General features: G+C 42.5%; 2 protein-coding genes across 2 annotated transcripts; both read left to right on the plus strand.

The window, feature by feature from the left end:
- Positions 1 to 43,490: 43,490 nt before the first annotated feature.
- On the plus strand, positions 43,491 to 46,660 carry snrpe (small nuclear ribonucleoprotein polypeptide E). Its single transcript, XM_076096738.1, has 5 exons — positions 43,491 to 43,663; positions 44,258 to 44,284; positions 44,381 to 44,443; positions 45,607 to 45,685; positions 46,439 to 46,660. Exons 1-5 carry the CDS (start codon positions 43,610 to 43,612, stop codon positions 46,492 to 46,494), a joined length of 279 nt encoding a protein of 92 aa, XP_075952853.1. The 5' UTR covers positions 43,491 to 43,609; the 3' UTR covers positions 46,495 to 46,660.
- A 714-nt stretch (positions 46,661 to 47,374) lies between these two features.
- cdc42 (cell division cycle 42) lies at positions 47,375 to 60,736 on the plus strand. The gene is made up of 6 exons (XM_076096740.1): positions 47,375 to 47,450; positions 53,155 to 53,280; positions 53,601 to 53,673; positions 54,569 to 54,678; positions 55,022 to 55,219; positions 59,074 to 60,736. The coding sequence occupies exons 2-6, from the start codon at positions 53,176 to 53,178 to the stop codon at positions 59,161 to 59,163; spliced, it is 576 nt and encodes a 191-aa protein (XP_075952855.1). The 5' UTR covers positions 47,375 to 47,450; positions 53,155 to 53,175; the 3' UTR covers positions 59,164 to 60,736.
- The last annotated feature ends 212 nt before the right edge of the window (positions 60,737 to 60,948 follow it).

Raw genomic sequence — 60,948 nt, forward strand, 5'->3', positions numbered from 1 at the left:
TACGATGTTGTGTACTGCATAGAGTACGATGTAGTGTACGATGTAGTGTACTGCATAGAGTACAATGTAGTGTACAATGTAGTGTACTGCGTAGAGTACGGCATAGTGTACTGCGTAGAGTACGATGTAGAATACGATGTAGAGTACGATGTAGTGTACTGCATAGAGTACGATGTAGTGTTCTGCGTAGATTACGATATAGTGTACGATATAGAGTACGATGTAGTGTACTGCATAGAGTACGATGTAGTGTACGATGTAGTGTACTGCATAGAGTACGATGTAGTGTTCAACGTAGCATTCAGCATAGTGTACGCAGCATATGATGCAGTGTATGGCTTAGTGTAGTAGTGCATGGCATAGTGAATGTAGCGTGACGTATTTTCTTTAGATGTTAAGCGTATTGTCGCGGTCACACGGCCATTTCTCCTCATGATTGGTGGCCAAACGTCTCATCAGAGGACAGAAGCCGTGGAACAAGAGGAAGGAGGTACTAAGGTGAGGAGGTTGCTGCAGGTTAACACAGAACCTTTGTGGAGACCGTGGAGGACAAGGAATGACAACCCTCACAATACACACCAAACAAGAACCCATCTGAAAACTACTGCTGCTTTTACTGCTTTGTTTGCAAGGCAAGGCAAGTTTATTTGTAGAGCACATTTCAACAACAAGGTATTTTAAAGTGCTTCACAAAGTGCCACTATTTTCTACTCCGCTACATTTTGTTTCTATAGTTACTTTGCAAATTTTGAAGTCTTCATTCATAACAAATGCTCATCTTGTAAATTACAATCCATCGTTATAAATTAAACTACTCAGTAGCATACAAATGTAAAGTCAAATTGGCTCCACCGATCAACATTGTGCATCATGAGTACTTGTAATGGATTGTTTTATAGTATGGCAATACTGAATTAAAGGATCTGAATACATCTTCCACTGATGTGGTCGTCTGTGAAACTATTCTACAACAACAAGACGACGCACAATAGGTCACTGATAGTCGATGTTTTCAATCCATTCAGTTCATCGGAATAAAGAAATAAAGTTCTAACTTTATGTGCCTGTATGTCTTCATGATAAACACGTCTGCTCCTATGAGCTTCACAAGCCTCTCTCTCTCTCTTTCTCTCTCCCTCTCTCTCCTCTCTCTCTCTCTCTAAAGCTTTCTAAATAAGATGTATAAATAGGCCAATGACACAACTGTGGCCTTCACAAAGACACCGAGTAGGGAGAAAAGAGAGGAGAACAGGACTCTGGCTTTAGTCACGGCCCCTTTATCCTTCTGCTTTTCAGAAGCACAGGTTAAAAAGCAGCCTTTTTTTCCTTTTTATGCCTCCCTCCCTCTCATCCCTCTCTCTCTCTCTCTTTCTCTCCCTCTGCCCCTCTCACTCTCCAAAACAGGTCGCCTATTGTGGCGGCTAGCGAAAGGCTACTGTGGCATTTATCAGAGAGGAGGAGGAGGGGAGAAGACAAAACACACTCCCAATAAAGAGATAGAACAAGAGAAAGGGGAAGAAAGGATGTGTATGAAGGCCACTTTTTTCTCTTCCCTCACAAAGCCCCCCCCCACTCCTTCAGGCTAGCTCAGACAAAAGACAGGCCCCCGACTCCCACAATGCACTCTCTCCTTCAACCCGGCACACTTTATATCCTCACTCCATTCACCGCTGCTTCTTGAGAGCACCCACGTGTGCTCGACGTATGTGTTTGTGTGTGTGTGGGCGTGTGTGTGTGTGTGTTTTATGGAGTTTGTAACGGCGGTAGCTGGGGTCTATGTTTGCCGAGGGTCTTAAAGACCAAGGGGCCAGAGCTCGGAGGTGTTACTATGGAAACGCCTTTGAGCAGCAAGGAGCACAACAGGTGATTCTGCCGAGAGCCCGTTCGCCTCGGCATTGAGGGAACCGCAGGGGGTCTGTGCTGCGTGCGCGTGTGTGTGTGTGTTTGCGTGCGCGTATGTGTGTGTGTTTCACAAGTAAAGCCGCACTTATGCCACAAACAACTTAGTGCCATAGGTCTTAACCAGCTCCAATAAGCTGGACATCATGCCTGAAGTCGCTGGCTGGCCGCGGTAATGACGCGCTGCCTAGCTTTGGCGCGCACACACACACACACACACACACACACACACACACACACACACACACACACACACACACACACACACACACACACACACACACACACACACACACACACACACACACACACACACACACACACACACACACGGGTCAGGCCTACGGACCAGACTACACAGCAGATAAGTCTGGATAGTGTCTCAAAAAACAACAGGGAGAACAAACGGAGGAAAAAATCGAAATGCAAAATCCATTGAATCCTTTTTTTTGCAAGAATGTCAATTGTAGAAGCAGAGATGTCCGTGAAGGTACATGCTCCACTCTCACAGTGTCAGCAGACAGACGCAGTGAGCCACCGGCTTGTGGACACAGTGGAGGATTTTAGCAGCTAAAGGGACACTTCCCTCAGGAGTCGGTGGAGACCAAAGACAGAGCTAAAGTCAATATCGGACTGACATTCAACTGGCGGATACAAACACGACTCCAAGTGAATGATGGTGCCGTGGCTGCCAGATGTGCAAATAAACAACTGTTTGATGACAAGTGATGACACGGCAATGTTGTGTTCACAACGTAATGTCTGTTTGTCCACCAGCTATATTCCTAAAAGATAAGGCTGATCAGTTTTTAGATTTTTTATTTATTTTTTTACACCAAAACCAATATTTATGTCTTGAATCCTCGCCAGAGCACCACATGTGGATTACTCCGCCACTGAAAATAGTCCCCAACAAATGCACTATTTTTTTTTGCACTATATTATTTTTAAGTGATTCTATACATTTGTGACTTGTATTTATAGATTCAAACCTTCATTCGGAACCAATGGGCTTCAGGTTAGGAGCTGCAGAAGAAGGTGGAGATGGACGTGACTCGCTCTGCTTATTTAAAAGCAAACGTTGTAACCCTCACTGTGGAGATCGTACACAACAGACGTCACTGGAGTTAACAGTCTCAATGTAATACTGAAGCCTCCGTATGAGCCACATAAGTAAGTGAGACCATCAGCGAGAAGTTATTCTTAATGCTTGTCAACGGTGCCATCCGATACCGATGCCATGCGAAATCACAGAGCTGGGGGGGGGGGGGGGGCATGCCGTAATGCTGGGCCCTCTAGGGAAGTGAGGCACAGGAGAGCCAGGACCAGCACTGAGAGGGGCGGACCGTCACACCCATGAGGGACTCTGGTGCTCGGAAACACAACCGCTTCTATCCACAATGACCTTCAATGTCAACGCAAAATGAAAAAGCAGCTTTAAGAATATTCATGATGAAGAAAATGGATGCCTTTACTTGTTAAACAATACTGAGAAGTAAATATTGCTTTTATCACGTGTGGAAAAAGTTCACCATGCTGTGGTGTTTGTTTTTAGAGGCGACAAGCTGATAAAGTAGTTAAATGCCACGTATTTCAATTTATCTTCAATTGTGCTACGCTTCAGCTAAAGATAAAAACTCACGAAAGACATGAACAAACATGAGAACATGGTGGTGGTGGGGGGGGGGGGGGGCTTTATCTGAGTGCGGAGGAAATAAGAGCAGCAAACAGAGGGAGAGTAACAACCCAAGTTTAGGGTTTGTAGCTGCATATCTATGGCCTCACCGCTGACACAACATCTACCATCAATCTGAGTATCTTTGTTTTTTCTTCTTCTTCGTGACAGACAAACCGTGCACCGTCTGCACCGTGCATCTTCTGTTTATTTGCCCTGGTTTGATCCGGCGTTATTTCAATTCAGATGTTGAGAATGGTGAAGGGTGCACGATGGGGACGGAGATATCCCACCGTCTCCGTTTACAAGAAGTTATCGTGCAGGCAGATAAAAACTACATATTTTTTTTTAAATGCAGAAAAGCTGCCGTTATATCCTCTGAAACATTTTTTTTACTTTTTACTGAAAACAAAGACGCGTGTCACTGCAGCTACACACCTTTTTTTATTTCATCTATTAGGGAACAAAAAAGATATCAAACGCCTAAACGAATGAGAAAGCCAGAGTCCTATATATATATGTATATATATATATATATATATATATATATATATATATATGTTTGTCACACTTAAATGTTTCAGATCATCAAACAAATTTAAATATTAGACAAAGATAACACAAGTAAACACAAAATGCAGTTTTTAAATGAAGGTTTTTATTATTAAGGAAAAAAAAAATCCAAACCTACATGGCCCTGTGTGAAAAAGTGATTGCCCCCCCCTGTTAAAACATAAATTAACTGTGGTTTATCACATCTTTGGAAAGCTGAGTTCAATTTCTCTAGCCACACCCAGGCCTGATTACTGCCACACCTGTTCTCAATCAAGAAATCACTTAAATAGGACCTGCCTGACAAAGTGAGGTAGACCAAAAGATCCTCAAAAGCTAGACATCATGCTGCAATCCAAAGAAATTCAGGAACAAATGAGAAACAAAGTAATTGAGATCTATCAGTCTGGAAAAGGTTACAAAGCCATTTCTAAAGCTTTGGGACTCCAGCGAACCACAGTGAGAGCCATTATCCACAAATGGCAAAAACATGGAACAGTGGTGAACCTTCCCAGGAGTGGCCGGCCGACCAAAATTACCCCAAGAGCGCAGCGACGACTCATCCAAGAGGTCACAAAAGACCCCAGAACAACATCCAAAGAACTGCAGGCCTCACTTGCCTCAATTAAGGTCAGTGTTCATGACTCCACCATAAGAAAGAGACTGGGCAAAAATGGCATGCATGGCAGAGTTCCAAGACGAAAACCACTGCTGAGCAAAAAGAACATAAAGGCTCGTCTCAGTTTTGCCAGAAAACATCTAGATGATCCCCAAGACTTTTGGGAAAATACTCTGTGGACTGACGAGACAAAAGTTGAACTTTTTGGAAGGTGTATGTCCCATTACATCTGGCGTCATACCAACAGTAAAATATGGTGGTGGTAGTGTGATGGTCTGGGGCTGTTTTGCTGCTTCAGGACCTGGAAGACTTGCTGTGGTAAATGGAACCATGAATTCTGCTGTCTACCAAAAAATCCTGAAGGAGAATGTCCGGCCATCTGTTCGTGACCTCAAGCTGAAGCGCACTTGGGTTCTGCAGCAGGACAATGATCCAAAACACACCAGCAAGTCCACCTCTGAATGGCTTAAGAAAAACAAAATGAAGACTTTGGAGTGGCCTAGTCAAAGTCCCGACCTGAATCCGATTGAGATGCTGTGGCATGACCTTAAAAAGGCGGTTCATGCTCATAAACCCTCCAATGTGGCTGAATTACAACAATTCTGCAAAGATGAGTGGGCCAAAAATAAGAAATCAGGAAGGGGGCAAACACTTTTTCACACAACTGTATATATATATATATGACTATAGTTCTCAGAAGTGTTGGAGTGGACCCATTTTGTATGTTGCACATGCACCGCAAAATGTCAAGAGTCAAACAAGCCAACTAACTTATACAAAGTCGGGCACATAACGGCCTACTGTCGCTTTAGATTTCACTGATTTTGAATGAAAATGCAAATCATGCCGCTGGACTCTGGTCATTTGCAAATGACCACACACACACACACACACACATGTGCAGACGTAACAAACAAGTGTAGAGTGGGAGTCTTTTGTTAAAAAAAGAAAAAAAAAGTTTCATGTATGAACAGAGCGCCTTTGTTTGAGCCCAGGGGAACGTCATGTAAATGAACCAGGAAAGCAGTATATGTGTTTTTTGTTTTTTTGTCAACAGCGCGCTTGTGAATTCTCGCGATCGACTCTGAAATAAACAAATGGGCTGGGAGTCAGTCACCGGCGGACAACGAAACATCTGTATCGGTGCGCTCGTCTCTGATGGCGATGCAAATCTGTTGGGCAACGCTGAAACATTTGGAAAAGGAAGCTGAAATATGTTGACGCGGCGAGCAGAGCCCTCAGGCCTGGTCGGGTCACTGCGGTCGTGTAAAATGTCAAACTCTTTATCCCTCCATCCGGCTCCCTCTCTCTCTCTCTCCCTCTCTCTCTCTCTCTCTCTCTCTTTCTAAAGGCTCTTCAAACTAAGAGGCAGATCTGTCACAAGTGAACCGGTTCGTTCACGTCTTGCGCGCCAAAAAACGAGCCGTGGGCCGTTAACGTGACGAGCGTTGTGGGAACGCAGAGACAAAAGGGAAACCCGTAGTTATGGACGAACGTCAGAATTAAATGAAAGAAGAAAACACACATACTTCCCAACAAAAGCTTCCCGCTCCACTCTGTATTTAATGGAACACACCTTAGTCCTGTGGGAGCTTGCAGTTTGCAGGGCGTGCGCACGCTAAAGCAGAAGTTCAGGAAAAGTTTTTCTTTTCTTCTTTTCCTCCTCGAGGGATTAGAAAGTGTTCAAAAGTGGGCACGGGAAAATTGCTGGGCAGCGTTCAAAAGAACGCTTCCGCTCTTCCTCCTCCTAAAAAAACGGACTTACAGCTGTTGATAAATAGCGGCCTTATTAGCGCATTATCATGAGCTTACGGCAGCGAGTGAGTGCACATCTGAAGCACAGCTGGCAGAACGTATACGCGCCGAGAGTGACATCTCCCAAACAACGTTTTAAATCCCTGTTTAATCTGCAGCTTTATAGAATAGAGACCGGCATTACTGCTGTCACACACACACACACACACACACACACACACACATTACCAGACGCCTCAACACTACATCTGCATCAGAAACAAACACAATAAGGAAGACATCTAACCTGGCCCTCAGTAGAAAACTCAACTTTACCATGAAGCTAGATGCTTGCAGGGTTGTGTGTGTGTGTGTGTGTGTGTGTGTGTGGCCCCATCACTAGGATAGGACTTTATCACACACCCTGTGTGAGCCCGGGTGTGTGTATGCCCATGTGTGTGTTTCCTCTGAAGTTCCTATACAGTTTTCTTCCTCTATGAAGGCAACAGGTGGAGATGTTCAGGGGAACATTTCCACCGTTGTGCTTCACAAAGAGATGAATTAAAGAGCTTCTCCTCACACACATCTACCATCTCCGCTTACGGCCGGGCTCTTTCTGGCCCCCGTTGGCCACCCGAAGATTTGAAATTAACGAGGCGCGTCTTCACTCTTCAAAGGGTCACAGAGGAGCTCTAAGGTAGGGCTGTTGTGGCCTCAGAAGAACCCTGAGCACTTACTCGTGGATTTTGTCTTTTGTGATGCTGACGCAGGCCATCGAGAAGAGGAGAGGAGAGGAGAGGAGAGCGGGCCGTTACATAATGCAAAAGAGGACGTGATAACGCGCTCTTATCGAGGATGCAGTGAAGAATTAACCGGGATGATCTCATTTTATCCGCTTTTAAAGTCACACTGAGAGAGAAAGAAAAAAAAACACTTTTGACTGAATAGAAATGTGAGTTTATACATTAATCAATTCATTATTGACATCTGCCAGTTGTTTCCTGGATTTGTGAATTAAAAGAAAAGGGATTTTTTTTGGGGGCCATTTCAGCAAATGTACTTCTCTTTTTATGTATTTAAAGAAAAAAAGGCTGAAAAAATAAATAATAAGTCAAATCGCAGGTATTCGAGTTGAGAAGGTAGGAACGCATTTAAAACATGAGACACAAAAAAACATCCTTGCAAACTGTGGGGTCATACTTTAAGCTAACTTTTCATTTCATTTTTCTGCACGCGTTCACACAATAAGTTGAGCTACAAAACTCCTAAAACAATCTGCAGAAACACTTTCAATTAAGAGAGATTATTTTCGATCGAATCTAGTCCGTAGAAGAAAAGAAAAGTTATAGTCATGAACTGTTTCATTTTCCATTTGGAAACTGATTGGTGCTGTTTTGTAACATGTGTGACAATCGTCTGTAACAGATGTGTATATATATATATATATATATATACATATATACATATACATATATACATATATACTGTACGTATACACACAGTATATATACACATATACCAGTGGTGGGCAAGTCCATGGAAATCATTTATACAGTACATTTTCTACAATATGGCAGATCTACGCTACGGTTGTTAATAACTAAATGACATAGATTCAATGGTCAGGTATTTCTGATGGAGGCGGAGCTAATGTCAGTTGAGGAGAAAAGTTGCATAATTCCGTACTTTTGTCAGTCATCAATAACACGATGTGTATCGTATGCAAAGCAACAGGACTCCGTTGAAAGATGACAAGCGCGCCTCTACTTTTTTAGCAGCCTATCGAATAAGCCGTGGAAGGAGTCAAAGGCATGAGATGAGCGCTGAAAGGTTCCCGTCAGAGACGTCACGTGACCAGCCGTGTTGACCGCTCACAGTTCTGACGATTCTCTCCCCGAGGACACAATGGCGAGCCAGAGGGCTTTATTTAAAGAGATCATACGGCTTCCCCGAACCCCGCATTGTTGTGTGTGATTGGCTTGGGCCTCACACTGCGCTAGAAAGCAGAGGCTGAATACACACACACACACACGCACACACACACCATTATTCTCCATTGTGGTGTTTCTCTGTGGACTCCTGGTTCAATAGGAATCAGAGAACAATGTCGAGAGGATATAGGAGGTCAGGAGGAGAGAGAGGGGAGGGGGGGGGAACCTTTGTCTGCTCTGCTGCCCTTATGGAGACGTCTGATGTATAGGAAATGGTGCGCGCACACACACACACACACACACACGGTCTTACTTCAACACACACATGACATAATCATTAGGAACGCAAAGTAACTAATTCAAAAACGCAAGTGTGATAAATGTGTTGTAATGTAATGTAATAATGCGGTCCATTATTTTTTTTGGTTTGCATAAACACATGAATCTTGATGTGGATCCTTTACCTTTTTATTTATTTTTTTAATTGTGACCGATCGGGACAGTGAAAATATACCGATGCCAGTGTATCAGCAGGAGGCTGATGTTGAAGGATAAATGGTCGTAGTGGATTTATCGGTCTGGCCTCTGATCATCATCACTGTCGAGTCACAGCGCTAATCATCCCATCCCCCCCCCCCCCCCCCCCCCCCCCCCCCCCCCAAAAAAATAAGAAACACCCAGTGATCTTTTTTAAACCACACACACACACACCTGTGCTGAAGGTATCACCAGAATGCTCAAAGAAACCATCTGAGTGAAAAAAAATGTCCCTTTGTACCAGTTCCAGCAACATAATAATAGAGCATTATTCTTTACCAGAAAATTACATTTTGGAATGAAACAATAATCAGGGTTTGGTTGGATTACTTTGAAATGTGAATACGGATTACATGGCACTAATTCATAACGGTATCCTTTGTGTAATAAAATAATGTAATCAGAATACTTTACTTAAAAGTCAAACATTGACAGTATTTCCACACAAATATTCTTTTTTTTCCCTCTTCAAATCATCTCAAAACACTTTCAAATTAAATAACATTTTGTGTTTCCATCGTTGACAGTCGGTCGAGTCACATGACCCTCACAAACTACATCTGTACTGTGTTGAGCTAACCATGACAACAAATCATCATTTTACAATTGTAAAGACGTTATCAAAAATGTAACCAAGTCATCCCTGAAAAATGTAACTTCATTTTTGTTATATCTGATTCATTACCACCCAACCCTGACAATAACATAAACAGATGTAACAGACTGTTTATTTTGTCAACAAATACTGACAGAGAAGATCAGCTTGTTCCTGACTACCATGCACGATTGTATTAAGAAACAGACGCACTACTTTTCTTCTTCTTCTGGCATTTTCACCTGTGACTTGGATGCACCCGGTATCACACGAGGGCCACGAACGGGGGCGGGAGTTTGTCGGTGACTTACTTGTTACTAAGTAGGAGCATGAGCACTGGAGTTTAACACAACTTGTCTTTGGTTGAACGGTTGACTGATCCGTGATGTTTAACAGAGCTACAGACGTGATAGCACTCACAACCTGACCGACAGACTGAGAGAGGGGGGGGGGGGGGGGGGGGGGGGGGCTAGAGAGCGAGCGCCCGGGTCACCTTTCGTCCTACGTGAACCCGTTCACCTGAGAAGACAAAGCTCCAAAAGAATGAGAGAGGGGGGAGGACCCGGGGGAGGCAGAGGTGAAGGGTGAGCTGCCGAACCACTCCTTGAGATTGTCCCTGAGTGGAGTGTCACAGTGTGTACCGACAGCGGGGCCCCTTTAGCGTCCGCTCTACGTCCCCGTTCACGCCGCTCGATATCAGAGAACATGATGGGAAGAGTCGCGAGACGGCAGAGTCGCGGCGTTACTGTCCCTCTGAATGAGAAGACAGAAACGGAAAGAAAAGGAGCGGTGGCAGCAGTTGGGGGGGGCACGGGGGAGGAGACAGAAGATTGACGGAAAAAGTAAAGGTCAGGGACTCCCCACTGACGGGGACAGCTTTGTACGCATCCAGCCAATGTAAAGACGGAGCACACACACATCCACTTCACCCCCGCCAACTGTGCCTGTTAATGCCCACAACCACAAGCTTTGACATACTCTGCCAGAGGTCCATCTGCCCGTCCGCACAGAGGACGACCTCAGGGAGACCTTCTGAATGCTTTCAAAAGGACCCTTGATGGTGCGGGGGACCCCAGGCCCGCAACACGCTTTCCTGACCCCCCCCCCCCCCCCAAACCGGACACCTCACACAAACGGACATTTAAGCCTTGACCGTTAAGACAACTTCTCATCACTCTGAAACTTTAACGAATCAGCTGAAGTAGCAAACAAAACAATAAAAAAATTTAAAAAAAGAAGGCGATGAGGCCAGGCACCTCTTCTGGAGGAACCTGCTGGTATCTGCTCATTTGCATCTGCCAACAGAGCTGACATCATCATCCTCATCCTCATCTTCATCATCACCAGCTAAACCCCGGCCAGATTACACACTTCAGAGGAAATAAATATTAGGATATCACAAAGACAGAGTGAAAGAGCTAGGAGCAGTTTACAGAGTGGATCAGCGAGCAGGAAAGCAAACTTGGAAGTTGTTCTGGGGGAGGGGGGAGTTGGGAGACTCGCGGAGGTTTGAGCTTCACGACCCCCGTCCTGTCGAGTTTTGACCACAGTCAACAACAAACACCGCACATCCACACCTGTACATTTACGACACGTTTGGAAGTTGTTTTTTTAAGCAAAATAAGCGGTTATTTAGTTTTCCATTCACACAAATGGAGATATGTGACTTCACTCACCGGTCCCGGTGAGCTCTGAGAGAGAGAGAGAGAAAAACAAAAAACTTCCCGTCTTCCTCCTCTCCCGCTTTAATTCCTCACCGCATTCAGAGCACGGTGCGGCTCGGTACGCTGGGGCCGCTGCTCGGTCCGTCCGGGGCAGAGGGAGCCGGGGGGTCGCTAGTTGAGATGACGGCGTGGGGTAAAAGTGCCGAGGTAGGAGAGGCGGAATAGCGCGCGGATGTTACGGAGACACACGGAGCGCTGCCTTGCTCTGACTCGCTCGCTCACTCACTCCCGGTGACTTTCTGTCCGTCTACTGCTGAGGGTTCCCAGCGCTCACTCACCGTCCGCAGCGCCTTGCCGCTCACCTCCCACTTAAAGGGAGAGCGACTGATTTCCAGGTGGTGGCGGCGGCGGGGGGGACCATAAACCAGAACGATTATCTGTCACCGCCCGCTTGTCACATTTACACACAAATTACACGCTATTGGTCGCTATTGATTGGGTTAGTCCAAATCAAATTGACAGCCTCTTCCTCCCTCTTCACATACCCAATCCCATGTTGATTTACAGAAATGCTGACTTTAGGTCAGTTCACTCTCTGCCACCAACGTCGACAGTGTTAATACGACTTTATATGCGGGTCGTATTTCCATCATCGGCTAATCTACCGATTATCTTTTCGATTAGTCGATTCGTTGTTTAATCCAGAAAATGTCAGAAAACAGTAAAACAATGCCACGATCTCAAGTATCTAGTGGCCAAGGTGACAAATGTCTGTAGGAAAAGTATAACTTGCTGATTAGTTGTTTTGGTCTTGAGTGGACTGCAATTCATTTCGTCTTTTAGTCATCTTTTAATGCTTTTTCATGCTATCATTATTATTATTATTACTTTCATGAATTTATGAGCACATCTCTGGTAAACACAAGATTTAAAGTGGTGCTTTGGTTTTGATTCTTTGAGGTGAAACTCCACATCTAATTGATTTGTGTTAGTCGACTAAGAATCTCTGGTCAAGGAAAGCCCTAGTCATGATATTTACCAGCCGTGACAGTAAGACTTAACACCTTAAACCTGTGTGTGTGTGTGTGTGTGTGTGTGTGTGTGTGTGTGTGTGTGTGTGTGTGTGTGTGTGTGTGTGTCACCGCGGCAACGTGTGGTCCCGGGGACGTCGACTGTACCAGTAACTGCCCCGGGAGAAGTTCTGAGGACTTTGTTTTTGTTTTGTTTACATTTCTGTCCACCCGTCCGTGGACTCATTTTGTCGCCGCGATGAGCGAAAGACGCAGACACGAAACTTTACAGGTGTGTGGTTGAGATGGTTCAAAGATGGGTGTGGGGTCCAAGCAACGGCGCCGGAGGTAGTGCCCGAATATTGTGAAAAATCCAGTGGCAGGCCGTGCATTTTATGCCTGGGCCTTCTGTGCTGGCCTACTACAGTTGAACAGCTACGGTGCAGATACATGAATCCGTGCATGACGGGACGCTGCGTCATTAACGGACAATGCATAGTCAAATCAACGTAATTAACACAATGACAACCACAAAGTCATAAGAACCAGTCACATATATTTATATGACAACAAAGCATGACAAATCAATCCAGCAAACCTGCAGCGGATCCACGCATTCCACCACACAAGAGCACGAGCCATTCAAATATTGTTCATAAAAACGTTACTGCAGATGTAAAAAAAACAAAACGCAGTTTGTCACTTACTGAATTCTTTGTAGACAAAGAGTTTAATCCCAGTACATCGTTTCAGTTCCAGTAAGAAGTCCTTCTCGATTCATGGATGCCAGTGACAGTCGAGCCTCCCCAGTTGTATTTTGCCGGTCTACGGCGGCCGGTTCGCAGCGGGGCCGGGTTCCGCCGGCGGAGGTGGGATCAACTACGTTGTGGAGCTCCGTTTCCCTGCGAACGTGTTTGTTGATCTGTAGATCCACTCAGGTTTCTCCAAAAGGTTTCAAAAGCACTGTAGTGTCCTGCCGTGCTATGGCGTCCTCAGGTTAGCATAGCATAGCTCCAAACACCAAGACGCTCAGTTAAAATGAAACACATTCCCAGCCATAAAATGTGCGACGCTGTCAGCCAGGAACACCGTTCATAAAAATCCTTTTCCTGGCTGAGTCAGGGCTGCTGTTATAATGTTATAATTTCTTCCATATCTTTCAATTTGAACTCTTACTACTCCAACTAACTTCTGCCAGCTTCCTTAAATTTCACATTAGTCACGCGCTGGCCCACTGACCAATCATGGCGCACGTTAATGCAGACGTACTCAGCAGGCTACCTCGGTGCCAAAGGCACGTCAAAGAATACGCCCAACATGTCAAACTAAAGATCTGATTGGTTGAAGACTATGACAATCAACAATATCGTCCCCATTTACTTTAATCTGCAAAGTCTACCTAGGTGACCTCGGGCCTCTCTCCTTACATAGAGACAGAGGGGCTGAATCTGATTGGATAAGAGCTCTCCTTAAAACAAGCTGCACTGGAAGCAGCGCTGCAGGCTGGAAGCAGAGCAACTGAGGAAGACAGGAGCTGTGCAATGAGAAAATAAGCTAATGGAAAAAAATATATAATACATGTAGTGTATTTATGAAAAATTATTAAATTCTAATATAGCTATAACTTTGTGATTCTGTTTAGGCCAGCAGAGAAGGCCTTGCTGGCCCTGACGGCCCACCACTGGAGAAATCAGAGTGATGGCTATCATGTCCACCAAAGTTAAGTACGATCAGCTCTGCTCACATATGTTTTAGTCCACGGGGTGATTTAAAAACTAAATAAAAAAAACTATCCAAAAGACTTAAAGATTTGTTTATGTCCCCTTTGCACGGAAGGATTCCCACATGTGTAAAACGAGAGGATTTAGTTCTTGTTTCAAATCTTGTTTATCGTCAGTGTACATTTGTCGTGCTCTTCTGCTATTTTTTCCCAGTCAGGGATTAGGTCCAAACTAAATATGACTAAAGTTTGGATGGGTCTGATTTTTATTAGTATTGTTTTTTTAAATTAAAAACATAAAGTTCAACCAGCCTCCCCAGTAACTTTCATACTGTAGGTTAAATGTTGTGTTGAAGCTGGAATTAACAAATGTTTGGCATTTTTTGCTTAATAACTGCCTTTAAGTTATTAATATATCATAAAAACAGGTTGGAATGAGTTGTCCGTTGATGAAACTAACGGATTAATCAACTAATTAGTTCACCTCATGAAACAAATTAACGTCTTCAAATTCTGCTTGACCAAATTACAAAAAAAGTTTTCCAATTTGCCCTCGGTAGTTTGCATCCTCAGCAGAATGGTTCAGCTTTGTTCGTCACGGTGGTGAAATGTTCACCAAAACATCTGCCGCCACCCAAACACGAGATGAACAGGATCTCATTTGTGCTGAATAAATGATATTCCACCAACTCAACAGCAGTGTCTCTTTCCAGCTAAATGTTTTCTTAATCCACTAACCTAAAAATGTGTTGTGACCTTGAATTAACAACAAAAAGTACAAATTCTCTTTTCCTCACAAAAACATTTGAAAGAAAAGTTGTATCCAGAGAAAACTCTTTTTCCCCCCAAAAGGCAATTTAGATTTTTTTTCTTCCAAATATCATTTTAATGCCTTGAACTGAAAACAACTTTTTTGTGTAATTTGGGTGAAATTAACCTTTAATATCTTTACTTCCTCTTTAGATTCCCTAGTAATCTCTTGTTTTTCCTCCTCCTACTCTAACAGTGGTACATGCAGAGTACTGCAACCATAAGTGGGTCTATTGATGGAACATCTGGACCTCTGCTTGGTTTTGTCTGTTTGTTTCAATATATCTCAGTTGTTGTCATTGATGCTCGGTCTTTTTGTCGTCACACGACAGAATAGTAATTTGTCTTTATCAGATGTCTTTTAGTACATGAACAGGTGTCTCACGGCAGAAACAGAAACACGCCGTATGTCGATGACATCACGTTGTTTGTTAAAGTTGCTGCAAAGCAGTGTCAGAAAATGGCGAAAAACGGCCACAATCTCAAGTTCCCAATGGCCGAGTTGGCAAATCTCTTAGGGACTGTAGGACAATTCTCAGCGGGGGGAGGGGTGGCCTTTATTAGGACTGCCCCCTCTTAGTCCATGAGTCGTTTTGGTCTGAGTCGACTGCAATTTCTTTTGCCGATTAGCCCTTTTTATGCTTTTTTTTACTGCTTTGCATTGCTGCAAAATGGAAGGCCTGTACTTTGTCCAGAGGTTGTCAATTACACATCAGTGTTTCCAAAAAGCTTTCTGTGGTGAAATAAACGTTGGCTTGGTGAAAAAAAGCCAAAACTGTGACTCGTTTTCATTTTTTTTCCTAAATGCATAGGCACGGCGCGTCGTAGCCGAGCGGCTGACACAACGTCGGGGCAATGGGACTGAAGAAGCGAAGGACCTCATATCAAGACGGGAAGAAAGGGAAGGACGGAATCGCCGAGGTCACGGGAGCGCACAACGGTGAGGAGAAGATAAAAAGAGGCGCGGCTCTGTGGGGACGGGGGGAGAGATAGAGGGAGAAAGAAGGACAAAGAGAGGAGGAGAGAGAATGAAAGAGAGGGAGAGAACGAGGTAGAGAGAGCCCGACGGTGCGTTGGGGGAGCCGATGTGCCATTTCTAATCCCTCCTGTTCGTGGCTTTGTGCCGTGGCCCAGCAGGAAGTGGGAGCTGGGCAGACAACAATTAACAAAAGAGCTGTGAAGAATACAATTAGCCATCAATGGCCAACCACGGGCCTTTGTGCCTGTCGCCATGGAGATGGCACAACACCACTATACTGAGATTACAAAACCCTTTTCTACACTTCTCCTTTTTCTCTCTCTCATCTACCCTTTTCTCTTTTACCCTTTCCTTTTTTTCCACTCTTTTTCTTTTCTTCAGCTTTCAAACTAATGTCCCTTTTTTTCTCTTCAGTTCATCTCTTCAGTCTTTTCTTCTCTGTGAGACACACACACACACACACACACACACACACACACACACACACACAAATAGACACACTTACATGTACTGCTTTACATGTGAACACTTGGTTCATGCTTTCTGTGAAGCGACGTGATGTCTCTGTCTTGTGGTGTTCTGGCTCTTTAGATGTCTCATCACTGACGAGTCTGGAGATTCGAGCACTGGATGAACCCCTCTACACCCTCCAGCGAGATCCCCCCCCCCTTCTGAAGTTCTGGCTACTTCTGTTCAGGCAGTCCTGGACAGCGATGTTCCATTTGGTTCCATGTGGCGGCTGTAATTCTACCCTACGGCACCCTCGACCAGTTTGGGGGCACCTGTAGCTGCGTAGAGGTACCTGCCTCAACCGGTAGGCGTTCGTAAAGCCTGTTGGATGTGATTGGATGCCACAGTGGACAAAAGGATTGCGCAGCTTTTGCTAAACATGCAAAATAAGAACAAAAAAACCTGCTGTGTAATTCTCAGAGCACCCACAAAGGGTGAAATGCACCCTTAAGTAGAAATAGCACGTATTTAAATTAGATAATATGCCTACATTTGGCACAAAATTCTCCCCTTATGCAAAATAAGCCTCATGACCAAAACAGCCCAACTCAGCAAGCAGGTACAGTATTAGGCCCTGTCCACATTACTCCGTTTTTACTCCGTATTTGCTACGTTTACACTGAGCGGTCACACTACGCCGGAGTTTTGGAGCACCCTAAACGGAGGAATCTGAAAACTCCCCCGAGGTTGGAGGTATTTGAGAACTCCGGGGTTGCGTTTGCGTGTGGACGGTCGGATACGGATGTGCTTAGAAAAAATTACGCCCACACCCGTGTTCGCTACTGGATTGGTTCTTGGCAACCATGACGTCTCCGTCCCTTATTCGTCACACTCACTATCACGTGACCCGTACCCGGAAGAAAACAAACTGGGCTACCAGCGATTCATTTCAACATGGATAACTAATTGCAAGCGTTGCTGCTAGCACAACAGCTACATGATGTTGCTGCTAGCACAACAGCTAGCAGCAGCTATGCAGTAAAAGTCTGCATTTCTGTGGAGGAAGCAGCTGTTATTGGAGTGATTAGCGAGCGGCGTGACCGTCATCAGCCCTATGGAGCAGCTCGTTGTTTTTAGATTCTAATGAGAAGACACGCTGCACTAACGTTTTACTTCTTCCGTTTGGTAGCCTTGAGAGACCTTAGTCTGTAAGTATGTATTTATGGAGCATGAAAATATGTACGTAGATATATTCTATTCGCGTGTTTAGTATAACATTTGTGTTGTATTAAATGCTAATCGCGGTTAGCATTTCTCCATTGGCGGTAATGTTAAAATTAGCTTAGAAGCTAGCTAGGCGGACATGTTACATGCTGGCTATATCATGGATTGTTGTTTTGTATTCATGTAATGTGTATAGGGACAGTTCGTAAAGCCATATTTCATATTGTGCTTCCACAGTTTTACAAATAAAGATTCACACTGAAGTCTTGAAACTCTTCTATGGATTCCATGGTCTTTATTTCACGGATCTACTGTTAGCGATCTGCTAAGCTTTCCTGCACGAAGGAAGAGCAGAATAGAGTGAGAGACGTGTGTTGACCACATGTATGGACCCATATTCTAGTAAACGTTTACGTGTAAGTGTTGATTTTAAAGTAAATTTGATGTGAGAGAGATAGACCCGCACCGCTGTAATGCTAATCGCGGTTAGCATTTCTCCATTGGCGGTAATGTTAAAATTAGCTTAGAAGCTAGCTAGGCGGACATGACGTTCAGAGCTACTAGTGAGAACAGACATCAACAACACGGAGGAAACGAGTGAGAGACCACATTGATGGACCCATAATCTAGTAAACGTTTATGTGTAAGTGTTGATGTTAAAGTAAATTTGGAGAGAGAGAGACAGAGCGAGTATTTTTATTTTTTTTAACCAAGCAAGCAATTCACTTCCTGTTTACACCGTCACGCGCATGCCCAGTGTAGTTAATGGTCACGTGCTGTCCGCCTTCGACGGCTGCCGTGTGGACGCAGATCAACTCGAGAATGATGCTGAAACTCCCGTGTGGACAGAGATCGTTTCTATTTGACAAATCTGCATCCAAGGAGAAACGGAGTAGTGTGGACAGGGCATTAGTCGTCAGAGAGTTGGTGGTACCTGAAGCGCATTTATAAGGGGTGTTGTTGGAATGCAATGACAGTCGTGTCATTAAATATAAATGAATAAAGGCCACATGTCATTTTTGTGAATACATGAGGGGAAAAAAAGAATGAAAAATAAACACGAACAAGTAAACAAATCATTTCTTCCCTCACAACCAACGCAGTGGCCTAAAGCACATTTAGACTTTGCTACATGGATAAGTACAATCAGTGGTAATACTGTGTAATATTATTAGTTCAATGTCTTTCGTGAATTGGACCTTGAGACGGCGCGGATCGCGTTTAGATGCGCAATTCAAGGTTACCAGTTGTATTATGTACCCCGAGCTAAAAGTAATGAAATAATAATAATGCAATGATTATTTATTTGTTGAAATTTGTTCTTGAGACGATGATTCAACATTATGGACTGTAGCTTGTAGCGGTGCCCCACTGAAAGTCGATGAGTCGAATTATCATCGTTGACCCTCAGTCCACTTGAAGTTCTTTAAGTGGAGCTTTCAGGTTTATATATATTTTGTAAGACACCAGATCAATAAAGAACTTGTTGAAGTTGTGCTCTAAACCATTTAATCTTAAACACACGGGTTGGTTCTTGTCAATTTAGTCTTTTCGTGCTCTTCGAAAACGTAATATTTAACATACGTTTTCTTCGTCTTACAATTTTCTAAAGCTTTACCCAACAAAGAAAGACTCCGTTTCTGCTGTGTTGGCTCATTCACTGCATTTACGTGGCGCTTTTATCCAAAGTGCTTTACAGTTTTGCCTTTCATTCACCCATAAACACACCGACGGCAGCAGGCTACCATGCAAGGTGCTGGCCTTCCATCGGGAGCAATTTGGTTGGCAGCATTTTCCCTACATGCGTGGCCCCTTGTAGTTTTGCAGAGGTGTAGAGTTTTAGAAAATGTGGACTCAGTGATTAGTGTGACGTTGTGTATAAGAGGAAACACCAGGCTGCCTAAATAATGTTTGTATACATTTTGAATCAAAGACAGTAGGAAATGCGGCAGTGAGATGTACTGTAGGGATGTGGATGAGAGATGGAAAAGATGCCAAACTTTATTACAGTGTCACACTGAACAATGTGTACCCATATACACAGGCCTGGGGGACTGCCCATTATTCCGAAACCCCAAGAGTCCCAAAATGTTTGTCCGACAGCCCGTTATCCCAAAAAACAAATGGCCATTGCTCCGAAGGCCCAATGTTTTGAATATACACAATCCACCTGCAGCAAACAGAAGCACGAGGCCTTGGTTGGGTTGGTTAGTGTTAGGCATGAGAAATGAGATTAGGAGCAAGAGTATCAGGGTAAACCAATCAAAGGCCGAGTAGGGCGGGTCATGTCGTGGTAGGAAATAAACTTCAAGGGGAAGGTCCAATGAGGTAATTTTGCACAATAATTAGCCATGTGCTTCTGTTTGTTGCAGGGGTAGTTTGCATTTTCCGAACAATTGCGGTTTACTTTGAAGTCCAATGACTATTGGTGGGGTTTGGTAATAATAGGCCGTCGGAACACCCAGGCCAGCATGGCTATCTCCTGCAACGTGTCATGTCAGCAGCACTCTGGCCCCCGTGGCGGTGGACGACGATGGAGTCCTTCGTCTTGATGGTCCGTACTGACTTTAATAGAAGAGATCTTTCTCATCTGAATAAATCATGTTTTTGTTCCTTTACAACCACCCAATGTCATCTTTTCCTTGCCTGAAATGAATAAACAAATCCTCCCATCTGGTCTGTTCATGTTTTCAACATTCTTGGATCTGTGGATGAAATGTTTAACCTCACCTGGATCAAGACAGCGTGTAGACTGTGCTGTCAATGACAAAAAGCAAGATAAAAAATAAGTACACACTGCCTAAAATATTTCCCTAATTTTTTTGTTTTGTAATTTTTTTGTTTTGTAATCACTGCAGGTGTGAACTGATTGTACCCGGGGTTACAGCATCTCTTTGCTGCTTTGGAAAGTGAAGCACAGTCAAATTTCCGTCACCTTTCCTCGAAACTGTGCCTTTTGTCTTCAACAATGGAGACGAGCTGCAGCATGTCAAACTATGGAAGTGGAGAGAGTAGGACGTGCAGCTGTGAGGCACGGGGGTGCACTATAGGAGGCCTTTAAAGGAAAGAGCAAAATAAATCACGGGAGCAATTGAGGATGCAAAACTGTCATTTAATCTATGGCAGGCAAAATATGGAGTGGCAAACATCTTAAAACTGTCTTTTTTAGCTGCTTCCTCCACCGCTTGTGATGTTCAAGGTTGAGCTGGTGAACAGGTTCAAAACCAGGACCTTCTGGCCTGTGAGCTGCGTGCCATCCCTTCTACGAACTGCCTTCAATTTCGTAAACTGACCATCTGACCAATGGAGGGAAATTGAATGATACATCCAGCCTGACAGTGACCACAAGGTGTTTGAATTATTGTTTTTTCTTTGTTATATGTTTGAAAAATAAAACCTTAAGTTCCATCTGCCATTTAAATGGGACCAATATTGTGTTCTGCTGTGTGTGTGTGTGTGTGTGTGTGTGTGTGTGTGTGTGTGTGTGTGTGCGTGCGAGAGGCAAGCCTCATATTGGCTTTAGCTGAGCTGTAGAATACATTTTTAACTTAAACAAGAACTGTGGATTTTGACCCCCATCTCTTACTATATAATTGCATGAGGAAGGGATGACTTTACAGCCAGTATGGAGATGAGGAAACTGTCAGTCCCTAATTTGCAGACAGAGATTGGAAAGATGTTTTCTGATGCCGCCACCGGGCTTACTTTATTTTAGGATTGTCTGGTTTTAGCATTGTTTTATTTGTGAGCTTACTATATTTTAGTGTTGTTTAATTCGTTAGCTTACTTTACTTTAATTTAGGATTGTCGGATTTTAGTATTGCTTTATTCGTTAACTTAACTGATTTTAGTATTGTTTGATTTCAATATTGTTTTATTCACTATCGTACTTTACTTTAGGTTTTGTCTGATTTTAGTATGTTTTCTCGTTAGTTTACTTTTTTTGACGATTTGTCTGACTTTATTACTGTATATATATTAACTTTAACATTGTCTGATTTTAGCACGTTTTATTCATTAGCTTATTTTGTTTTACAATTGTTATATGATTTTAGAATTTATTTCTGTTTCTAAGCTGTTGCCCGATTTTTTGTTTTGTCTTCAATTTTCTACGCTGCCCTTTATGCTGTTCGATGTAAATATTTGACATCTACCTGAGTATGCTTTAATGCTTTATATTTATTTATTTGTGTTTTGTAAAGTGCTTTATGAATAAAGTGTACTATTATTCTACCTGTGCCAGGTTGCCAGTACAGTAGCTGTGTGAATATAAGTGGAACAAATGTTTGAGCCTGCTATTGGCACTTGGATACATTGTTGTGACAAAACAATGATGAAGATTCAGCCTTGAACTGTTCGTAGAGTTAGCCATGCTTTGAAATCCAATGTCTTCATGGCAACACTTTACATCGTCAGTATTTCATATTTCAAAACCACAATAGTCTGAAAAAAGTGTGCCAATGGATTTGTGCCCATTTGTCCGAAAATAATCGGCCATCGTTCTGAAGGACCGTTGCTCAGCCCCTGCCCGTAAGGGTTCTAGATGAAACCCTTTGAATATAGAAGGGTTCTTGGTAGAACTCCCTGGGTGAGTTCTTGGTAGAACTCTTAGACGGTGGAAAGGTTCCGGATAAAGCCCCCAGAGAAGGTTCTGGGTGGAAGCATTACACCATAGGACCGTTGTAGAAGCTCTCACAGAGTTTCTGGGTGGAACCTGTCACAGATGGTTGTAGGTATAAACCCTTTATGTTGGTTTCTAGGTGGAACCCTTTCAAAGGGTTCCAGGTAGAACCTTCACATAAGGTTTGACCAGGAACCAAAAAGGGGTCTCCTATAAAGACAAGCCGAAGAACCCAAAAAGTTCTGGTTTGCATCTTGATTCCTAAGAGGGCAGTTTTTTTTTATTCACTTGTGCCTGTTTGGTGACAGACAGTGGAGTAAACGGAGTGGAGTAAACGGCGCCACGAACAACCAAGCCGTGAAGTGCAGTTTCCATGTCAATTATTAGCAGGATTTGCATTCGCCCACACCGGGGCAGAGCACAGTCGTCAGTAATGTGCTTTGTGGCTTCGCTGTTATACATGTGTGAGCGGTTCCAATTCAAAGCTGAACTTTTTTAAAGATAAGTTGGCCACTGATGTAAATCTCTGAAGCTAAAACATAAAGTGAAAAGCATGTTTCATTTGAACCCCACACACATGGCTGTGGTGTGAGTGATCGTTATCCAACACACAGCTGTCAGTTTTTTGCACCATGGTGCGGTTGGAACTGTAAAGGTGGCTGCACACAGTAAAGACGTCTGTTTCTTGTATGACCGGAGCAACGCTGTAACCAGTGGGTTTCCTATACAAGCGAGGTACACCTGAATAATCTATTGCAATTCAATACAACTGCCCTGCCATAAATCCTACTTTCACAAAGCTCTAAATGTTCGGTTTTTGGTGACGTTGCCAGAAATGTGTGAATTCAATTATACGTTTATTAATGAGCTCATAGTGTACGGTGGTGTTGTGCCTGTGTTGTTGCTGGACCACATTATACTGAGAGGTGTTTATAGGTTTTTGTACATGCATGAGGTGAGCAGAATAGTAGAAAGTTATTTAAATATAACGAAATCTAGCCATAAACGAAAGGTAAGGGAAGGCGGGAATTTTATTCGACACAAATTAAGACGGACTTTCCACGTCTGTTGACAATGTAATCCTCCTCGGTGTGCTAGCTCCGCTGCAGGTGTGCCATGTGCCTCTGGCCTTAAAATTCAAAAGCCACTGTCGTGTTTGCCAACACAAAACGGAGCTTTGCGCACAGTTATTTCTGCTACTTTCTATCTCTCATCCTGGTGTTGTGGCGCCAGGTGTGGTTCTGTGACACGATGAAAGTTACAGCTGACAAAGTCACGTCCAGGGACTTTTCAGTCCACGAACTTCATCGTTTTAAAGTCCAACAGACACAACATGTTCCCTTGAAGAATGGGTTTTAAATATGTAGTGTGTTCTCCATTAATGCAAAACATATTTCCGTGTCAGACTTTGAAAACCTGTGCTCGAGAGTGAGTTTACACAGAGACGATTCAGAGAGGAGACGGTGCACTGCGAGTCAATTTCCTGTATCCGCGTCACAGGGTTTCACCACCGCCCCGACCTTTTAGGAGATTAGCAGCAAGTCCTGAATCTATTCACTTCAATAGGAGAAAAGAACATTATCAAAAATGATGATGGATTCATTCACCCCCATAGTCACCAAAGTAAATATTGGATCCATTTTTCACAGGCCACATAGCTTTCAGAAGATTCTCACACTGAAAATGGCAGATTTCAGGCAGACAAATCAGGAGAAAATCAACTTTGTTCAAGACCTGTCTCAGTCACAGCAACACTTGCGATATCTGACACTAAGTTTAGCGTTAACGATTTTGTCAAACTGTGTCAAAATTAAGATAACGTCATCCGACGTTGCTAACGCCCGAGCAAACAAATTTATGCAATGCTAAATATGCCTGTTAGTTGTGTAATTATCTAATGTTAGCAGGAGACAGTATAAATACATCAGACTGTGTCCACTTAGGAGAAAGGAAGTATAGACCATTTCATACCGTTGGCGAAGCTTTTTTTGTGATAGAGCATCTTATGTTTACACTGCACAATTAAAGGGCCACAAGAAGAAGAATTCCCTAGCAAAGGCCTTTACACAGCGGCGGGGGAGCTTTTGTTTTATTTTTTTCTCTGTGTGTCTTGTTTTGAACAGTTGTTTTTGTCAAAAACACTTACACACAGAATGGGAATGTTTTATTCTGGAACGAGGTTGATTCCTCTGAGCCTTGTGCCACGAATGAACACATCACCAAATCAAGCTGTGCTGAGCAGGTTGAGTTGCACCTTTTATTGATGAAAAAAATAAACACGGAGGCTCCGTAGTCAGATCCGTGACGGCAGCAAACTTTATCGCTCTTTTCAACTTCTTACCTTTCACAATACAAGCCCTAGTCCAATAATATTCACAGGCAACTATTTCACATTTTATACGTCAGGACCCCGGCGCGGAAAGACCTTAAGATGAGGCCCATTCAATTGTGTTATTCAAGACCAAATACTGATGATAGGAGCTCAACTCCACTTGTTCTTGTTCAAACTTCACACTGCAGAAACCAAGACCTCTGGTGCTTTTATATCCCCCACAAATGTGTCATTTTGTCCATACAAACCACACCGTTTTTTTTGTTTTTGTTTTAGTAGAAAGCCTCGTGCCAGCTTCACAATCTCGTAGCTTTATTCTCCCTCCTGTCTTTCAGGTCGCCTACCTTTGTCTGTGCTGTTGAAGCCGGCCAAGCCTTGCTGAGCAGTGCCAGCCCGCTGCGTTTGTTCTGCCAGGCCGGGCCATGCGACAGCACCTTCAGCCACAGTTAGCTGTAGGTTGTAGCGTAGCCTCGTCTTATCATGCTCTGTGATATGCAGCCTCAACCTCTATTTGTACTCTGTAGAGTAGCAGAGTTTCCATATTAGTGTGCCAGGTTGTTTGGAAGATGAAACTTTAATTATTCCCATGGGGTTATTGAGCCGCCGCAACAGCAAAAAATAGGATACAGCAGAGAATGGGAGGATGTAAATTGGTACAGAGTAAATGACATGCAGCAACCTGTAACACCTGCTTATTTTGACCTGGTTTAGTATAAATGTATCATTGAAGATAATGTTAGTATAGGAGTGACAGGATTATAGATGGAAAATTAGGGCTGATCTCTAGTAAGAGTTCACTTTGATTGAAAGTCAAATGTTACAATCCGATTACAAGGTGATTCTCAGTTAATCTGATACATTTTAACCTCTTTTAGCTCATTGTATTGGTTTTTTTGGCCTGCATATGTACTGTTTCGGTTCACTCTCACCGCTCTAATCGACCTCGTTTTCAGCTGCAGCAGACTACAAAACATCATCACGCCGACTTATTCGCCTTCACAGCGTCTTGTGTGTACTCGCGTTCATGCAACCGTTCTGTAGTTCGTTTACAGCCTAACGTTAGCTTTTGATTTCTGCCGATTGCATTTCCGCTTAAAAACAAACATAAAAGTGGTGTTCATTGTGAAGTTTATCCTGCAGAACAAAACGTGTAAGTATCATAAACTTATGTTTAAGCTTAAATTTCGAGCTTAGAGCTTAATTTCTGCAATAATCCAAAAGTCAATGGAAAAAATCCCATTGGCTTTTTGGGGAATCAATGCGATGCTAACTCCCAGGGTTGGCCCGGAATACCTCATCCCCTGCAGCCCTCTATATGGTAATACTATTACTGTATTCCAGTGTAATGTGTACAGCTTGTTGTACTGACACTAGTGGCCAAATAAAATGCATTTACAGAATAAAACTTGTGTAATTCTATAATTTTGTTATTGTCGCCAAATATTTAGAAATTACAACGCCCTTAGATAATGTTCTACCTCACCTTATCTGTTATTGTAACACATCATTTCCCCTCTCTCCCTCATCGTCTGTCACTTCTCTTGCTATCTAATGAAAAAAAAATGCCTGAAAAAAAAAATAAAGATAAGAATTGTACATCACAAAACGTGATATAGTTTTATTATAAACTGCTGAGCGCTGTGCTTTTTAGCTAACGTTACTCGAACAGGAGGCGATAGTGCATTTGTTGGGGACAATTTTTATCAGCGAATGAATACACATTTGTTGTCCCGTTAATTCATTTAGAGAAACATACAGAATGCAGATTCCTTCATGCAGAGGGAAGAAAGTCTCACTGAAGGGTTTGCTTTGGCCCCCACACAGTTTAAGTTTGGTACATTTTGGTGCAATAGACAGCGATCTCCAACACCATCATCAAAACTGATGAGGGACTATCTTGTAAAAGAATGCCGTCAATGCTGACATCTGTCACCCATCTGCATCTCAGCTGATATAACGTATTTAAAGTATATATTTGCAATATATACAAATGAGAGGAAAATGTGGTAAAAAGTAGATATGGGGGGATTTATGTACTGCAGGCTACATGAAATAGAGCTCATTATACATTACTGTAAAAGTCACCATAATATATAAAGTAAAGTGGCAACATGTTGCATTGAACATATGTTTTAAGTTAATGGTTTAACAGTGAGGGAAGTTTATTTACACTCATTGCAATCTGCTTGCATCTGACAAGTCATCAGAAATGAAACTGAGGTTTCTGACAAATAACAGAAAGTATATGTTATGAGGGCAAATATGTGTTTCATGGACTGCACACACACCAACACACCAGCCTCTCCAGGCTGCAGTGGCAGTTGCTGGAGGCTTGCTGTTCCTGAGCGGCCCAACGTAATCTAGGCGCAAAACATGTCATAACAGCCCCCGACCTCAACCGAAGTCGATCAACCCACGCTGTCTTCCTGTGTCTCACTTAGCCCCTCTTCTCTGGGGTTGTCAGATCCTGGTGGTAGAGATTGGAATCAGGTCACTCGACTGCTGCCTCCACTCAGATATCTGCTCTATCTGAGGGCTGCTGACTGGCACAGCCTACCTGCCGCTTCTCTCTGCTCCTCACACACACACACACACACACACACACACACACACACACACACACACACACACACACATATGTACGCTCACTAAACCACTCAAACAAGTCACGTCCTGGATGATACCCAGCAAATGTTTGAATATTAAATCGATGCTGAGGTGATGGACTGCGCCAACGATTAAAAACTCTGCAAATAGTCTGATAACATTTTTTAAAGTCAGTCGTTTCAGTATTCACGACGCTGTTTAAATGTGAGCTTCAATGTGGTGTAATATCATCATTTAGAAAGCGTCCCAAAAGGGTCACCTTCAGCATTTTGTACGTAACGCTGCAGCAGCTCATCTCGCTGATTAACGCTGATAAACAACCAGAGCACAGGCAATGATCATTTAGCTGCTGCCGGAGTGAAAACCTGTGCGCCGCTCTTAATGGGCAGCGATGACTGAGAAGCCACTGAAACCGCCTCACAAAATGACCCCTCACCAAAGCACATGGAGATTGTTGGGTCACAGAACTGGTTCAGAGCACGGAAATAAACTGCGGGAAACACCGGAGGATGGAGTGAGAAGTAGGCCTGGGGAGGTTTTGGGTCAGTGATTCCAGCAGCAGTGGTCACTCAGAGCAGATTTGCTCACAATAACTAGTCAATGTCTTTTGTCAGATCAGTATCTGAAGATATGATCTCTTGATGGTATTTGACTTTGCCACTTCTGTTTTCACTGTAGTAATAATACAGCATGATACGGCTGTGGTGTCTTTGATTTTTGTAAAATCTACAATAATCGTTTTAATGTTGGTGTTTTCTTGTTGTATTCTTGTCATGTTATCCTTATTTATTAAGATTAGTGTATTAATTATTTTGTCAGCAACAAGAAAAGGCAGGTATTGGTCTGTTTTGTATACTTATGTATAATTGTTGTAATAAATGTAAAATACAAATCCAATGTTTTGACTTTTCCACAACTTTTGCATGTATTTTAACCAGATTGTTTTCGTGTTATCCATAGATTATATGGATATGCTGTCAATGTCAAAGGTAATATGTATAAATTGTTAATTAAAAAAATAAATCTGAGTAAAGCTGATGGTTATCAGTTGACCCCTCGCTAAGAACAGCACCACGCTACTCTGTGAAGCTGTCAGAGCCATGGAGCCCAACCCCAACAAGAACAGGACTTTGAACTGGTGTTCATCTCCCCAGCAAAACCTCATTTCAGCAGGAAGCAGACAGAGGAATCTACAATATGCGTTTGACCAACACAGTCTGAGGGCAGTTTGTGAAATAATCACGGAATCTATTGTTTTCGTGCTGAGCGACACAAATTGTGCGTTGTTGTCTTTTCGTGTCCCTCGGCACAACTTTTTTTTCGGGACGACATTATGCTACAAAATTAAAGTTAGGTTTAGGCACAAAACCACTTCAGTTTAGGAAATACATCATGGTTGGGTTTAAAATAATGACATACAGTCATGTTTAGGCAACCAAACGAACGTTAGATGTACTGAATATTTCTGCCATGACACTGGGCTGGTTTGACGGAAATATCCAGGATGTAAAAACGATAAAGATAAAGATAAAGATAGAAGCTAAAGCTACAGATCACCGTGTAAAAGTGAACCACCACATCACCTGGAGATCCAGACAGAAGACAATGAAATTAAGGACCACTGTTCCTGTAAAGCTGGGTAAGTGTTTAGTCACTGTCATCATTAGAAAGCAAAAATACCTTCAGTAGCTAGCGTAGCATAGAGGTGCTAACACTAGTGAACGATGTGCTAACGTACCCTGCTAATGTTAGCTCCCAAGGTTTTCACGTAGAAACGTAACATTTTAGAGATGTTTATCTCCTTCCAACTGCTCAGCAGGACCTAGCAAAAGCTCAATTAAAGACATGTTAAGTAATATTTTATTTCAAGATTTGTGTTAGTGTTTTTAAATCTGTGTCCTTTAGCTACGTCTCAATTAGATGTTCACAGGATTTAGGTGTTGAACAGACTTCATATTTACTTTTGTGGATTTCAGTGAAAATACGAATCGTCCACTCTCCTTTTACAACATGTAAAATGAAGAATTTGCAAGGTCAGTAATTTTTTCCTGATTTTCTCAACTGATTCCAGGGTGAATTTTGAATCCCCACCTTCTCTCTTCTCCCATGTATCGGGGAGCACCGTCACATGTACCGAGTGTGAATGAGCGAGCACTAATGATAGACGCAGCCTAGACTTACTGAGAAAGACAGAATGGATGCACAAATAGAGTCCTTCAACGCGATCCAAACAGCGACACGATGAAGCTAATGGTGCTATTGATTGGTGAATTTGTAAAGTTTCTGTGCTGAATACCAACAAATAATGCCCACTTACATCTGTTTTCATCCCATTCTGTGTTCCTCCACAGTAAACTACATTACACCGTGAGTGCAAGGTTGTAGGTTGTTGAGTGCAATTAATTTACAACAACCACAAAAAAGCTCCACGAATGCACAAGCGCTGACTATACAGACATCTTGCTTTTGATTCAGCCTCTTGCTTCCAGGCTCTTAGTATAGTTTTATAGCAACCGTCTTTACCTGCAACAGTGTGTGACCCGTGACACCCCAGCCTGAACATGCACACACAGAGGGAGGGAGGGCCCTACTGAGATAAACACCAACAGTGGAAAAACCTCAAAGATGATTCTGCTTAGCTGACACAATATCGCAGCGATAAGACAGATCTTCTTTATGTTTGAATTTAGACAGAACAAGCTCGTCTTAACCAACATGCTAAATAGGCAAAATGACAAACAACACATACACACAGCAAACCGCACTGGGGCGTCTGGGTGAGACTATCGAAAACAAGCGTTTATGTGAGGGTGTCGACATCCCGTCCGATAAGCAGCGTTCGCATTATTTCTGAGAAGCAAGCACACCGCAACACCTTCTTCTTTTCCGACCCTTTTTCATCCGCTGAACGCAGCAGTGCGGCGCAGCGGAAGGCGAGATGTGCTTTTTCGTAAACATCCCCCCATAGAGATACGGAGACCGCATTGACCTGATTGGGTCGATAGCGATGTGCACGCCGCTCTACAGAAAGTCCCACGGAGGGCGTTTCGGTCGGTGTCGGCGAACGCGATCCCGACGGGTGTACCTGAACACAACAGGTCAGCATGACGGGAGTCGGATGCTCCTGACCGACCGACGCTTCCGCCTCTCGTCCCACCCCCCCTCCATCTGACTGCAGCTCTGGCCCCACGTTGCAGGCCACACTTTACCCACCTCTGATGGAAAGCAAATAACAAGCCTCACAGAAAAAGGCTTGCGCCGCATCGACGGACACACACATGCACAAATACACACGGTCGCACACAAGATAACAGGGCCTCTGCGGGGGCGAGGGTGCGGGAGGGGGGGACTCAGGGAGTTGAGGGTCGAGGGGGGGGGATATGGCACTGCCCCACACAAAGGCAGCCCTGAAATAGCCCCCTCGCACAATGAGACCTGCCACTCTGTCTATGAGATAATGTCTAATTGAAAACACTGCAGCCATTGTGCTCCTGTCACCGGCTCTATTGTCCAGATAGCCCTCTCCCCCCCACCTCCCCCCTACCTCTCTTTTTCCATTGACGCGGCGCGATTGTTCCTCGCCATTGTGGCAACCCTACTCTCTCTCTCTCTCTCTCCCTTTCTCTGTCTCTCTATCTCCCCCCTCTTCCTGTATTGTTATAATTTCATTACTTATTTGTTTTTTTGTTCCGCTTCTCCTTTCAGTCCCCTGCAGACCTTTTGTACACCATATTTAGGCACTTCATTGGGATCCGCTGCCAATGTGTGTGTCCGTCTGTCCATGTGTGTGTGTGTGTGTGTGTGTGTGTGAGCAGGTGTCAGTTTCACGAGGAGATAAAAACAGGAAGCAAGATAAAATAGTTCTCTGAGATGAAATAAAAGCCCTCGCAGGCATCACAGCAGGGGGAGGTTGGTTTTTATCCGCTCGCAGCCCTTGATTCCGGTAATATGAAACAAGGCCCTCGTCCTCGGAGACAAGTGGTCATGAGGACAACAGGCATTGTCCTGAGTGAATTACAGTCTGTGTGGTGACATTGTTGCGGCCTGCCCGTGTCCAGAAACTATGGACAACCCATCATCTAATGACACAGATATCTGGCAGAGACGAGGAGAACGTGGATCATGAATCAGGGGACTGACAGGGCCGGTCGACTTGAGAAGCATTGTAATGCACCAGAGGCCTTGTGCTTGTGCCATGACTGTGTGCTGAAGAATCTCCTGCTCCTCATCTTACAGCTGCTATTCATATAGTTCTTCTCTCAAAAGTAGATTGAGAGAAGAACCATATGCAAAAAAGGTACAAGAAGGTCTTATGCATTAAGTGTTATGATATACTGTTTTTTTTAGCAGTTAGCTTCAAAGAAATAATTCAATATTTTAAAAAACGGTTAGCTTAGCATTAAAACAGGTGGAAACAGCTAGCCTGGCTTTGACCAAAGGGAACAACATTTGCAACTGATAAACAACTGATATCTAATTTAAGATTAGTAGTGTTAATAGTAGAGAGTTACTAGCGTGGATGTCGACTGTTAATTTATCGTAATCTTTACTAGGATGTTAGCAAATGTTAGCATGCTAACGTGCTAGACTAAATTGGTGAACATGATAAACATTATACCTGCTAAACATCAGCGTGTTAGCATAAAGCACTGCAATCTCATTGAGCTATACTAGCATGGATGTAGACTGTTAAGATGTGTTGTACGATAGACTAGAATGCTTTCAGAAAACAGCAATTCATTCAATGTTTCTGAAGAACAAGCCCCAGCAGTTCTACGTGAAGGAGCGTGAGCTGCGAGTTGGACTACTTTTCCGGCAGTTTGGAGTGAAGAGACGATAACAAAGAAGCCTCGAGTTTGGCGATTTCGCTGTCGCCATCTTGGAATGCGGCCGTCGCCATGTTGTATTTTTTGCAACCAATCAACGGAAGTGACCATATTTGGAATGAGGAGGAGTGACGTAGAGATGCCGTATACGGCTCTGGTAGCGTCAGCGACCTGTCAATCACAGTAAGCCCGCCCTAAAGCATACTCTGCTTTATGGTCTGTTTGACTCTAAATGAACCATAATTTACTAAATGAGCATCATGCTGTATTGAAGAAGACTTGAAACTAGAGATTGAGACCATAAACTCATGTTTACAACATTTACTGAGGTAATAAATCAAGTGAGAAGTAGAGTCATCTTCTCATAGACTTCTATACAATTTGACTTCTTCTTGCAACCGGAGCAGTCGCCCCCTGCTAGTCAGTAGAGAGAATGCAGGTTTTAGGACACTTCACTCGAAGGTTGCCGCCTGCTCTTAATGTGGCAAACATGGTTGGAAGCGCACACGTCTCTCAGAGTGAGACGTGAGGTTGACGGACAGCAGCAGAGAAGACAGATGAATCACTATACCCTATCCTCTCTTGCAAGTGGAATGCAACTTATTTAGCCGCCGCTGCGCACTAACAAGTCAGGCCACAAATGTCACATTGGTTGAAAGAATTGCTCAGGGGGTCAAAGGTCACAGTGACTGATTTTTCTGCCATAACTCAAGAATTTATATGGTAATTAGGACAATTTCAGACAAATGTCTAATATATATGAGAAATATATATATATTTTATATATTAAAAAGTGGTTTCCACTGTGCGTATGTGTGTAGGTATGCACTGCCGTTCTGTAGTACGGGATGTGTATGTATGTAAATTTATTGTTTCATTTTAATTATTTTATTTTATTTGTTTATTTTATTTTTTTTGTCTATATTTTTACTCTTAATTTGTTGTTGATTCCAATGATTTGTTCACAAACAAAAAAGGCCAAAAATTGGTTGCTATTTTTTTTTAATGAGTCGCTGTCGAACCCTGATAAGTTTCGGCATATTAATGATAAAACATGAAACTGAGTTATACAGTCCTGTAGGTTAACTATCCACACTTTTCTACAGTTTAAATGATAGCCCATCATCTACTGTGTAGCCTAATTATTTAGTGTATGGGGGTACATATATGTTTGTACAAAGGAAGAGGGCAACATGTTAAGAGACCCTTGGCGCTTTAAAAAAATATATACTCAGTACCTAATTAATAATTAAGTACAGCAATATTATTAGTATTATTATCACTGGGTAACAAGCAAAGAACAGTGGAGTAACAGCGCTGATAGTGAAATGAAACCATGTATTTTCAATTGATCAGACATTATGAGATATTTGCAAAATGTGAATTTGGTAAATTAAGTACTTATTGGGTACTTATTAATATAGTTTTAATGTAGGCTAAGCATGGGAGAAAGGGTGTGCCGAATAACTGACATAATGGGCTGTAAAATTAACCCTTACATTGTTCACACATTTGCCGCTGTAATTATACTGTCGTTACAGACTATAACTGAGCCACTCGTAGTTCAGCTCCTTTTGGTGACATAGCTGCAGTGAAAAGGACATAAAGCTGCAAGTCTGCTGGCCTCCTGTTTGTACAGACAAGTATCATTATTTAATTACAGTATATAGTATTCCGATGTACACTGATTAAATAGTAGAATCGCTGCTATTTGTCATACTCTGTCACTTTAACCATCAGTCATTGAAATGCTGCATTCACATGGAATCAGAATATGAACCGAATATAATATAAGTGGGCTAGAGCAGGAGGGTAACATTGGGAGAATGACGGCATTGCTATCCACCGCGACAAAATTTACAAACTGGAAGTTTTGAAATAGAATATTTAGAGATAGCTGCATTGTATAGCTCCATGCATTAATAGAACAATTACATCAAATAGCAGACATAAACAATTATTTGTAATAAATTATTTTCCTCATTTTCTTTATTTTTAACTCTCTAATTATCCTTGCCTTCTCCTCTGGTATCAATAAAGGTTTATCTTACCTTATCTTGACTATAAACCTGAGATCTGCACATTTAGCAGATTGGCTGCACCAAGCTGTGAATGGTGTGGTGAAGTGGATTTTCTCTCCACTTCACATGATGTTACTGATTACTCACTCAAAGTGTGAGGAATGGTTTTTTTTTTCATTCACAAAACGAGATCAGATACACACACAACATATTTCTATATCATGACTATGAATTTAGCAATTGTTAATTGGAAACCCACTTCATACTGAGCTTCTAGTGAGACAGCGGGAAACATCCTTTGTTCATTTGTTCTAATTTGGAAACTATCTTTAATCAATAATTAGAATACAATAATAGTCCTTAGAGACAGTGCAGGTCATTTTCTTTTCTTGCTACCATAATATAGAAAATATGTAATTTTAATATACATAGCATGAGTAAAAAATATGCACCAGAGAAGTCAAAACATACTTACTCATACAATATGAGTTCTCAGTATAGAAGCTGGATCCCACCCCCCCCAGATACCTTACCAGTACTTACATCCAAAACTAGCTAATAAGTTTAAAAAAGAAAAAAAGTTTGATGGAGATTCTGTAGCGATGACATCATCTTGAGACCAATCCCGTGGCGCTCACCAACCTGGTCGGCAGAATAAAATGTTTGACATGGCATGGCAACGACATTGTGCTTCATCCGAACCAAAAGTAAGCTTCAGATAAATATTTCTACTTACGTGTCTGTCAACTCACTTGTGGCACTTTTGCCATTTTGAAACTGTATAACCTAACCTATAAGGTTTAGGCAACAAAACTAATCAGTAAGGTTTTAGTAAAAGAACATTTTTTTTGCAATAATAAGTACACTACTTTTGGTTTCACATGGGACACGAACAGCTGTCTCCTGGGTGAAAGTCCCGTGTTGTGATAAAATGTAATTGCGATATGTCAAGAACAAATGTCATCCGAGAAAAAATATTATCCCTTAAAACGTAATTGACACTGCAGTTTCATTGTTTGTGAATGTCATTTTTACGATCACAGTGAATCATAAATACAACAGAATTATTTCAAATTAAAAGTTTTAGGATGGAATTCACCAACAGATGGGGTGGCTAAGAGGCCACTCTCTCATAATGCAAACTGCTTTGAGGATCGACTTGCAGAGAATAGAAATAGAGAATAGAGAATAGAGAATAGAAATGCAGTGAAATAATGCAGTTGGACCAAAGTTCCCATCCCCTGTGAAAACACAGAAACCTTTACAATGTTCAAAGTGAATGTACTTTGGTATAAACTTTGATATGGATCTCTTAACCATTTCCCTGAGGATTCGGACAAAGTTGATGCATTCTCTTTCTTTTTACTCTCCGGCTTCTATGCTGTGATCTGGAGACACTGAGCACAGAGCTGTACAACAAGAAAAACCACAAGGTTTTAAACAAGAATATAATGTCTGAAGGGATGTGTAAAAATTGCTTTGATTTTATTTCTCTTTTGTTTTTAAAGTGTGGAGAGACACTTGAGACTGTGCTCTTTAAATTATCCTACTTACTCATGTGCTTTCTGACAATCCTTGGCCAAAATGAATTATTAAAACACAGTATGTTGTATCAAATGGTATGAATTCAAGAACACCAAAAAATTCTCATAGTTGAGAAGCAGTAACTGAAAGCACAACACTGACTCTATAGCCGATAAACCATTGCAAACACATTCAGCAGACTAAGGGCAACGTCTTTTCTTTTGGAGTCGGGTTTCTGTTGACCGATGTAAGTCCAATTTTAGCTCGGTTTTTGGTCTCCACCAACTAACCAACTCTTCAGCTGCTAAATGCTCTGCTATATTCACCAGCAAGTCCCTTATAACTTTGCCTGTCTGTCATTTGGTACTTGACAGGTAGGTAGCGCACAGTCTACCAGAGATTAGTCACAAGAAACAGCTGCCTGCTGCTGCTGGAAACAGGGTTGATGAGAAGGGTGAGAGTGAACCAAAACTGCAAAGTTGTAGACCCGAAGAAAAGCAAAAAACAATGAGCTGAAATACGGCTCTTTAGTCGCTAGATGTTCCACTATGTTCACTGTTAGTTAACAGCTTTGTCAGTGTGCCAAAGTGGGTATATGACAGTTTTTTTTCATCTAAACGCTGCTGCATCTGGAGTGTACCAAATCAGTTAAAAGCTGCGGGGCCCTGTGTCAGCCATAAAGACAGGTCTGGTTCCTCATATTAGCATTCTGGTATAGGGGGGAACAAACAGTGTGGTTTGTTTGTATTTCTTTAAACGAATCACAATCGTGTTGAGCGGCGCTGAGCCCAGGATGCAACGATGCACACTGGCCAATAACAGGCTTATACCCATAGTCTACATGTGGTGAGTGAGACTACTGTTCACTAAAAACAGTGAGTAATTCAGCTTTAATAAATGACGAGGTATTAATCGATTAGCAGGATTATAATATATTTATTTTTCTGTTAATGGAGAAGCACTATTCAATTTTACACACTGAATCTTCAAATATTGATCCCATTACATTGATCAATAGTAAAGAACTTATCAAACAGCACATAAACTATGTGTAATACATGCCATTAGAAAGTTTGTTAAATCAATAAGGATCTCACTGTCAAGAGTGCGCTAAAGTAATCAGTAGCTAACAAATTATGAATGTCATTCCTCAAGCTAACTAGATAATTTCATACGCATGGAAGATTATAAAACTATTTTACCACTGAATGTACTTGTCCTGTTATGAAACACTGCTAATTCATTATTGGATGTAATTTGCGGTTTGTTTGAACTTTTTTTGCTGATACGTTTAACGTCTGTTATTTGTTCTTTTATGTGAAACGTGTTATGCTGCCATCTATCGTAAAAGAGATTTTGAATCTCAATGGGAAATATTCCTGGTCAAATAAGGGTTAAAAGATATCTATCGATGAAACCCCCCCCCGCCCCGCTGCCTCTGCTCACTGACCCCTGCCACTTCTCGAGCAGCTCTGGCCGGCATGTTCGTCAGATCCCCAGTGTTGCAGCCAAACAACCTCACAATGAAAAATGCCTCCACATTTCCTCGGTTTCACAAACACTGTTTGGAACAAAAAGCCCTTATCGGACCTGCGTATTATTCACCGTGTTAATTGGAGGGAAAATAAATGTATTGTGCATCTCGACGGTGCTGTTAAAACAAGATAAGAACCACATGAGCGAGTCCGAGGCAGTGGCTATTGAATGAATTGTTTAACAGAAAAAGTGTGAACAAGTTGGAAACTATTTTTTTTTTTTCTTCCTCTCTCTCTGCTGTGCCGAGGGCCTGGCGTGGCTTATGTGACCAATCTGGCAATCCCCCCCGGTCGATGTCATTTATTGATTGTCACTGATTCTGGTATTACCCGTTCAAAAAGCAAAGGTCAGAGGTCAAACTTATACAGGCACGTTGACGTTATAAACACACACATTCACCTCCCAAAACAAACAGGTTTGATAACCCAACCGCACCAATTATGGATGTGTAGTTTTGTGGATTTCCCTTAAAGTTGCTTTTATAAAGAAATTACTTTTTATCGCATTTGCTCATAATTATCACTATATCCTGACAGCAGTACATGATACAGATGCTCTGTTGAAACATTTGGTTCTTCTGCCTCCTTTTTTGCGCCCCTAATGGCACGTGCAAAATTCCTCCTTTTCCGAACAAAAACAACCAATCAAAGCCGAGGAGTCTCTAACAGCAGCTCTCAATCACTGCTGGTGAATTACAAACTGTCAAACTATGCAGCGCCAGGCGTCAACCTCCGATTCTGCCGAGTGAAGCCAAAGTGTCTTAAAACTTGCATTCTCTCTACTGACCAGCAGGGGGCGACTCTTCTGGTTGCAAAAAGAAGTCAGATTGTATGGAAGTTTATGAGAAAATGACTACCGCTACCAGAGCCGTATACGGAGTCTCTACGTCACTCCTCCTCATTTCAAATATGGTTACTTACGTTTATTGGTTTGCGAAATAAACAACATGGCGACAGCCGTATTCCAAGATGGCGTTGGCGAAATCGCCGAACTTGAGGCTTCAAAACCAATGGGTGACGTCACGATGACTACGTCCACTTCTTATATACAGTTTATGGTCAGCGGTTGATCAAATATGAATCAAGATTCTCTTACCGCCATTGCTTATTTCTCACCTCAAATGTTTTCAGAAACAGCTTCACGTGGCAGTGATTGACAGCTGCGTTAGAGACTCCTCGGCTCTGATTGGTCGTTTTCCTTTGGGCGCGGTGGAATCATGCAAATCCAGTTAGGAGCGCTAAAAGGAGGCAGAGGAACCTGATGTTCTCACAGATTATCTATTTTATCTACTACTGTAAGGAAATTGTGACTGTTTGAACAAATATGACAAAAAGCTGTTTTTTAAAAAGAGTTAACTACTGCAGCTTTAACAGCAACTGCAGTATGCAGCATTTCCAAAGCTGCACTGAGCATTACAGGGAACTACTGCATTCATAGAGAATAGCATACCGGTTGGATGAATTTGAATTCGACACTATTTCTTTAATTTACAGGGAGAACTTTGTTACATTCTCAGCAGCTCTCAGGCTTTGCTCCATCTCAGGCCACAACGGACCTCACCTCTCTATCCGCTTTTGTTCCCGACAAGCACATGTGCCACCTTACATCGAGCACGTGAGTGCTTTGCATGAATTAACAAAGAAAAAGCAGCTTGTTACTTGATGACTGTGTTATTTATAATGTTTTTTTGTCTTCTTTTTTCCCAGTAGGTCAAGGATCTTAACGATTTTCATAAATCAAACGAAATGATAGCGGGAAAATACACAAAATTGGGATTTTTAGGTCATTATATGATAACACATGTTTTGAGTGTAAACTAATTAAATATACATGTAAATATGGAGGCGACACGCCACAAACCACAACCTGGTTTTTGCAGCATCTACTGACGTATAAAGGCCGTACATTAAAGAAGAACATAAGATATAATTAGGTCATGACTCACATCGACTCCATGAGTTCGGGCACAGAAAAAGAAAAAACACGATTACACATGCTTCTATAATTGCTTCCCAGGGTAGAGCCTTTTGATTGTCTGCTTTGAATGAAGGGAATATACATGTAATCATGCCTGTTCTTACTGACTGCTATCACGTCCGTGAGTGATACCATCGACTGGAGGGAACAAAACGCCGACCTGTGCGTCACACTGGGCGTGAATAGGTTCACATACGGGTTGAAACAACCCGCCACCACAACCCCACCTGCTCCAACTCAAAGTCATTGACTTTAACAGTTTGTCCATCTAAACGCATCGGGAGGCCAAAATGGGTGTTGTGGCACTCAAGTGATAAAGATATGCAAACGCTGCTGCTTTTTGGATTAAAGCTGTCAATAGTTAGAAACATTCACTTTGTTTAAAGTGAGACTGTTTTTGTTTAATCTGCACGTGCAGCAGCCCTGTCTCCTAAAAAAGACGTTCCCATACAATGAAATCGTGTCGTGAATTAGGTTTCGAGGGAAAAAATTTTGCCGTGGATTATTTTTGCTTTTGATGTATTACAAATAAGACTTAAATGAGTCTGCAGAACTCTGCACGAGGACGAGGTCGGTAGTAGTTTAATAGCATTCTTTTGTTCTGTTTCAATTTACAACGTTAACCCTTGTGTTTCAAACTGTAAAACTGACCGTAATCCAAGAGGAAATACGTTTCCCTGGAAACATGATCCAGAGTGCAGTTTTGTTGTATAGGAAAGTCATTTTGTAGGTGACAGGGTTAGGTAAAGACGTCATCATTAGGGGAGAGTGAGGTCCATTTAGAGTCAAATAATAGACGATGAAGCAGAGTATGCTTTAGGGCGGGCTTACTGTGATTGACAGGTCGCTGACGTATACGGCGTCTCTACGTCACTCCTCCACATTCCAAATATGGTAACTTTCGTTCATTGGCTGCAAAAAAAACAAAAAGGTGACGGTGAATCAAGGCTTCATAATGGCAGTCCACGAACCAATGGGTGACGTCACCATGACTACGTCCACTTCTTATTATCAGTCGTTGGTTGAAACCTCCGACTGGGAATGTGCAAATTCCGACCTCGCGGTTCAAATGGATCCGCACCATAACATAACAACATTCCTCTTGCCGAAAGGCAAAGTCGTTGCACATTGTATCTTTCAATGTAACCTCTCATTCCCATAAGAATAAACACGTTGCCCTAGAATTTTATTCTTGCATCTAATAATAAGTAATATAAAGAAATATGAGCTTAAACTGTGAATGAAAAAGGACAACATTAGCTCAGACTAGCAGTCTAACTCAAACTGTGTTCCGAGCACGCTACAAATATCCTGTCAGTCAGCGAGACAGGAAACAGACAGCCAGCGGGTCGTCTGGCTGGCTCTGCCATGGGCCTGCAGGGGTCAAGCCTGTCAGGTGGGGGCTGGGGGGGGGGGGGGGGGGGGGGGGGGGGCAGGCAGGTGAGGCAGATAGTGAAACAAAGAACCCCCCCACCACTGCCCTCCGTCCCCTTTTCCCCATCCCGTCTGCCTTCCCTTCCCCTTCAGAACAATCACCACTAACAGGAACAGGAAGTGATGCCGGGAGGAGGTTGATCTAACCGGGGCAATTCCTTTCAGGCCAGGTCGGGCGAGGGAAGAGAGGGGTAGGAAAAGACAGGCGTGGAAATTGAAGGAAAGATCGCAAAAGAATAAATAAACACACACACACGGCAAGTAGTGGCAGGGTATCCTGCTTGGGTGTGCGTGTGCAACGTTTCCTATTTATAGAATATTCCAGCGGTGTCTTACAGTATCATTTTAACTTGTTTCATCCTTCTGAATCATTATGACCAGTGTCCCTTTGCTGGCAGATCAGAAGATGCCCACATGACCTTGACCTCTTAGCCGCTGGGGGCCTCTCTGGCGGCCAGCTGCAGCAGTGACCGCGGTGTCTCCCGTCTCTCGGTCCTCCTTGAGAATGCAAGCATCCCCACCCCCCATAGTGCAAAGACAAGCATGTGGCACTTGACAGCGATGCCCGATGAGCGACGCACGCCACCGGCCGGCCCTGCCTTTTAAGTTGGGGTCCCTGCCGCCCCCCCCCCCCCCTATCTCCATCCTAACCCCCGAAAGGCGACACCTCGGCCTGCGCCACCGAGGCTCCTTGCGTCTTCTCTTTCCTCTCCCCACTTGCGGACTCTCGTCTGTCCTCGGCAGCTAATTTCCGTCGTACTTTCTCCTCTGGGGGGGGCTGTGTTGTATGTTATTAATACTATTGTTAACTGCACACTCAAGGCTGCCCCCCCCCCCCCCCCCCCCTCAAGGCTGTCCCCCCCCCCCCCTGACTCGGCGCATCATGTTACAGGTATATTGTGCGCAACAGAGAAATTGCCAATCCTGCTTTAATACCATCTATAAATATCAAGAGGGAATACCTTGGCCAATTATGGTTGGATGCAGGCTGATTGTTATGGAGTGTCTGGCAACCAGACTTCCAAGGCCTTCTTCTTGGCACGGGAGCGGCGGGAGTGTTGGGGCTGCGGTGTTTTGTTTTTTCTTCAGAGATTAAAAATGAAGAGAGAGTTGTGTTTTTTTTTCTAGAGGTTTAATCTTAAATATGTGTAGGATATTTTTCCGTTCATCTTCCGGAGAAGCTGCTGTCAACTTCACCAGAGTTCAGATGTTCTGTCAGCATGCTGGTCCGCTGCCTGCTGTGCGTTTGACATGTGACGCAGCGCCCTCTAGAGGCGTCAACTGCTGAATGGGACATTTTGGAATATAATAAAACATTGTATTGAAAAAATAAAGAACTATATTTTGTATTATAATTGTTATTCCTATTTGCAAACTAAAGAAGACTTTTTTTTTTCATCACACCTCTAGTGAATTGAAACACCCACATGAGTCATTTCTTATCTGACGCAACATGTAGCATTAAGTGAAGGGACTTTTTTTGTGTGCTTGATTTGAACTTTTGATAACATGCAACACCATTTTTTTTTCATTGCGTTTATCAGAGATGGAAACGACAAGAAGGAAAAGGAAGCTGTCGTGGACTCTTCGTTGTGTGCACTTCTCTGATGTTCAAGCGCTGCAAAGTTTCATTTCCAGATTTTCATTTTGTTTCACGTTTTGCGCTCATGTCCATAGTATTTCACTCCAATTTATTAATCCATATTTATATTTTACATAAAATGTCACATATCAGTATTACGGGTTTAAAAAAAGCAACAACTTAAAAGCATGTATAAATTAAAGGAGGACTTTTCAGCTTGTTGCTCATGAGCTTTTCAGTGGAATGGAAGCTACGGAGGGCCGTACGGATTGGAATGTTAAAAGCAACTGAATACCTAATTGTGAAAACTCAACAATAACGAACCATGGTGAAATTGAAGGACACCATTAAGCAGATAGCACTGAAATATTTAGCTTTGGAAACCGTTTAATCTGAATGTATGAAATTTGACCTCCTCTCTCTCCTCTAATTTGAAGCTGGGCTACATTCACATGGGGGGGGGGGGGGGGGGGGGGGCTGAGCATAATCAATTGTGCGTCTGTCCTATCAGCTTACGCTTTGTCAGTCATGCGATCTGAGGAGAAAAACGTTAAGTTGAGTGACCGGAAACCTTTTCACACTTGAAAAGTCATGTTTTTGCAAAATTGCAAAACTAGAAATTAACTTCTGGAACTTGCAAAGATGGGAGCAGAATGTTTGAATTCAGTGGCATTAAAACATGATGCAGTGTTAGAGTCCCTGCTCATTACAGCTCTTCAGAGGTTAATACCAAACATATACACAGAAAAGTGTATGTGGACCGCTAAACATTACGGCAATATCATTCCAAAAAACCATCGCCATTATTGTGCCGCTGTAACGGCCTCCACTCTTCTGGTTTCAAGCTTTCCATTTGATTCTGGGACTCGGCTGCAAGGATTTGCTCCCATTCAGCTACAGCAGAATGTATTAGTGTGAGTTCAAGTTCAAGCACTGAGGGAACAATGCTGTTCATTGGTGGTGGCAGCATTGGTGGATGAGAGGCAGCTATAACAGTGCTTTTTTTCTTCTTTCCCATGGGGCCACCTGGTGGGTTAATCTGGCCATGGCCAATTTTTAAAAGTGGATATTAGGTGCTGACCGTGCTGATGATAGATTTTGACAGTGCCTATTGCCCTTCTACCCACAAAGCGTATTATCTGAAAATGAACATTTGCGAAACAGTTTAAATGAGTGTGTGGATGTAGACATTTAGAGTGCTGGACATCATAAATGCAGCAAAGACATATTTTGGGTAAAACTGATAGTTTTGCTTTGATTGTCCAGACAGTGCACCATGACAGCCAGCAAGAGGCTGCTCTCAATGCTTACGATTACCAACATTTGTTTTTGAAGTCATGTAAATGACAACAAAAAGAAAAAAAATATATAGGTATATATATAAATAAATATATTTGCTAAAGCAGTAGCTATTATATCATGCGTTGTGAATAGATTATTTTTTCCATTTTTTGTCAATAGCTTTCCAAAGTAAATGTATGCGCGTGCACACGTTAATACTGTCTGTATGCACGTGCACACATGTAAATGCCTGTCTGTGGAGCAACATGTGGGTGCAGTAGTGACCTCCTACCGCAGGGGCGCTGTTACAAACCATGCGACGTCTTTATTATAACCGGCACCAGCACGCGGAAGATAACCGCCATTATAGCAAAGCAACCTCACAACGTGAGTGTGTCGTTGACGTGCACGCTAATAAAACGGTGCAATTTTTTAAATAAATACCTACCGCTGGTATTTTCTTGGAAGAATGGCGTACAGAGGACAAGGACAGAAGGTCCAGAAGGTTATGGTGCAGCCCATCGTATCCTTTTGTGTTAAAGACGCGGTTAAATCTTGCTACAGTAGCTTAGCAGCTAGGCTAACCGTTCGCATTAGCTTGCTAGCTAGTCATTAATTTCCCATGTTGTGAACGAGGAGCGAGTTTTAGCAGAGCTATATGATTAGATAACGACTTATTGAAAACATGTTATTAGTTTAAAACACCGTGGGAATTAATTATGGTTATTTGGAGTGCATTCATTCAAAGAACCAGTTAGTAAACATAGCCGCTCTAAGCTACGTTGCTAAACGTTACCCATAGCACGCCAAACAGCATTCAACTATTCCGGTATTCTACTGTGAGGCTTTCTGATGTACAAAGGAATTGTTGCTTGGATTAGTGGTTCGATATCTAATGAAAAATATGTTTTAGGTGAAGTGGCGTCAGTAAGTTGTTTTATTACATTGACTGGTTCAGCACAGTTTTTCTAATGTTAAACGTGCTGCAGCCTGGAGAAGTCTGAAAAGTCATCGGAAGCCTTTTAACGTTATGTGCAATCACTCTTTATGGTGAACATGTTTATCTCGTGTGTGTGTTTGCTCTATAATCTTGAATTTCCTTGACTCCATGTATCAGAACCTAATTTTCAGGTATCTACAAAATGTAAGTATTTAGTTAAACTTTTATTCCCCCACAGTTTATTCTGATTTGTTTTGTATGATTTATGGTTAAAATGGAATTCTCATCTCTCATTCACAGCGCTCACGGATCCAGGTCTGGTTGTATGAACAGGTGAACATGCGGATAGAGGGCTGCATCATTGTAAGTTATCCTTTTGCTCTTTTCTATTTTCATCAAACTGTAGTAAAACGTGAAGGAAAACTTCATTCCCACAGTCTATTCATTAACGCATGGCTGATGGACTATGTAGTGTAGTCGTTGAATACGATCAGTAAGTAGGCTGAAGGGTCTGGAGGACATTCTACACTAAAGTTGAAGAATCTGAGAAAGTTGTTAAAGGGTGATTAACATAATTGACATCAAGATGCAAAAAACACAAGAAAAACAACCAGTGATCAGACTCGGACTAGAGTCCACAAGTTATTTGTTCTACTAGAGAAGAAGTCTCTCTGTTGGACCTGTTTTTACCACTAAAACCCTGTCTATTGGCAATAAGCTACATGCAGGTGGTGGTGGTGACATGGTGGCCTAACCACTTCTTCTCTGGTGTAACTGTCCACTGCCCGACACATTTTGTCTAACATTCTGTTAGTATATACAATCATGTAATGTTTACAGTTAAATTAACGGTATAAAACTAAAGTATAACTTCTTACCCTTCTCGTTTTAATAATTAGCTTTAGCTTTGTCTTTATCAGAGCTGGCAAACGGATGCTTACACCGGGGAATCCGCCGTGCACTAACCGTATCCTGGTTCAGACTGTTCAAACTCTCCTCGCTGTAAACACCGGGCGCTGTGTATAACACTTACTATCAATACTTACTCAACAACTAACTACAAATGTACACTTTTATGATTGAAAGGATACTTTTTTTAATCAAAGGCAAATGTGGTAAGGGGGGGATTTATTCAGTAATATCATAAAAAAGAATTGACAAACTGGATGCATTTAACTGCCTCCCATGGTTAGGGTTATGGTCTGCCTGATAGATTTGTTCTTTTGTACACATTTCTATCATCTGCAGATGTCATACAGCATGACTTGTTTTTACTCACAGGGTTAATGTTTATGAATGACATCTGCCCACAAACTAAGTGGAACTATGTACATAATGCTGATGATCAAATCTCATAAACGCACACATCCTCATGAACCGGTGGTTCATAAAGTTGAAACAAGCAATTTACGACGAATTTGTGCAGTTGTTGAATGTAATGTGATCAAGCCTCATGGACAAATATGAGGGATTTAGGATAAGAATATGAAAATGTTCATGCATAACGGTTCCCTCTCTGTCTTAAGGGTTTTGATGAGTACATGAACCTGGTCCTAGATGATGCCGAGGAGGTCCACATGAAGACCAAGAACAGGAAGCCGCTGGGTAATAAATACATTTTGATGCGTTTTGTAGCTTTGTCCCTGTGTTTAGCACTGATTTGTACACGTGAATGTCGGCACACTTGACACTGTCACAGGTGATTTTTCAACATTAAACATCTGCATTCCATTTAGGTGAGCCGGTTCCAGTGTGTGTTGTGTGTGCAATCTGTTACACCTGTGCGTTTGCTGTTCTGACAAGTCAAAATATCTGCTGCGGAGACAATGAATTCAACTGAAAACATGTGTATCGTGCCACCCCAAATCACAATTGAAAAAAGAAAAAAAAATTGTTATCCCAAAACTTTGCAGTGCTGGCACTGTTTCAGAGTAAGCAAAACACACAAGCTGACTATGGTTATTAAATTATGGTTATTATTAAAACCACTGTAGATAAATTTGGGAATGAACTAATGACATCTTATCAAACCAAAACAAGTAATACCCCAGGAAGTAGAAAGTGTTTTTTATGTTGCTGAACGTGCCTGTAGATGGTGGTTGAATACCTATGGCATAGGTATATTGGCATATTGTTTCTTGAAGCCCCTTTTTTGGCTTGTACGTTACCTCCTGAACACAGCTGAGCTGTGAGAAGACGAAACATTCTACTGACACTCGGTTCCCTGTCGTCTGTGCACACTTGATGTGCGCTCAGTGCTTTGTCCTAAAGTGAAGTGACTCTTTGTATCTCTTAACATCCGTCATCTCGCTCTTCTGATCCGCCTCCACTCTTGTTTGTTCCCCTCGTGTCTCCCAGGGAGGGTCATGTTGAAAGGAGACAACATTACCTTGCTGCAGAGTGTGACCGTCTAGGACAGCGGCGACGCCTACACATCTTACCTTTCTTGGAAAGAAATGTTAACCTCGTTTTGTTTTTGCAAATTGGTGTTGAGTATGTTTGTTTATACAACATGAATATTGTACGTGTTTATTTCTAACGTGGTTTTGAGAATAAATCTTTTTTTTTTTTTTTCCTACAGCTGTTTGTATTTTGACTTATTTCACTAAATGTGAATAATATCACAATTGTTTGCATGCATATCATTTGGCTACTGTGCCCCCTAGTGGCAGAAAGCACTATTGCAATGTGTTTATGTAGGTCAAACTCATACAGCTCCAAATGCAATATAAACTGAAGCACTTTTACTTGAAAGAAAATGGATAAAACTTTTGTTTTTTTTGTAGGACGTTCTATAGTTTTTACATTTTGTGTAATGAAACTGAGGTAAGGAGTATAATACTTTTTGATACAGTGTAAAACGACTTAAAGATGATTGCTTTATGAATTAAATTCAACAAATCTAGTAGAGCAAAAATCAAGCATGTCTAAATTGTGCATTGAGACATTTTGGGATGTGTTAGATTTGCCGAGCTTGAAATGACTAAAATAAGATAAAGATAGAGATGGGGTCATATTGCTTGAGTGTTATTCTGCATGCAAAGTGAGGGTATCTTTGTCACATCAAAAGCTATTTCCCCAAACTGCACTATTTAGCTGTAGTTAGTTTTTTTTCCACAAGTTGAAATGTAGTTTTAGATAACTACCACAAAAGACCTGTATTCTTCTATCTTGGGCCACAGACATAAAACATTTATGCTACTTGCTTGTTTCTTTATTGCTATAGAAAAGTAGGCCGATTGTACCCCAATCGATTAACGTAATGACGTAGTACAGCACTACGCACGCAACGTGTCCCTGTACTGTTGACTGGGAAGCCCCTAGCGCGGAGCTGCCAACGCCCGGCGTAAAGACACAAATAGAGGATACGGTACGGAAAAAAATATTTTCTTATTGCTATTGGGCTATATCTGTGGTTTGTTTTTATGTTAAATGGTGTCAACGTCCTCTATGTTGTGCATCTGTTGTACATGAGTTGTGACTTTCGAATTATAATAGCTCATTCAACAACAGCAGCCGCTAAGGTTAGCTCAGCCTGTTAGCTTGGCGAGCTAATTGAAGAACAGTCCGTTAGTTAGCAAAGCAAGCAGGCAGTCTAAACATTAGGCTTTCAAATAAACTCTCCAGGCTGTGTGACGGCAATATTTCACTTCTAATGTATTGTCGATTTAAGCGTTGTGAGAATGTTCTATCCCTTTGCCTAATATTAACGCTAAAGCAGTAAATTGCAAAAGATGTAACTGGTTACTAGCTAGCGGCTAGCTGGTTAACGAGCTGAATGAAACGGGCGTAACAAACGCTCCGTGATGTTACTTTTTTATTCTAAGCATGGTGTCGGATTATAAAACAGTTGCACATTGTAACGTTAATGTTGGTGTGCTAGGGCAAAGGTTTACAGTATTGACTGGGTAAAAAAAGAGGGACCGCTACGTGAGTTCGTTTAAACAACCGGCAGGAAATGAGGCCAGATTGAGGCCGAGGATGCGGCCAAAATACAGCCGCTCTAACGGGAGCTGTTAGCAATAGCAGTCTCTCCGGTTCGATGTCAAAACGTTCCTGTTATGTAATGTTTCATTAACGTTACACATACAGCTTGATCTCGTAGTTGCATACTGAGACGTGTCATGAAATACGAGGACACTAATGCAATAGAAAATTAATATACATTGCTTGGGATTTATCACTTTGACTTGGAGTCTGCGTGTGTCAAGTATCAAACGGCCACATGTACCAGCATTCTCCTCTTTAAGGCTGAAATCTTTGTTTCAGATGAACTTAGCAGGAAGCTTGACCAACTATTGAGGAAAGGTTTAATAAATCACGACCTGCCCCCATGAAGCTGTGAGGATGCAGTGATGTGTGTTTCTGTGGCTGGTAGGAGTAATGCTATTCCATTCACAGTCGAAATGCACACCGGTCAGGTCTGGTGAGCTTATCTGAGTCTTGCAAAACTTCTCGTTAGACGCCGTGTTTAGTTCACAGAGTTGATCTTAGTAGTTTATGATGTTGTGAATGTCAGCTGCTTTCACTACTACTCTTCAGGCCGGCCTGCTGGCCTGCATCCTTGTGTGGATGTAACGGCCATCGCCAGGCAGTGATACTGTGGTAAAAGGATTCCTCCAGACAATGGCAGGGCTTTTCCTTGCCGAACAATTGGTTTGCACAGCTTTTCTTTGATTATAATTTTTTTGTATGTTGGAAAGTTGAAGATCATCCGACTGCCCAACCCAGTAAGGGCCCATCTAAAGTTAGGTGATTAAAACAACACTTAATATGGCTGCTTTGCATCTAGACAGTTTGGATGCATTCTTTGTAATTGCAAACTTCTCTTGCTTGTTGGAAGTTTACTGCATTTTACCACCTCCTCTTCATTCAGACGCTACAACAAACCAGTAGAAGTAATGTCTACAAGGGTGAATGATGTATGAAAATTATCCTCTTTATTTAGACAAAGATTGCGATTTGATATGTGATTTGAAAAAAAGTTACTTTATTATTATAATGCCATCATGACGTCTTTAAATGTAATCTCATAAAGTTGTTTTTTTTGGCGAGAAACTTGAATACATATAGTTATTTGAAGGATATGTTTTCAAAGCAATACAAACAAGATATTAGAAAGGACTGATGACCTGTTTAACTTGATGAGCTCTAAGCAGCTTACAATATACAATTAAAACTACTTGTTTTGAAAATCAAAGCAAGTATAATCATTTATATACTTATCATTCAAATTGTGTGCGTTATTCAAATAACCACTATAGATGACAATAAGTTAACATTGTACACGGACTTCGGGACGGTTATAATTATTTTTCAGGACGGTTCTGGGAGGATGGGGAAAAGGAAGTCAGTCTGGAGCTGTGTTGTAAATTATCGTTCTTAGAAAGAAAATCACAATGGACCAAAGTCCACAATTCAGAATACAATAAAAAAATTGGAATCAGCCAAGAAAGGAGTTGAGGCTATAACAGACAGCAGGCGATATCTATGCTGCTGCATGGGTTATCAACGATCATCAATAATGGTCATCATCATGCACTCGCGTGAATGCGACCAGGTGAAATTGTAACTCAAGTTCCCACTTTGGTCGCTGTCTGTTGCCCTGTTCCCAGCTTGAAAAGGTTCAAGGGTTCTCAGTAGTAGTGGAGTCTGAACGCCTGCAAAGGGACCTCCACAGCTCCACTTGTCCTGCAGAATGTCCCATTATAATCACACATCAGCAATCACACCGGCCCGTCATATTTTGAACACAGTTCTGGAAGTTACGCGTAACGGCTTACTGTCTGGAAGCAAACAAAGCCTCGACTGTAACAGACAGATGAGCCCAGCGATATTACACATCCTGTGTCTTCATTCTTTGCACATAGAGGATTTTGGACTTCACGTAGTGAGCTTGTCTTCATATCAAAGTCTGCTGTGCAAATGCCCTGTTTTATTAATTGTGTCTAGTGGCGGGCTGTAACCTTTTCACATGTATATTTTCCCTTCGTCGCTGCACAGTTTAGTCTACAGAGGTGGAAACCTCTCTGAAGCATTAAAGAAACGGGCCTTTACTCAAGGTTGCAAGCTGTTGGGTCTGCGCCTCCATCTGGGCCGCCCGCACGAGCGTAATCTATTAGGTGGCCATTACCAGAAGCAGCTCTATGCTTTAATCTCATTTTTTTGTTTAGTACTCTACCACAATGTCTGGTACAGGAAAACGTTGTACTTCTTGACCAGGTGTTTCTTGTTATGATTTCATTTTTGCCTTGCGGTTAATACAGAAAACATTTATTGGGGGAAATAGTTTGTTGTTAGCGGTTAGCAACATTGGACACTTTTGACAGAAGTCTGGAGTTTTGACCTTATTTAAGAAAAGAGCTGTTTGAAGTAGGTCATAAGAAATGCCCCTCTGCTTCCTGTCCCAGCTCCCACCAGGAACATACTGGGACTAATCAGATTACTCCACAACAGGAGAAGAAGAATTAAATACAATTTGCATTCAGTGACGGACGCCGCCCCGCCCCGTGGTGCAGAGCTCTGCAGTGGCTTGGCACTGACATACTGTACCGTGTGGAGGAGGAACAGGGGAATGCTGTGCTCCACATACTACATATAGCGCGTTGTCTCTAAATGCACAATGCTCCACGATGCATCACATTGTTACAGACAATGACCCATGCTCAACTTTTATTGTTTGTTGTTTCTCTGGTCTTGTTGGCCTTTTTTTATTGAAGGGTTTTTAACATGGGACAAATGCATGAATGCAGGCTGCAACTAAAGATTTTCATCATCAAGTAATATGCAGATTATTTTCTCGATTAATCATTATTTATAAATGGTGAAAAATGGCTGTTTCCAACTGATTTTCAGATGATTAGTTTTTCTGTCCAGCAGTGCAAAACTTAAAAACAATCAATGTACTATTATTAAAAAGATAAGCAGCTGGTTTGATGCTTTAACTGAATTCTATGTAGCTGCTTTAGTTTTCGGGGATCCTTAGTACGGTTCTTGCCGGCTCACTGTCACACTGTCATGGCTTTCTGGAACACGGGAATAGAACAAAGCCATCGTTAATGTCATTAGTAACACCTGTGCTTTTCATACCATGATAAGTCAAACTGTGGTGTGAAAAAGGCCTGTTATGGTTTCTTGTAGGGAAGGTACTTGTTAGGGTGCAAGTGAAGGGCAAACTTAAAAAAACGACCATGTTGCTGTTAGGATTCTGATGAAGGCCTTGAGTTCACAGTTACTTTTAGAGTAGTTTCTCTGTGTGCTACTAAGTGCTCAGATTCCAGTTCCAGCCATGTCTTTAGTCACTGGGCTCACTGGTCTGCTGCTCAGTAGAGAGCTGAGCAGTGAAGCAGCTTCACTTGTGAACTGCATTGTGTGTCTGGTTCAACTCGGTGAGCTTTTTGCCACCTCAGCAGCATTGAACTTAATCGTGAACATATTGACAAGTTGTGACCCTATTTTTAATGCATTGTTATTTGTAAATATAAAATCCAGTAAAATATTAGCAGAGGATCCTATGATCTGTGGTTGGCCTGTCAATATTTCAAACGGAACACTATCAGAGCTGTCTGCTGGATGGCCGGACATTCAAGCATTTCCTACTTTCTTACTGTTTTTTTATAGCAACTTGCCTCTGCCCTGTTGATGTAAGGTGCCTTGCATCCAATGAAGCGGAGCTTATTGTACGAAAGCTTGACTGTCACTTGCTGCTTGTTGGTGTGTGAGAAGCAAAGAGTCGGCAGGACGACTGCTTTTATCCCCCACTGTATGTCTGTTTTGCGGTTGGCGGCCGGGGGCAACCCAAGCTGTCTGTCTAGTACCGTTAAGTGACCGTAGCTTGCTAGCATTATCAGCTGTTCACTAGATAACGCTAGCTAAGCACCAACCTAGAGAATTAGGAGTCTCCACTAGTCGCCACTATTTTCCCCCAGCAGGTCATTGTATGCACTAGTGAAAATCCTGATTTATATTGTGATATTTAGCAGAAATGACATACGATACAGCCAACAGCAAGTAGGAAGCTTTGGGGCGATCTCCTTGTGATCTCCCTGCAGCCAGCTGCCACCTCATTTGGATATGTGTTGTGAAATGAGGAGGTATCATATCGATAAGTTTAAAAGTTCAGCTCAAAGTGGAGCGCTGCGACCAGTTAGCAAACGGTGTCAAGGACAAAATGCGCAACGATAGATATTTGAATAGTTTGAATTTCTATGTATTTTTTAACAACGAATATTCCAACGTCCTTTCATGACGGCCCTAATCTGTTGTTCCATGACACCTTTCAATACTAGAGTCAGACTAACACCAGTATGATTTGATTTCCACTCTGTTTCTTGGAAAATTGAGTGGAAAGGAGTCAAACCCCAATCTGGTGTTTTTCCATAATTCTACGCTAGCACAGCCACAGGATGTTTAATGGCGTTGTGTGAAGCATATTTCTACAGTGTCATTTCTCCAGCTGTGGGTCTACATCATCCTTCAGTCTCCTAAATTATAAAACCTCATTTGGACATCTGGACCCTACCATTGACTAGAGGTTAGGTTATTGATCTGTGACTGGACGGGGTTATCTCCCCAGGGTCTTGGACTTGGGTCCCCTCAATTTTCAGATTTAGGCCAGGCTACAATTTTATCGAAAAGTGCTTTTACCAACAGTTTGTCATTGACATTAATGAAAATGCCATCTGGTGTTGAGCTTTCCAAGGTCTCCCCCAGATTATTGGTCCCCCCCCTCCTGTATGTCCTGTTGACATAACATGTCCATGCTGTCCAACGCAGCTGCTTAATGTCCCCCCCCAAAATAAATCAACATGGTTTGCAACGCTTCTACAGCTAAACTGACTTCAAATAGTTTATTTTACCTTCGGTCGGGCTGACTTTACAGTTAGCAAAGCCAACTCATCCATTCGACAGAGCCAGTGCGCAGCTTGTTAGCGGTACCACAGTTAGCTATAAGCTAAGTCACGTCCGTGGTGCCTGGGCAGGAAACAGAGAACATGTTAAATGCAATAAGCAGTGCCATCGACTAATGAAGTTTCCCTCTATTTGTTTTTCTCTCCCACATCTTGAATGAGCAGCGACGACTGTTAAACGCAGCTATGCAGACCATCAAGTGTGTTGTCGTTGGGGACGGTGCGGTGGGTAAAACCTGCCTGCTCATCTCCTACACCACAAACAAGTTCCCCTCTGAATACGTTCCTACGGTGAGTGGGGATTCCTATGCTCTACCTGTGTAGCTCTGTTTGTCATGTGATCAAATGAATTCAGCAGTAAGTCCATTTCATATTGTTAATGTTTCTGGCTGTTAGCTTGCTGCACAATTCACTAATATTTAAGATTTGTGTTGCTTAACCATAGTTGACCCCCTGCTGTGTGATCAAATCTTAGACAGCTTTGTGCCGTATCACCTAGAACCTGAGTCAGTTTGAAATGTATTGAATATGCACATTTTAACAACACCTTATCTGTCCTCCCTTGTGGGAATAAGATGTATACATCATTCACTGTTTGTGGTCCGTTGCAGGTGTTTGATAACTATGCTGTAACTGTAATGATCGGAGGAGAGCCCTACACTCTGGGCTTGTTTGATACAGCAGGTATGTCTTTCTTCTTCCAACAGTTCTGTTCATCCAGTTCATGGAACTGTTTCCTAACAAGACATTGTCATGATTATATACATTTGCTGTCAAGTGTTTATGTGACTTTGAATGGAAATCATGGAAAAAAAATTCTCTTCCTTTATCTTCCATCCACAATGTATCTCTTGTGGGCGTAGGGTGTGTGTTCAGGATTATGTGAGACTCTGCATGTGGACCTCGGACCCTCTCACGGGGGAAAAAACACAATAGTATTTTAAAGTTAAATAAATCACTTTGAGAGCAAAATGAAGAGGCTAGATCTATGAAGACTCACGTGATCATTGTGAACAATGTAGCTCTTTTTGTAGCAGTGGTGGGATGTAACTAAGTACATTTAGGATACTCAAGTACTGTACTTTAATGCAATTCTGAGATACTTGTACTTTATGTGGGTATTTCCATTTTATGTAACTTTATACTTCTAGTCCACTACATCTCAGAGAGAAATATTGTTCTTTTGACTACATTTATTTGACAATGTCAGTTACTAGTAAGGCTACCAAGATTTTGATTATTTATGATTCTTTATACTAAATATAATCCAACTAATAAACTATGATGTATTGTTAAGTAGTATATAGCCTAAATATTACTGAAGTGTTTACTACCCCACAGTGTTACTCTGGGGTAGTAAACACTTCAGTCATAAACACATTGGTTGGATAAATATATATTGTGATAGCAAAAGAAGAGAATCAGCCCTGAAGCTGTACCTGAAGGTGCCCTGTGGTTCTGGTGCTGTGCATCACTCTGCCAGCAGAGTTCCCCCGCTTTGTTCTGTAACGATGATGATTATAATCCACATGATGGCCAGACAGTGAGAGGTAAACGTGTGTGTATGTGGTGTCTCTAGGTCAGGAAGACTACGACAGGTTACGCCCTCTGAGTTATCCCCAGACAGACGTGTTCCTCGTCTGTTTCTCCGTCGTGTCCCCCTCCTCCTTTGAAAACGTCAAAGAAAAGGCAAGTCAAACCCTCCATGCTTCATTCTCCTGCCACTGGTCTTTTCCCCACTACGTTGTGACGTACAGAATCTTCTATTCTTCTAGATAACGTAGCTGCACGGCGCACACTTCAAGAACATTAACGTTAATAATAACAATGAAATGGATATTTGAACAGCTGTAGTTTCTAATCATTTCAGAAAGACTCTATTTTTGTGTTGGATCTGAACATTGTGACCTCCACTGACGGCTGATCAAACCTGAGTCGGTGTGGAGGAAAGCTCACTAATGAAAAGCCCGATGTTCAATGATTGAGACGCAGCGTGTCGGCTGTCCCGTGACCCTGTGTTTTGTGTATCCAGTGGGTTCCAGAGATTACCCACCATTGTCCAAAGACCCCATTCCTGCTAGTTGGGACCCAGATCGACTTGCGGGATGACCCGTCCACTATAGAGAAGCTGGCCAAGAACAAGCAGAAGCCCATCACTCCAGAGACGGCCGAGAAGCTGGCGAGAGACCTAAAGGCTGTGAAATACGTGGAGTGTTCAGCCCTCACACAGGTAATGTATATGAATATATACTGTCACACACACACACACATATATATATATATATATATATATATATGGATACATACACTTATGGATACACACGATTCACGTCTCAAAGGCAAGAACTAAGAAAAAGGAGGAAAGAGGAACATTGTCCCCCAGGCCTGTGCATGCTGGATTAGTTCTAGAGGATGTTGCTAATTATAGATCACCAGATGTTTCTCGTATGGTTAAGAGCTTTCTTCAGACCGGAGTGCTTCCTGGTTTCTGTGTGTTGAGTGTGTGGTAGAATCTGTAACTTCAGAGTGGAGTATCGTAGGGTTTCTTGTGAGGAAGTGTCAGTCCACGTGTGATCTACAAACCTCTCCAAAACAAAGGTCCAGTGGGAGTGACCCTGATCTGGTCTCTTTTTTTGACTTTTTTCCTCGAAATCTGCCAGTAGATGTGGGTCGTGGGCCCTGTCCTGGGATCTGCTCCCTACACCCGGGCTGCAGTGGAAAAGTCCTTTTTGCTTTGGAAGGTTCCTCACTCAGTGAAATGACCAGAAGTGTCTAAGTGGCCGCCATGATCAGAGCTGTTTGAGTTCTCTGAATGTTAAGGAAAGGTGCTTCAATGCTTCCTTTATTAGCTCCTTTAGCATAGGAAACACTGGACCTTCCTTTACCAAAGGAAAGAAGATAATGCCGCCCCACAATTCCTTGCGGCGACAACATTTAAAGTGACGCACCATTCAGCCGTCCGTGAAAACAAATGATCTGTCTATCTTACACAGGTCTAACAGTTATACTGAATGTAAAAGATGGAGCTGTTCAGGTTACCCTGAGCTCCACATGCACGGTGCACGTAACTGATTTTAGTACCAAATAAAGCCGTCAGATACAGTTTCCATAATCGGTTGGCTGAGATTTGCAAATGAATTTCTGCTCACAATGTTTACAATATGAAGTCATATCAAAGTGTGACTAGATCTAATGAATTCTATGCTATTAGTGGAAATGTTTAAGTCCAAGAGTAGACGACATCAATTACCATTAGTACCATTAGCATTGTGGTACGTAGTACTTGTGCTGGATTGTCTGATTGATAAATCAGTCGGTGCTTTCCTGCGTTTATCTGCTCAATGGAGAACATGTCTGTTAGAAACAGGAGGAGGGAAGTGAGCACAGAACAATAGTGTTGATGGGATCGAGGTGGAGCCCCCACCCCTCTGCTCCGCCCCTTCCTTCCTCCTTCCCTCCCTGGCACAACTGTTGCATAGCTGCTGATGTCATTTCCTGTTTCCCGTGAGGGATCTCGGCGCTCTGTCCGTAGCCCCGCCGTTCAGCGCCTCTCTGCCTCTCTTTGAACGCTCATCAGCTCGCCGCCGTCTCGTCCTGTGACTCTCGTACCGTCTCGCTGCATTTCACACAAACACTTTCCTCCTCGCTCTGCCACGTTCCTCTCCTCCTTCTCCTCCTCCTCCTCTCTCTGTGTTTCTGTGCTAACTGTGCTGTTGTTCTCTTCCCTCTCCTCCCGCTGTAGCGAGGGCTGAAGAATGTGTTTGATGAAGCTATCCTAGCTGCCCTCGAGCCTCCTGAGACGCAGAGAAAGGGGAATTGCTGTATATTTTAACCCTCCTCTGTGCCACCGCTCTCATCTCCTCCGATCGCCACTATTTTTGGCATTTTCCATTCATTCACCTCCTCTCCCTCCTTTCCTCTCTCAATGTATTTACATGTGCTGCTTTTGCAATGTGGACCAATCCCAGCTCATCTAACCCCTGCTCTGTATTGAGAGTGCACTACAACTTGTCTTTGTCTCATGTGCTGATTCTCTGACTCGTGGCCCCTCATCACTTCAATGACTTCACTCGTTGCCTTTTCTCACCTGCAACTGCTGACATTTGGTCTGTTTGGTGTGCTATTGTATGTCACATCTTACCTCTGGAGGGATTTAGGCCGACTTTGTTTTACATCATGAATCTTCACCTAGAGGTGAGCAATGTATCGAATATACTCGATGCATGGCGACCTGTTCTACGTGGGATGTAGTAAATGATTTGATTGCAAACAAATTGCCCCGTAATATTGTTAAGCTGCCGGCTTTAAACTTGCGTTGGCGTTAAGCTTCTCGGTTTAAGAACTGATTTCAAGATGTAAGCGACCTTTGGGTGGATGCAATGTCCCATTCACTCAATAAGTCCGTCAGTAGGTCCACCAAACAGTTATTTTAGAGAAAATATGAAAATATTGAGATAGATATCATATATTGATGCATAGCCTGAAAGTACCAGCCCTAACTTCACCGCTGTGTTATTCCTAGTTCTGCTCCTTGGGCCCCGTGCTTATTAATTGGCCCCTGGCCAACAGTAGAGCGGTGTGTCACTGAGGATGTAGGATGTCATTTGGGATGTGGCCATTGTTTTAGTCAGCCGTTCCCCTCTGTATTGTAGTAGTAGTTCATGCGGGGAGGGTTTGGCTCCTCACTGAGGTTGATCCCAACACTAAACAGAGCTTCCATTTGAATGTATAGTTTGTATTACTGTTGATACTGTTGTACCCTGATTACACAGAACTTGGGAATTGTGACTATGGTTTCATACTTTCATGTACGTGAGTCATATATAGGAAGTGTTTGGCCATCTTGACAACATCCCCACTAACAGGGTGCTGTTAAATTACAGTAAACTACTGGCTGCAACAGTCTGAAGCTGTTATTCTACAGTGTAGCTACTGTAATCTACAACAGCAGTGTATTACTGTAAAAAGTATTACAGTACTGTGCTTTACAGTATGATACTGTCAGCTGTTTGGTTGCCATCATACTCGGTGTTCAGACTGTAATCTCCATTAACAGTTTTTTACTGTAAAATGGGAGTACTGTGGAATGTGACTGTTACAGTATCCTCATGCTAAAATCCAGTGTGAATGGACATTTTAAACAGAGGGTGTTTGGCGTCTGACTCACCTTTTTTCACCCCGGATGGTTTTGCACTTAATGACGTCATCCCTGTTTGCTACATGATAGTCCCGTCTTATTGCTCTGGTTCATAGCTAAGCTACACGTATCTCCTGAAAAACGCTTTCTTCCTGACTTGTTTGGTCCGAACGTTCTTTACATATGACACACGAGCCATTACCTGTGGTGCACATCCTGCTGTCTTGAAAGTCCAGATTAAAAAAAGAAGAAAAAAAAAAAGAAGCTATATTTATGTGAAATTACCTGTGAAGTGAATGAATAAAGGACAAGTGAACTTGCTCTCCTCTCTCGCTCTCTTTCTTTTTCCAGTGCTTTGTCACAGAATGTAGTCGCGTTAATAGAGTGAGTTAAACAGCGCCGAGGGGTTCACTGGTTCACTGCACAGTACAGCTCTGGTTACTTCACATGACCAAGCTCACGCTGTAAGCAGCTCTACTCAGAGAGAGAACACATTCAACTCTGAGAGAACACCTAAGTTGTGGTGATTTTTGTTTTACATATTTGGGATCTGGATGAGCAGAGGCTGGGAAGTCAAAGACAAACAGGTCGGCGTGATGTGAAAATGCTCACTTTTCCATTTTGCTTTTGTGTTGTTGGGGGGGGGGGGTCACGCTCCCTTTTTCCTCCACGTTCTTGTTTTCTTGCCTTTTGGTTTCAGCTGTCACACGTCTAATTTTGAAATATTTTACATATTTGTTGAATTTTTGTTGTTGTCCCCAACTGCACATTTTCTCCACTGTCTTATGACTCGCTACTTACTTTTGTTCTCACCCAGTTATTTTCCCTCTGTTTAAGCTGTTATTGTTTATCTCCCCCCTCGCTCTACCGTTTTTTGTGTGTGTGTGTGTGTGTGTGTGTTCGTTTTCCCTTCAATTGAGCCTGTGCTTGTGTGTTTGTGTCCACAGAAAGGCCTAAAGAATGTGTTTGATGAGGCGATATTGGCTGCACTGGAGCCCCCAGAGCCCAAGAAGAAACGCAAATGTGTGCTGCTATGAGAGGCTCCTCCCTTTTCGAAGCACACACACACACACGCACACACATACATGCATACATACATACATCTTAAATATACACACACACCCTCCCCCTGCAGCCACACCCCCTCCTTTCCCCTCGCTCTGCTGCGGTTGGTTGTCGGCATTGCCCTCCACAGAGAGGACTAGAAAGAAGGAAAGTTTCCCATAATTCTCTGCAATAATAAGAAGCTTCAGCCCCTTGTGACCGACCAGGCTGCGGGGGGCCCTGAGGACGAGGGGTCCGGATACAGAGCTCACACACAAGTAGAATTCACTCTGTCCAGCTTTCCGTCAGTGTTGTGGCCCGAACAACTTTTTAGATGCCCGTGGATATAAGCCCCCCCCCCCCCCCAGACCCCCTCAGCTGCCCGCCCGGTGGCTGCTCACGCTTGACGCCCCCCCCTTCCGTTGACGACAACATTCGTCAGCCGATCCCTACGTTTCTTTCTCAGCGCTACCAGAAGAAATGCTAACAAAAGTAGCGTTTGTTACCCCCCTCCCCCCCTTTCTTTTTCTCCTCAAACACATGACATGTCTGAGATATTTATTCCATGTTCCAGATAGATGCGCTCCTAACCACTATGGAGACTAGGTCTGACAGGACTCAGCAATACGGCTAAACCTCCACACAGCTCTCAGAGGTAATTGAATGAGTAGATATTGCCATCTAGTGTCCATTTGGAGCGTGGTAACCACTTGAAGAGCTTAAAAGGCGTCCAGTAGCAACGGGTCAGTGGACCGCAAGGAATTGGGCCTTTTTAGATGCAGGGAACTTAAACAGTGTTAGCAGAGCAAGCGGTGTGCTCTTGATGCGTTGCCGCGGGGGGTGGGACGGGGGTGGGACGGGACCATGGACCATGGACGGGTGAAGCAGGATGCTGTTTGTACATTCTCATCCCCTCACACTTAGAACAGGCACAGCAGAGACGTCCATGCAACAAAACAAGAAACAGTCCCTTGGAGTGCACTGGCAGCCTTTCCACCAGAGGTCTGTGCCTCCAGGCCGCGTGTCTGTCCGCTCTGCTGTACCCGTTCAAAGGTCACACGGTGCTGCATGTAGCCGAGCTCTTGGTTCCCGTTCTAAGTGATGAGGGTGAACAGATGTAATTATAATGTAAGCTGGCACACGATGTTGATGTAGGCTCCAGGTGTTTTTACCAAAACAATTTTTTTTTTCTTCATTATTTTTTGTTCGTGCTGTTTTTTTATTTTATATATATATATATAAATAAATATATAAAAAAAAAAGGTTACTTTGACTCCTTTTACATTTAGGGGTGGGAACTCCTCTGAACTCTTCCCTGCCAGTTTATACCAAGGAAAAGCTGTGATTGGTTGATACGGCAGAGGCTGTTGAGATGAGGTGTGATCGGTTGGTTCTTGTTCTTCTTTAGTGGTGGCTTAGAGTTGGGTCGATTTCCAGCCCAAGTCAGTATAATTATTATAACCTGTTGTTGTTTTGGTGCAAAACCAAATGCTCTGTCGAAAGTCTTTGTTCTTTGTATATGCATTCTTTAAAAAAAATATTAAACTTATACCTTAATTGCCTTTACCACTTGTCCCTTGCCATTCTGTGTTCACCACATTGTTTTTAAATACCATGGCTGGAAAAAAAAATTCTGTATGTTAGCTTATATTTTAATAATTTCAAGGGAAAGAAGTACTTTTTTAAAAATCCTCAAACAAAACGGCTTCTTACCAGAGCACATATTTATATATAACTATATTTATTGAGCAAATTGGGGACCACTACATCCATTTAAT

Source organism: Anarhichas minor, unplaced genomic scaffold (genome assembly GCF_050575085.1).
Source record: "Anarhichas minor isolate MPS153535 unplaced genomic scaffold, ASM5057508v1 ptg000023l, whole genome shotgun sequence".
Taxonomy (NCBI): domain Eukaryota; kingdom Metazoa; phylum Chordata; class Actinopteri; order Perciformes; family Anarhichadidae; genus Anarhichas; species Anarhichas minor.

Excerpts from the sequence above, each read along its gene's own strand:
- snrpe (XM_076096738.1), top strand. The coding sequence starts at position 43,610 with ATGGCGTACAGAGGACAAGGACAGAAGGTCCAGAAGGTTATGGTGCAG. Across the intron at positions 43,664-44,257 it reads AGGTTATGGTGCAGCCCATC|AACCTAATTTTCAGGTATCT; the intron begins GTATCCTTTTGT and ends TCCATGTATCAG. Across the intron at positions 44,444-45,606 it reads GGATAGAGGGCTGCATCATT|GGTTTTGATGAGTACATGAA; the intron begins GTAAGTTATCCT and ends CTCTGTCTTAAG.
- cdc42 (XM_076096740.1), top strand. The coding sequence starts at position 53,176 with ATGCAGACCATCAAGTGTGTTGTCGTTGGGGACGGTGCGGTGGGTAAA. Across the intron at positions 53,281-53,600 it reads CCTCTGAATACGTTCCTACG|GTGTTTGATAACTATGCTGT; the intron begins GTGAGTGGGGAT and ends GGTCCGTTGCAG. Across the intron at positions 55,220-59,073 it reads AGTGTTCAGCCCTCACACAG|AAAGGCCTAAAGAATGTGTT; the intron begins GTAATGTATATG and ends TTGTGTCCACAG.